The sequence below is a fragment of the Prunus persica genome, chromosome G1 (genome assembly GCF_000346465.2).
Source record: "Prunus persica cultivar Lovell chromosome G1, Prunus_persica_NCBIv2, whole genome shotgun sequence".
Taxonomy (NCBI): Eukaryota; Viridiplantae; Streptophyta; class Magnoliopsida; order Rosales; family Rosaceae; genus Prunus; species Prunus persica.
In genome coordinates this window covers 44,359,658-44,430,927 of record NC_034009.1, presented here as the reverse complement: position 1 = coordinate 44,430,927, position 71,270 = coordinate 44,359,658, and the positions used below count along the sequence as shown (strand labels likewise).

Here is a 71,270-nt window from a genome sequence, read left to right as displayed (position 1 = left end):
AGGTCTGGCCGGAGGTTTCGGGTCCGGTCTCACAGCTGGCTGTGGCCTGTGACTGTGGCCGTGCGTTTGCAGTCGAAGGAGGAGGAGGGACGACGCGGGAGAGGAGAATCGGGAGAAAGAGAGAGAGAGGGATAAAACTGGAAAAATCTGATTTTTACTCTAACACTTTTTGAAATAATTACAGTCTTACCACTGGTACTATTTTGCCCGTAACTTTTTCGTTACAATTCTGATTCAAGCCTACCGCATGTCTACGAATTCGTCTCAGAACCACCTACTCAAAAATACCATCCACGGTCCCAAAATCCTTCCAAAGAAGAAAGTGACCAATTTACCCCTACCCCAAGGGTAAATTCGTAATTTTATTTAAATCGATTAAAATAAACATTTAATTTGGAGTCGGGGTGTTACACACTATGTTTTTTAAACAAGTTTTTACACAATTTTATAACCTTTGAATGCAAGCACTTTTAACGGTTAAGATTACATGTAACTTCACTATTTAACTTACAAATTAATGAATAATAAAATATTAAACTCCTCACTTTTCTATTAATTTTGGTCAAATTCCTCACTTTTCTATTAATTTTGGTCAAATTTCCCACTTTTCTAGGCAACTTTAATGTGCCAATAAAAATCACTCTCTCTCCTCAATAAAATTCACAATAAACAGTAATTAATCTCATTCTCCTCAGAAACAATTCAATTAAAAAAAAGAACAAAAAAGAAAACTCATATCTATCTATCACATGGAAAGTCTTAGAGCACCGATGGCGGATTTATAAGCTTTGTCATGTTTCTGTTCTCAATTGCTTGAAAACAAGCAATATAAAGTCTAAAGACATATGCTTTGTATTGGCGGCCATGAATGGGTTTATGAGGTTCCCTTTTTCTTCAGCTTTTTCCTTTGATTTCTTTGGCTGGGGCTATAATATTTTATTCAATTATCCTCAGTTTGGATTGGTATAAAAATAAAAATAATCTTTGTTTTGTTTTTGCTATGATATCCTCTTTATTTTGTATCTATTCACCAAAATCTCATCCTCAATCGCAGTGATCTCTAATGGAAAACCTATATTCTAAGATGTACAGATTAAAAAGATTCACAGAGCATTATAGTTTTGTAAAAGTGGGCTTCTCTTAATCATTTCTCGGGATTTCACTTAATCATCATTTTAATCAGGAAGCATTTGAAGACAAATCTTATACATGCATTCATGATGCATGTGAAGATTCATGTAAAGTCTGATAAAAATTTACTCAGCCTGACTCCCACTCTCTTCTCTATGTGCTAAAAATGTAATGTTCAGGCTCTAAGAAAAATGATATGAACCATAAAAACCTTCACGAACACTCTTCTCTTCAAGTTTGAGTATTTTTTGGTGGATAGTTTCAAGTTTGGGTTGCAGATGAAAGAGGAGGAGAAGGAGAATGGGGAAGGAAAAAATTTCCCCGAAAAGGCACAATGGGAAATAAATGATTTTTTCATCTCACAATTGCAATTTTCTTATAGGAGAATGTGAAAATATAAATGAAGAGAGAGAAAATAGAGTGGTGAATTTAATTCAAATGAATTTCAGTTTATAATAATTTAAAAAAGAAAGAATTAGTTTATATTTAATCTCATCCATTGATTGTGGGTTAATCTAAAGGTGTGAAATTTGTGTCAAAACTTGTGTTGAAAACATAGTGCCACGGATCCGCCCCCTATATATATATATATATATATATATCTCTCTCTCGCGAAAGAGAGTTAGGTTTGGGGTTGGGGTTGGGTCTGGCGAGGGGAGGGGAGAGAAGAGAGAGAATAAAGTAAGACCGAGCATTCGTTTTAAAGGGTGAAACAGTAAATAACCCAAAAAATTAAACATGGCAATCAATGTCTTCCCAAGTCGACGACCATCGCCTTTACCCCAAATTCAGAGCTTTTCTTTGACAACGGTGCATCAGTGAAGCTGTTGCCTAGTTTCTGAGCCCAGTCCTGCCTCTCTCTCTCTCGCGAAAGAGAGTTAGGTTTGGGGTTGGGCTTTGTGGACTCCCTTAAGTTGGTGTTGAAAATAATCTCTTTGGTTTTGCATGAGCGTGCTCTTACTGGGTTGGTTTTTTATAAATAAAGTGCAGTACTGCTTCATTAATTTAATTTATTAACTATTTACTTTTTAACTCATCAAAGAATAGCTATTTCCTTTTTTACTTGTATCTAAATTTTGTATTAAACAAATATACGTACCCATATGTCGATTCATGAATTGTTTTTTCATAGAGACGGGATGAGGCAAATGGAAGAGCAAGATTATGTTCATCATTAGAGGGAAGAAACTACCTTTTCAAAGGAAGAAATATTGTGGGATTAATTCCTCTTCAGCTTCACTGGTTGCTTGTTCCCTCCTCTTGTTCTTTGAAGGTTCAATTTTGGTATGAAGCCTGAGTCACGTCCTACTCTCTTCCGGATCAGCGATTTACCGAACGTGTATCTAAATGGATGATCAATGTCTATGAAAACAGGACACTTGATTGAGCAAATAATAATGAATTATATGTAGACTGTAGTTTTTAATTCACACAATAAGTGTTTCCATTTCCTCAGTAACACTAGTATGTCATTACTTACAAGTTACAACAATGAAGAATACGTACAACAATCACAAATCTTAGTGGGTGCCTTGAACAAATTAAATCCCCCAATAGGTGGCATGAACGGAAGACTGGTAATTCCCCAAGAAAAACAACGCCACAACCAGAGCACCCAAACCCACAGGCTGCAGATGCTTCTTTAAAGATTCAAAGGGATCATAACCAATTGGGGTTTCGATCCCAAAGAGGTGTCTCGAAAGTTGGCCAATGGGTTCAAGAACATGCAACGCAGCGAGTACAAGTAGTATTAGCAAAAAAGATATCAAACCCACTCGGTCTATCATAGGCTTGCAAATTGGTGATGAGAATGATGAGATTGACATGCGCAGAAAGACGACCGTTGCCGCTGAAACGACTCCGGGAAGAACACGGGTAACCCATAGAGGCCCTGATGTGCTTATTGTTCTGTGAACTCCCATGTTGATTGCATTGAATATCCTAAGCGACCTTCGATCAAACAGTTTATGGGTTCTTGAAAATGAGAAATTCTTGATTTTTTGTTTGGAGAACGGAGAGAGAAGTGCGGAGAGAGGAGAAGGGTCAGTCCATAACCGTCTAACTTGTTCTTTGGATTTTTTGACCGTTAACTTCTTTTTTCTTTTTTGAGCCTTGGGCTACAAGTTACTACGCATGAGTTTGAATATTTGGCGGCTTGGAAAATTTTACAAAAACTAGGGGAATAAATTAAAAGTTTCTCTTCCTAGTTTTTTTTTAGGGGGAGCTTTGGTTAGTTTACTATTTTGATAGATAGTAATCTAATTTCACTTGATACGGATCAGGTCAATGATCAATAAATGGACCTCAAATTACAGCTAATAAATCCCGTAAATTACAAGGATTGCCACTCAAATTAGTTTTCATAATTTCAATATTTCATTTGTGGTGTGTATTTTTATGTTACTCTTATATTAGTTTTTTTAAACTTATAGATTACAAAATGCAACATTTTGTATTTTTATGTAACTCTTGTATCGGTATTTTTTAGACTTAAATAGAAACTGCAATGCATTGTGTATTTTTTATGTTACTCATATATTGGTAACGGAAAAAAAAATTAAGTTAGTGAGTTATTACTAATCCAATCAAAGGAACTATGCAATGTTCCTACCACTCCCGTTTAGTGTAGATACTTAATGTGACCCACTTCTTTGACCAATTGATTTCGAATCGAGCCCAAAACTTCGGAAACATCATGATATAGTGCGAGGATTCATTTGGTCAGTTTTTACTAAAATCTAAGCAAATGAACTATCCAATGTTCCTACCACTCCCATTTAGTTTAGAAACGTAATGTATCCCACTTCTTTAACCAATAAATTTCGAATCGAGTCCAAAGTATGGGAAACATCATAATATAATGGGAAGAATCATTTAGTGAGTTTTTGCTGAAATCAAATCATAATATAGTAGGAATCGTCATTTGGTGAGTTATTATTGAAATCTAATCAATGAAATTGTGGGAACCTAATTAAACCAAAACCCTAGGTCAATTAATTAGGCCAATCAATTTGGGAATTATTTGACCTAATTAGGAGTTACCTAACCTAATTGGGAATTACCTAATCAAATTGGGGGTTACTTGATCCCCAATTTAATTAGGGATTCGGTTCATCCATAATCCCTAAATGCACCAACCCCACCAACCACACCAACTACACCAACCCCACCTACCTCTCCAAAGGCCACTATAAATACCTGGTTACACACAAGGATGAGGTACGTCTAAATTCCTACTCAAACTCTGCATAAATTATTTTCTCAGAGACCCTAGCCACCTCCTCTCTTTCTCTCTCTCACACAAGGCTCCGGCCACCACACACGGCTCCGGCCACCCGGTTTTCCTTGAATTCCCTTACCTAACTTAGGCATCGGAGGGCCTTTGGCCAACACCCCCCGGGTGTGGTCCTTTTACTCCGATCTGTTTTGCAGGGAGAAAGAGAGGCGGAGAAGACGAAGGAATCTTGGGCGAATATTCTCCCGTGAGATTATTTGCACAAACAAATTGGTGCTTTCATTGAGAGCACGAGATATATTCAAAGCGTGCTCTAAATCCATCTTTCACACATTTTTTCTGACAACCATGGTTTATACAAGACGTACGAAGAGTAACGCCACCACGATGGGCCCATCTCATGGTTTCGTGGTGGAAACCTCAATGCAACAGCACGGAATCGTGGCTGCCAATGCCTTGCAGTTTTCCTCTAGTGCTTTGCAGCCGCCTTCAGCTGCTGGAATTGCAAAACAGCCGCCACAAGACCCTAGGACCTCCACAGCCTTGCAGTTGCCAGCGCCGATTACCGGAGCTACTCTGCCTCGCTGTCCTGCCGTCGGATCACAGCAGCAACCACACCACTCAACTACCGGATTTGCTGCTCAGCCCCATGGCTACTCCGACGTCATCCCAGTCTTAGAGTAGATACATTCTCTTCCTCCTCTGCGATCACACTCGACATATGCGCCTGTGTACGCGCCTAATGGAGCCCTAGCCCATTTGCCATTGGGCTCGATGCACAGCACTCTACTTGACCCGCGTAGTCAGGTGGACCTTAACTCACGGGTCGATCAACTCACACAGAAGGTCGATGATTAGAACAACCTGATTGGCCAGCTACTCAGGCAGATCAACTTGAATCAAGGCCCTAACCTTGGACCCCGTGACGAGGAGATGAGGGCACACCAGCATGTCGGCGAGCAGTTCGAGAGGTCCCAAGCTGGTCAGACAAGGGCAAACCGGCAGAGGAGAGATCGAGATCGAGTAGATGAGACGCAGACAGCCGCGAGCCGTACTCTGAGCCGTTCGGGGCTAGAACCAAGGACCAATGTGCTCGAGAGGCTAGGCCCACAGACTAATGCCCACGCCCGCTTAGGCCCACAATCCAATGTCCACGCCCGCTTGGGCCCACAAGGAGCTCGAGTTCGTGAGCAGTCGCGTGACGAACGCAACGACCGACGCCCACCAACCCGCTCGAGGGCCAACACGCGACGGCAAGCTGTAGAGGGATCATTCCAAGCCCAATCTCCTGATCTGCCCCACGGGCAGGGCACCCAAGGGGATCGACCCTTGGGAACCGAGGAAGGAGTTAGCCAGTCATGCTCGAGACACCAAAGACGTCGACCTGAGCGACCCTCCTTGCGGGTAGAAGATGATGATCGACGCCCACCAACCTGCTCGAGGACCAACACGCGGCGACAAGATGTAGAGGAATCCTCATAAGCTCAATCTCCTAATCTGCCCCACGGGCAAAACACCCAAGGGGATCGACCCTTGGGAACCGAGGAAGAAGTTAGCCGGTCGCGCTCGAGGCACCGAAGACGCCGGCCCGAGACTCCAGTCCTGCGAGCAGAGGACGTCGAGAAGCTAGTAAATGACCGACTCCAAGCTCTCCAACTTAAAGGAAGCGCGGAGGAGGCCCTGCATAAGGAAATTGATCGAGTTGACTGCTCGCCCTTTACCGACAAAGTGGAACGAGCTCCTCCACCGAAGCGGTTCATAACGCCATCCATCACTCCATTCAAGGGGAACTCTGACCCTGAGAGCCATTTGAGGCACTTCAAGAGCGCCATGATCCTGTACAAGACAGACGATGCCCTGATGTGCAAAGTGTTCATGATGACCCTGCGAGAAGCAGCTCAAGACTGGTTCCACACTCTACCGTCCGCGTCGATAGGAAACTTCAAGGAGTTGGCCTTCATCTTCACAAAGGAGTACACCTCCTACAAGACGGTCAGAAAGCATGCAGACCATCTGTTCAACCTGCGCAATAAGCCAGACGAGTCTCTACGAGACTACCTGAAACGGTTTAAGGCTGAAAAGGCTAACATCATAGGATGCAATGACCAAGTTGCATCCTCAGCTTTCAAGAAGGGATTGCCAACCGAGCACGAGCTATACCGGGAACTGGCCATAACACCAAGTCAAACCTTGGCAGAAGTGTTCGCGACGGCAGAACGCTACGCACTTTGGGACGATGATCGAATCACCGCAAAGAAAGCTAGCAAGCAAGTTGATCACCCGACGAAGCAGGCAAGCCAAAAGAGCAACTAGTTCGAGCAAAAAGCCCGAGATAAGCGCAGATCGCGGCCCCGAGAGGGAAGCTCAGAAATTGGGACCTTCACTAAGTGCGCTATCCCAATTCATCAGATCCTGACTCAAGTGAAGGACAAGCCGTGGGTGAGGAGACCGTCACCCATGAAAGGAGACCCCTCTAAGAGGGACACCAATAAATACTGCGCATTCCACGGGGAGCACGGTCATTACACCAACAATTGCAATGCCTGGAAAAGGCATCTGGAGGAGTTGGTCAGAGAAGGTCATTGCACAGAATTCGTCGCAAAGAAGGCCATTCAACAGATCGAGGATCGTGATGCGGCTGCCAAGGAACCTCCCCAAAAGGTCATTCGAATCAACACCATTCTAGCTGACTCTCAGGAGTCCAGACTGACCACCAAGGAGCACAAGAGGAAGATCGCGCAGGCGACTTATGTCTCCCAAATCACAACAGGAGTACCAGTTATCGTAGATACACCCATCATTGGTTTCCAGAAGAAAGACTTGATCGGGCTTGACCTGCTGCATAATGAATCCCTAGTCATCTGCATTCAGATTGAACAAGCTGTGATCGAGCGAGTTCATGTGGATGAGGGAAGCGCAGCCAACATCCTGCAACTATCTGTCATCCAGCAGATGGGATTGGAGCCCAAGATAAGCAAACTTGCAAGGTCGCTGACTGGCTTCAATGGGGCTACATCAATCACTGTTGGACAGATCGACCTTGACGTCCACTCGCCCCCAGTAGTCTGCTCACAAACCTTCATGGTCATCGACGAGATCTCCCCGTACAACGGAATCCTGGGCCGACCGTGGATCAGCAAGATCGAGGCTATCACATCTCCTCTACACCAGAAGATTCGCTACCCCATCCCTGGAGGCGGAATCGGGCAGATCGATAGTGACCAAGCCATGGCAAGAAGATGCACAGCTCACGGACTCAAGAAGAGCAAGCAGATGCAGTTCACACCAGCAATGCAAGCTGCCAACGAGGCACGAAGCGCTCCCAACAGACAAGCAAGCTCGAGCCAGAAGTTACCTCACAATAGCAATTAATGAGCCAGGATCAAGGCGAGGGAATCCGCCCGGAAGACTCCCCTGAAAAGGGTTGGAAGTCTGAGGATGACGTTGAGTTAGTACCCCTTGATCTTGGCCAGCCAGACAAAGAAGCGCAGATCGGCTCGCGCCAGAATCCAAACAAGAAGGATCGAGAGGAGGGAATCCGCCCGGAAGGCTCCCTTGAAGAAGGTTGGAAGCCTGAGGAAGACGTTGAGTTAGTACCCCTCGATCCTAACCAGCCAGACAAGAAAGCGCGGATCGGCTCGCGCCTAAGCCCAGACGAGAAGGTGGAGCTTACCACCTTCCTCCAAAACAACAAAGACATGTTCGCGTGGTCACCATCTGACATGCCCGGCATCGACCCAAACATCATCTGCCACCGCCTCCATGTCAACCCTGCCAATAAGCCCGTGGTGCAGAAGAGACGCAACTTCGCTCCCGAGCGAGTCGCGATCATTGAAGCTGAGATCGACAAGCTTCTAGCCGCTGGATTTATTGAAGATGTCTCCTACTCAGAATGGCTGGCCAACGTTGTTCTGGTGGCAAAACAAGAAAAGGGAAAATGGAGGGTGTGCGTCGATTACACCGACCTCAACAAGGCATGCCCTAAAGACAACTTCCCATTGCCGAGGATCGACCAGCTCGTGGATTCGACTTCCGGCAACCAGCTGCTCAGCTTCATGGATGCCTACTCCGGCTATAATCAAATTATGATGTACGACGATGACAAAGCGAAGACCTCTTTCATCATCGAGAGAGGGACCTACTGTTACAAGGTCATGCCCTTTGGGTTGAAGAACGCTGGAGCAACCTATCAAAGGCTCGTGAATAAGATTTTCAAGGAGCAGATCGGTAGAACCATGGAAGTCTACGTGGATGATATGCTGGTCAAAGCCCCCAAGCGTGGAGACCACCTCAAAAACCTCACCGAGACATTCGGCCTGCTCCGCCAATACCGCATGAAGCTGAATCCAAGTAAATGCACGTTCGGTGTATCATCCGGCCGATTCTTAGGGTACTCAGTCACACAACGAGGTATAGAGGCACATCCACGCCAAATTAAAGCTATTCTCGAGATGAAGTCACCTTCCACAGTGAAAGAAATACAAAGTCTGACGGGCAGAGCAGCAGCCCTCAACCGATTCCTCTCGAAGTCTACCGACAAGTGCAGACCATTCTTCAAAGCTTTGAAGAAGGGGCAACAAGACAAGTGGGACGAGGAGTGCGAAGTAGCTTTCCAGAGTCTAAAGACCTACCTTACTTCACCTCCCCTGCTCTCGAAGCCAGTTCCTGGTGAAGACTTGTTCGTGTACCTGGCAGTGTCCAACTCGGCCGTCAGCTCAACTCTCATCCGAGAAGAACTTGGGGCCCAACATCCGATATTCTATACGTCAAAAGCTCTCCTCGATGCAGAGACTCGCTACCCAAAATTGGAGAAGCTCATTTTGGCCCTTGTCGTTTCTGCGAGAAAGCTACGACCTTATTACGAAGCTCACCGAGTCATCGTTATGACTGACTTTCCTTTGAGATCAATCATCCACAGCCCTGATGCTTCTCAGCGGCTCATGAAGTGGGCAATAGAGCTAAGCCAATACGACCTCCTCTACCGACCAAAGACTGCAATAAAAGCCCAAGCCTTAGTAGACTTTGTTGCAGAGTTCACACCATCAGCCGAAGAAGAGAAGCTGGTCAGCAAAAAGAAGGAAAGTTCGAGAGCAAACAAGACCTCCGCGGAACCTGACCAACCCAGAGACATGTGGCAGCTACGCGTAGATGGAGCATCAAACCAGAAAGGAGCTGGAGCAGGCGTCGTCATCATCACCCCTGATGGAACCCTGTTAGAGCAAGCTATCACACTTGGCTTCCCGGCTTCAAATAACGAGGCAGAGCACGAGGCATTGCTCTCTGGCTTGCGCTTGGCAAAGGAGCTATCAATCAAGAAGCTGGCCATCTACTCGGATTCCCAGCTGATCACAAGTCAAGCCTTAGGAGAATACATGGCGAAGCACCCAAGGATGATCTTGTACCTTGACAAAGTCCAAGAGCTGTTGAAGGCATTTCCCACCTTCACCATCCAGCAAGTGCCCCGAGCAGAGAACGCACACGCAGATGCACTGGCCAGCTTAGGATCAGCACTGGATACCCAGTTCAGACGCTCTATCCCAGTCGAACACCTTGACCAGCCTAGCATAGAAGAGGCAGAACAACCGGACCTAATGCAGATCGACGAGGATCCTAGCTGGCAAGAACCCATCATTGACTACCTAGTGAATGAAAACTTCCCCGATGACAAGTCCGAGGCCAGGAAAATCAAGCAGAAGGCTGCAAGATATTACATGAAAGGCGACACGCTTATCCGCAGATCATACTACGGGCCTCATCTCACTTGCATCAAGTACCCGCAAACGCTCGAGGTTCTCTGCAAAATACACGACGGCGATTGCGGAAATCACGCTGGAGGCAGGTCGCTTGCTCAGAAGGCTCTTAGAATCGGCTATTTCTGGCCTACCATGCACAAAGACTCTACGGAGTATGCTCGAAGATGTGATCGATGCCAACGATACAAGCCGATCCTTGGCTTGCCAGCTGAGGAATACCATCCACAGAACAGTCCATGGCCGTTCATGCAGTGGGCCATTGACTTGGTGGGACCTATGCCGACAGCACCTGCCAATAAGGAGATAATGATCGTTGCCACTGATTACTTCACCAAATGGATCAAGGCCGAGGCTTTATCTTCTACCAAGGAAGCTGACGTTGAACGATTCATCTGGAAGAACATCATTTGCAGATTCGAGCATTATGTCCCACAAACATATACACACAGGCGACAAGCCTTACCTCTATTGCAGACAAGCTGCTCCCCGGAGCACAAACTCAATGGAGTCTTTTTCAAGCGCTATGTCCCCGACATACGCACACAGGCGACAAGCCTTACCTCCATTACAGACAAGCTGCTCCCCGGAGCACAAACTCAATGGAGTCTTTTTCAAGCGCTATGTCCCCGACATACGCACACAGGCGACAAGCCTTAGCTCCATTGCAGACAAGCTGCTCCCCGGAGCACAAACTCAATGGAGTCTTTTTCAAGCGCTATGTCCCCGACATACGCACACAGGCGACAAGCCTTACCTCCATTGCAGACAAGCTGCTCCCCGGAGCACAAACTCAACGGAGTCTTTTTCAAGCGCTATGTTCCCGATATACGCACACAGGCGACAAGCCTTACCTCCATTGCAGACAAGCTGCTCTCCGGAGCACAAACTCAAAGGAGTCTTTTTCAAGCGCTATGTCCCCGACATACGCACACAGGCGACAAGCCTTACCTCCATTGCAGACAAGCTGCTCCCCGGAGCACAAACTCAACGGAGTCTTTTTTCAAGTGCTATGTCCCTGACATACGCACACAGGCGACAAGCCTTACCTCCATTGCAGACAAGCTGCTCCCCGGAGCACAAACTCAATGGAGTCTTTTTCAAGCGCTATGTCCCCGACATACGCACACAGGCGACAAGCCTTAGCTCCATTGCAGACAAGCTGCTCCCCGGAGCACAAACTCAATGGAGTCTTTTTCAAGCGCTATGTCTTCCAAGTGCTATGTCTCCGGACACACACTTACAAGATACAATGAGAATTGAAGTTCGAAAAACAACTGAAAATTCCATAACAAAGCGGCCAATCAGCCAAGTTCAACAAGAAGTAAGATGGTCAAACAAGAGACCACTTATTGAAAGAAAATAACAAAGTTCAAAAATAGCAAAAATGAACTACAACTACTAGGGAACTTCAGCAGGTGACCCTTAGCCGATCACATCCTCAACTGCACTGGCAACAGCCTCATTCTGCCCAACCGGCACAACTTGCTCAACCGCCTCGGCTACCTGCTCCTTCGCATCCGCCTTAGCCTCATCAGCTGACCCACCTTGGCGTTTGTCTTCCTCAATTGCAGCTTCATCTGCTATCTGCTCTTCAACTGCTTCTGCATCCACAACATCCACCTGCTCACTCTGAGCGGGGGGCAGGTCAAGACCAGACTGCTCACCGTCATCATCTTCGAGAGGGTAGCAAGGAGAAGCACCATTCTGGCAATCCAGGTATCCCAGCTTGTACGCATTAGCAGTCATCTCTTCCTTGGATGCCTCAGTGGCTTCCATATGGGTATCAAACTTGACCAGCAGTTTGTCACGATCCTGGGCCAAAGCAGCATGCTTACGTTCGAGGCAGAAGTAGGCTTCCTTGCGTTCGAGCAGGGCAGCCATAAGAGACTTGAGTTCACCATCCTTTTGGCCAACAGAACTCTTGAGCACGGACATACTCTCCTTCATCTCGAAAATCCTCGCATCGTGGCGAATCCGCTCGTTCGAGAGCTTGTCAGTCAGGTCAGCATTCTTCTTCACCAGCTCGTCGAGCAGGGCAGAAGAGGGGGCAACATCACGCGAGTTCCGCATGGCCCCAACAGCAAAAACCATTCCTTTTTGAAGGTGATACATGGCAGCTTCTTCTTGCTTATCCAAGGGAAGGCTCGAGAAAGCACAAATGTCATCAGCTCGATACACGTGATCAACTAGCTTAGCGCAAGCAAATGGACTTGACAGAAAGCCTGTTTTCAGCAGATCAGACACGGGCTCGCCCCCAGCAGAGCTACCACCAGTTCCCGGACCGGCAGTTCGTGCAATTGGAGGACTCTTCGCTCGAGCAGACGACTCTTTAGCTCTTTTGGCTGCAACTTGCAACATTGAGTCAGCCCTGTGCTTGACTGTTCGTGGCCCCGCAGATGAGTCGTGGTTGCTAGGCAGAGGTACAATCCTCTCAGCTTGATTCCCAGATCGGCACGGATGACCCAATCCTTGTTTCCCAGCGGCTTCTTTGCATGGTAGATCATGGGTCTTAGGCAGTACGGGCAAAGACTTGAGCAGAACTTCTCGAACCTCCTGCATGCCGTTTGCCTTCTTGCTGTTCGAGCTGACGAAGCGTTTGATCCATGCAGACGAGGCAGGAGCAACTCCCATATGGGCCTTCTGAGCAGGCGAGACCTCCCTTGTAGAAGACTTGTTCGTGGCAAGAGAAGATCTCGGCTGCCTTCGCTGTGGAGACGTATCCACTGATCGTGAAACTACAGCTTCATCTCGAGCAGAGCTACTGCACGCTTTCCCACCATCGGGGGACTCAATCGATGCCTCCTCCCGCATAACTGGCAAGTCACTTAGCTCTAAGAAGCGCGACTTCCACCTTTCAATATCTTCAGCAGGGGGCAGGCCACCGACTTCCTTCCGATGTTCGCTCAGCAGCCAGCGCCATTCACGAAACTTGGCGGGGATGCTCAAAGCTTGTCGAACCTTCGTCATATCCGGGTCGAGAACGAGCTTCTTTCGGATGGCATCATCTGCAAGCATGAGACAAAAGTTAGTCAAACACAACAAAGAATTCCATGGCAACAGTAGCAGATCAGAGGAATGCAACTTACCATCGCAGTAGGTAAGAGGAACGAGCGGATCGTCGCCAACCTCCTCTTCCTATCTGCCGCTGACTTTCAGCACGTTCGTGCTCCGCACATGATCGCCTTGACTCATACTGATCCTAGTTCGTGGCACAAAAATAAGAAGGAATTGAAGCAATTTGGATCATCCACAAAAAAGATGACCTAAACTGCCACCTGCTCCAGCAGCAGATCGCGCACCTCCAGCCCAGTTACAGCTGGACAGCCCGAGTAAAAAGCCTCCTCAACTCGGGAGCCCAAGTCCACGAAGGAAGCCCAGTTACAGCTGGACAGCCCAACGGATAATTTACATCTCCTACATGCCACCACGCGCCATGCAGAAGCTGGGGGGCATTTGTGGGAACCTAATTAAACTAAAACCCTAGGTCAATTAATTATGCCAATCAATTTGGGAATTATTTGACCTAATTAGGAGTTACCTAACCTAATTGGGAATTACCTAATCAAATTGGGAGTTACTTGATCCCCAATTTAATTAGGGATTCGGTTCATCCATAATCCCTAAATGCACCAACCCCACCAACCACACCAACTACACCAACCCCACCTACCTCTCCAAAGGCCACTATAAATACCTGGTTACACACAAGGATGAGGTACGTCTAAATTTCCACTCAAACTCTGCATAAATTATTTTCTCAGAGACCCTAGCCACCTCCTCTCTTTCTCTCTCTCACACAAGGCTCCGGCCACCACACACGGCTCCGGCCACCCGGTTTTCCTTGAATTCCCTTACCTAACTTAGGCATCGGAGGGCCTTTGGCCAACACCCCCCGGGTGTGGTCCTTTTACTCCGATCTGTTTTGCAGGGAGAAAGAGAGGCGGAGAAGACGAAGGAATCTTGGGCGAATATTCTCCCGTGAGATTATTTGCACAAACAGAAATGATGCAATATTCCTACCACTCCCGTTTAGTATAGATATTTCATGTGACCCACTTCTTTGACCAATTAATTTAGGAGCGAGCAAAAAACTTGAAAAACATCATAATATAGTCGGATGAGGCATTTGATAAGTTTTTACTGAAATACAATTAGAATATAGTAGGAGGAGTCCTTTGGTGAGTTTTCCTGACGCTCCCCAGCACGTGTCATAATCTGCCAGCGCATGTCGACAACGCATGTCAACAGCTTCCGCATTCTGTCGACAGCACCCGTCTAGAGCTTCCGAGCCAACCTGCCGATAGTTTCCACAATCTGTCGACAATTTCTTCTCAATTCTATCGACATCTTCCGAAGGCAATTGTCAACATATGTCGACACTTACTGCACATGATGGGCCTTAGCAACCTAATGCCATGCCAAAACCTTTGCTGCCTTTTCTCATCTCAGGACACTCCTCTTCCCACTTTGTCTTGCCTTCATGTGCACAACTCGTTGCGCAACTTCCTTGCCTTAGCATGGTGCAAGACACTCAACCATGCCTTGGCATATCTCATTTGTTAAGGGTCTTGCACTGGGCTCCTCATCATAAACAAGTGCTTGCAATCAACTTCAATTGGGCTTGCTTGCTCACATATTTGTATTTGTATTACCCCTTTGTAGGTATTTGTATTTACTATAGTGCCTAATGATTTTTGTTGCCTGATTTATTAATATAATTATCATTTTTCTCAACAACAACAAAAAAAATGTTTGTGCCTAAAGGAGACAATTGGACCCAAATCCAATAACCAAGCAAAAGGCCCAAAAAATAAAACACTAAAGGTCACACCCACCACGACAAATCAATACTAAAAGATAATGTGTGCAAAACATTATCCCCAAAAGAGGTACAGAAACTAGAAAACCCAACGCCATCGTCTTTTTCTCACTGTGAGAACCGAAGATGTCAGTTTCAGCTGTGTTGGGGCCTCAATTGGTGGCTGTGGGTGTGCCCGTGAAGAACCCATCTGCGACGGCGTCGTTTGGGGTCCCAAAGACATCCCCATGGCGCGGCTCAGTTGGTGGAGGTACTGGGTTGATGATTGAATGTTCGTCGAGGCCACAGAAGAAGGCCACTGCTCATCACAGGAAGACTCGGCCTCGCAAAACGCAGCCATGGGACGTGAAACGCAAGCCCACTGTGTACACTCCTCTGCCTCCTCTCCCTGCCGACTGGACATTGGTCTCTTCTGCAGATGAAGCTTCATCTTCTTCCCCACAAGAGCCACCCACTACTGAGTAGAACTTGGTTCACCCAATTTGGGTTATTATTATTATGTTTTGTTTTGGTTTTGTTTTTGTAGCTTTGGACATTTGAAGCTTTTGTGCATGTTGGGTTCTGTTTGACCAATTATTATCATTTTGCTTCATCCTGCTTCTTTATCTATCTGCCTATGTAATTTGGGTTGGGTTGGTTTCTGGGTTTGTGAATTAATTGAGGTTGGGTTTGGGTGGCATTGCTTGCCACATTTTGATTTGGTTTAAAATGAACTATCAGATTTTAAAATTAATTGTTTATGTACTAATCTCAATTTTCAACTCATGCTAGTATAAAAATGAGGAAATAACTTACGCCGGTTAGGCAAGTTGGCTGGGGCTCCCTTATAAAATAATTTAGACTATTTGCTTCTTCTTAGTCTTGAATTAAACCCGTATCAGAGTGCAATGGGGTTTGCCTCACCACCTATCCCTCTCCTCAAATCTTGGAGCTGGATTTGTAGTCATTTGGTCAATGTTTCAATCCCATTTCCTACCTCTCATCTCAACCTAATCCATCACAGAGCAATATTGAAGTTCAGTCATGCTATTTGCTTCCATCTGCAATTCTATTTAATGGCTTCGTGTCGATAGAGAAACAAATTCCTTGGAATGAAGGATGTCCTTTACCCTTTTCATTAACTGATTTCGATTTGCTCTAGCGTTTGAGAGAATAAGTGATAATTTTCAGCATGAGCATGGCATGATAATCACACATGAATAAATTTCTTCAGCACGAACTCGAAATCAAAGGTACTTTCCTCAACATCATCTACTAAAATGATACAATTTTTGGTTCGTGAAGTACCAGTAGATTTTTATGGTATGGGGTGTATTGAGTTTAAAGCTGGCCTCAGCACACAACCAGAACATTACAATCCAAACACATAAAAGGGACAGAGAGAACCAAGGAGCCCTTGAATTACCATGGGCAACTTTCTCATTTTCTGAAAAGTTGCTTCATTTCAATGGAGAAGATGGAACCATGGTTAAAAATTCCAGTGGTTCATACCTACGAAAAAGTAGGGTTCAATTGTAACCCCAAAAAAAAAATATATGGAAGAGGCATCAATTATAAAATTGGAAATGATATCAGACAAAAAATTAACCCAACAAACTTTTGAGATTCTGTAATTAGCAGCTGCTTACATGATCTACCAACGACAGAAACAGGTAGAAAGAAAAAGAATCAACAGAGCCAAGTTAGACTCATGAGAACTCTGTACATGATGCATTCTTCTGGGGGGAACATCTCCTATTAGCAACTTGACTGTGCGGCCGAACATCTTCCTTCGGCCATCAGCAGGGATCCACACATGTCACTGTACGTGGGACCGAAGCAAGGAACCTTGCCCTGCAGAATCTTATTGAGGTGCTCTGCTATATCTGTGATCAGACTCCCACCTTGTTCTCAAGGAGAGTCAATTAAAAGTTTTTCAGCCAGATCTTTTTTTGTACTTGGCCTGCACCAGGCTCAAGAGGAAGTCCGTAAATATGTGCTCATACTCTGGCATTTTCCCATACCCTGCAACAAGATTCAAGGGCAGTTTAACAGCCATACAAAATGACTTCTGATAGTGCAATAGATAGAATCAACATAGTATCTAAAAAAGATGCTGAACTCAGTTAATTGTTAATGGACAAGAATTAACTCAAACACAGAGAGAGAGAGAGAGAGAGAGAGAGAGAGAGAGAGAGAGATCACTTGCCAGGGAAATAGTTAATGTCAATGACATAAAACCGATCTCTGGTCCCATGCTCTCTGATCATATCCAAGTTGAACAGCCGCAGACCCTACAAAGATAGGACAAGTTTATATGAATTCCATGCATCAACACGGGCATGGCACAAACCACATAGTGAAAAGTATGAGCTACCAGTCTACGGCGAAGTTCCTTGGCAAGTCTCTCAAGTAACGGTCGTGGAGGAAGTTCTGCACGCAAAACAGCAATTGCTTAGCAAATTTTTCAAGACCCATATTACAGTTATGATGCATAACAAAAAATATATATTAATTAGTTAAATTTCACTGTTGCTTCCATGCATTTGACACCTCAGTTGATGGTTCAACCCTTCAAAATACCAACCAACCAGCCAACATGATTTTATTTTTATATTACAAATGGCAACTTTCATTTTAACTCACAAACAAAAACCAAGTTCAGCAATGAAACACAAGCTTTATGTTTGAAAAGACAGTTACACGCAAAGTTTATCAAGATGCAACATGATTTTATATTACAAATGGCAACTTACATTTTAAGCTCACACACAAAAACCAAGTTCAGCAATGAAACACAAGCTTTATGTTTGAAAAGACAGTTACAATGCAAAGTTTATCAAGATGCAACGGAAGAAACCCAATTCCTAGACAGGAAAACTCACCAGCAATGCCTGGGTCCAGATCTGCATCATCTGCAGAAGCTGCAGCACAAGAAACCCTGGGGAAACGATATACACCAGCCGTTTTGGAGAGCTCTCGTTTACTGACATCAGGTAAAGAGAAACGCCTGACCACTTTTATAGCTTCACCCACAATATAGACTTTAAAAAGAACACCTCCTGTAATCAGAAGAGAAGTGAAATCAAGAATTATGATATGCTTGCAGTTATATTCAGGAAATCAATGATAACAAACTACATGGATCTTAGTTTCGTACCATGGTTTACGAACTCCTGAAGAACAAGCGGAGGTTCAAGCTTTTGGAGAGAGTATCGATCAAAAGCAAGTGATAATTCATGTGACTTTGCACTTCCATCATTGACCAGTGGCTTTGCAACTGAAACATAAAATGTCAATACATCTCCCAAAGATGAATAGCCAAAAAAGTACACCTATGGTCCCGATATTTTCATAAAACCAACTACTGATATTACATAATACCAACGTATACAGTTAAAGCATATGGTCCTGATAGTTTCATAATACTAATTACTAAAACAACATACGCATACCAATGGGTAGTGTCAGCCCACTATTTGCAACAGCATCAGGTATGGACGATGCATCTCTTTTGACAACCAACTGTCTGGGAACACCAACTTTGCCTGCATGAATACGTTAATCAGCATCACTGAGGACAAAAATTCAGTCGCCACACTCAGCGTAAACCAAGTGAGCCAAACTTCAAACAAGATACTATTCACAGGTAATCCAACATTTAGGACATAAAGCACAGAGCATACCATAGGAATCAGACAAGTTCATATCAGCAACAGCCTGGAGCATGGATTGACGATTGTGTAAATGTTGTATGGCATCAGGTGGATCAAGAACAGTGACTTCAGGATGTGTTTGCCTATAGTCCTACAATTAGGAGAAAAGGAGTGTGATGTGAGTATAACCAATATTGTATATCTACTGAACAAATAATTTACTAAACAATATGCAATCGCTAAACCAAATTTCAGTAAGAGTACCCCTCAAAGAAAAAAGAAAGGAAGCTGGCAATTAGCAAGACATAAAACAAAAACAGCAAAGAAAGGAGACATTTCTGATGATCCCCACCAAGGTGATCAAACAAAAAAGGAGACATTCCTTTTTTGTTTGTTTTTTTCGAAGAGAAGTGTACAAGGTGATGTCCATCACTTTTTCTTATTTGAAGCAAACAAGTAATTCCAGTCCATCTAATTTCTCTACAAATTGCATGACTACAACATTGTCAAATTTCAAAATGCAAGCATGGCAATTGCATCTTTAATTCCAAAAACACATCTATCAAGAGGAACCCAAAGAAAACCACTGCTAGGTTTTAAGAGTCGGGTCTTTTACAGAACATACAAGGACAAAGCAGAGCACCAATGGACAAAAAAAGAACGACATGGAGCAACAGAGTCATTCTTGTCCCGATTTAGAAAAGAAAACTGTCCAATCGTTACTGTCAATCAGTTACAATCAAAATCATGTTACATTTGAAGATCGCTTAAAATCATCGTATATCTTTTTTTTTTACCAACTTTTAGTTGTTTCTGTTACTAAACTACACTTACACGTAAGAATTGAAAAGAAAAAAGGATGTGAGCGACCCACTTAAAACAGGACCTGATTACCAATCTTGTTTCATGTGGACCAAATTTTTTTTTCAAAAGCCTGAATTTTTTCATCAAGGGAACACCGTCAGGAGTTTCCAATGTTTTTGTATAAATACTTCTACTCTCAAAAGTGGACAAATTTGTCCAACATGTGAAGAACCCAATTGGCCTTTCAAAACTAAAACAAAGGATAATATACATTTATGATATGCTATGAAGCTTACACAAGCTGAAATTAGAAAGAGTGAAACACCTAAATGACCTAACAACACACAGTGAAAACTCTTGATTACAGTCGTGAGCATTTTCCTTTAGGTTTGAAGTCTCAAAATCATGATAACTTTGATCATCTGTCCATAATCGTCAGAAGCCATTCAATATCCACAGTTATGATCAAAGAGCATTATAGATTGAGAAAGTTTTGCAATATACCATGTCTCTGAAAAACCACATGAATGTAGTTATGGTGTATGAACAATCTAGCAACCCTAAGAAAAGAAATGAAAACAAAATATAGAAAGCAAGTGCATAAATTACAACTTAAAGAAGACCAGTTTAATTTCTTCTCTCTTTTTTTTTTTCCATGAAAAGTCCTGTACTAAACAATATACCCTTTTTTTTCCAGATAAGGATCTAATTACTCAGAGAACAATGTGAAGGTGGATATCTATGTACAATCTCACAAACACTTAGAAAAACTTTTGAACCGATGAAAAATGAATAGAAAATAAAACTTTAACAAATTGTAGAATGCAAGTGCATAAATTACAGCTTATGATAACTGTTATCTTCTTCCTCTTATTCCTAAGAAATAAAGAACAGAAAAGTCTAAGCTAAATATGTACAATTCCAATATAACAGATGAACCAAAGACTAGATACTGCAGAGAAAAGTTATTCAGAAAGAGCAAAACTGATCAGCAAATCATGGTCACTGATCAGAGTATGCCAAATGCAAGTATAGTTGTCCCTCAAACATTGGTTAGCTCAAGGTTGTTAAGTGACCCACGTGTGAGGGAAGATGCTATTGCGTATGCCATACCTTTTTCTACCATATCATGTCCTTAACAACTTAAACTTTGCTTTTGCAGCAAACAATTATCAACCCCTACATCCCAAAGTACCATTGGTAGCACCGAAAACAAGACTAACTGTAGAAATTGGATTGACAAACTATTTCAAAGAAACATCTTTTATAATAAACCTGAAAACCTAAAAGGAAACCCAAAAAAGAGGACCAACAGCTCATTGACAGTATAAATTATTTTCCTGGGACTCATACAAACTCTTTATGATACCTTTTGGAGCGTTCTGAGAATCAAACAAATTAGAGGTCTCCATGGGAGTCGGAGCACATTAGTTTTGTTTCCTTCAAATAAAAAAACCAAACAAAAACAAAAACTTTGCCACTTTAAAGCTTTTTTTTTTCTTTTTGCACAAAAAGTATTTTTTATGAAGTTGCATCTTCACTGTACATAACAGAGATTAAATACTGAAATGAAATTGGATTTTTGGAAAGTCACCACTACAAACGATAAAATGTAGTTATTGAATGACTGCTCCATAACAATCATAAGCCAAAACAGCGTGTGTTTGGAAACATCACCCGCTATCAAAATGACACCACAAAAATCACTATAATTATGACTGGTCCAAGCATGGGAATGGGAGATAGTTACATTTCCTAGTCCTCATTTCCCACCGTTCCCATACATGGGAATGAACATCCTCTATTCCCATCTCGAGGGATTAGACATGGGAAGTTTATTCCCAAGAAGTTCAATCCGTGAACCAAACGGCCCTTATGGCCTACATTTCATGGATGTAAAAGTAAATAACAGAAATTAACATATATTTTGTATATGGTTCACACTGAGATACTTAAAAATTCAATCCATAACCCAACACAGTAAGTTTATAATTACTAGTAAGCTCTCCCATAAGCACAACCAACGACAATGTAAAACATAAAAAAACTAATCCAGCCAATATAGGAAACTTTGCAGCTATAACCCTACCAGGGTATAATGGATGGACAGAAATCTAAAGGTACCCGATGTTCAACCAGCATCTGAAAGAGGATGAGGAAGGGTGTTTTGCAGACCTTATCCTAGAAGTATAGCGCCGTAGACACTCAAAGGCAGGTATATCAACTCTAAATTCGGTCAGGTCAAGTTAGCTATCTCCGATTCAGCTGACAATGCGGGTAATTATTTATACCCTGGAAATATGAACCCGTTCAAGAGAATCAAGAATCTTTTATGGAAAATGCTTAGAAAACCTGAAAAACTCAGCTAGACGGCCATGGAAGTAGAAACATCGTCACTTGCTGGCTTGAGGCATCGACCTCAACTATTGAGTCATAATTCATGATGAAGGAAAGTGAAGCACTCTGCACATTTAGTCAGACAGGAATAAGTTCTAAGCATTAACATTCTGGTTGCCGACCAGCAATGTCAGTGATTATTTTACCCCGTGCGAAGTATAAATGGCATTAGACAGATGATTAGCATATGCATTTATGCAACAAGTGTGGTCTCAAGAAAAATCAGTCCAGAATATTATTTTCTAAATACTAGAAAATTATAAAATTTACACAAACCAACCTCAAGAATCTGGCGCCACTCTTTTCCTGACAACTGCACGGAGAAGGGATAAAAATGTGTCAAGTTTTCTACCCCATTTATCATAACAACCCTTTTACAGATGCAATAGGTAACTATCAATAGTAGGTGTGTGCATGTAGGAATGGAGACTACAGGTAACATAATTTTATTGAATCTTCATCATGTAGATTGAAATCAAAATTAAGATTGTCAAATGATAAAAGGAAATTCCCCAACCTTATGCAGCACAATGTCAAAAGGACCTTGATCCGAAAGGGGCCTGTTATGATCGATAGCAACAAATAAAATCCCCTTGTTTCTGCATTAAACAAACAACATTTACACTTGGTAAGTACACAATAAGTAAACCTTACTTGAAAAAACAGAGATATAAATCTGGCACGGTAACTCTGAATCAAAGCCATTCAGCACAAGGAAAAAATTCAGAGAAAAAAAAAACTATTTTAATAGTATTGAATACGAAAGATTCAACATTTAGTCATTGATCTTGGTAGATGTGCAACTGAGACCAAGCATAGTCATAAACGTTAAAACTTGTTAGGATTTCAAATTCTCGCAAATACATATGAAAACAGTTAGCGATTTTCTTACAACATATTTACAATTTTCGTTTTGGAATAAACTGAGAATACAAAAGTAATTACATTTTTAAAAGGGTCAGTGAAAAGGACTTAAAAGCACACAACTTGTGTATTCTTTTAACTCCAAGGGAAAAAAAATCGCGGGACTTCAATCGGCAATAATTGATGGGTAGAAAATTCAGCAAGTGTCTTTCATTTTCTCGCCAGCCAAACGAAAATGACAGTAGTACTGGAACAATATTCGAAAACCAAAAGCCGAAGGAAAATCCCATATCAGAACAAATTCGGTCCACAAATCAATCCCCGTGGGAACAACAGAAAACAAAAACAGAACCTTCGGAGATTAATAATTTCGATTAAGGTCCATAAACACATAATATATTAGCCAAATTACCTAGCTAAACCTTCAAGCTTTGGCTGCAAAAAGCTCTTCGTCTTCTTAGACGTAAGAGCATAACCCACCACCACCAATCTCTTATGAGTGTTAATAGGAAACCCAACTTCCTCCCCCTCACCTTCTTCGGTTCCGTACGGCATTTCCTCCCTCATTTCCCTACTTTCTAAAGCAATTCTTCACCTGGGTATTGAAGATCTGATAGATTTATTGGGGTCTGCTACGACACACACGGAGAGAGAGAGAGGGAGAAACAGATAGAAGTGAAGATGATATTGGGGTGTGTTTGTGTAGGTGTGTGTGTGTGAGAGAGAGAGAGAGAGAATCAGAGATAAAATATGAAATAGACGAGGGGGTATAAATAAGATTTGCTTGGGTGGAAAAAGTAATTAGGAATTTGAATGCCCCCACCACACGCGTTTTGTTGTGGTCACCCCTTTCTCTTATTCTATTTTTTAGGGTCTCTTTTATTTTATTCTTCTGGCAGAAAAAGACAACGTAATTATTTCCTCTTTAAAAAAAAAAAAGACAACGTACTTATTTTCCACAAAGACAAAATACGTATTTTATATTTATTAAAACAATGTAAAAAAATACCAAAAAGAGGAATAATGATAATACAAAATAAGTTTCGACAAAAAAAATGATAATACAAAATAAGCATACATATATTTCTTATCTACAATAAATTTATTATATTATTACAGGTTGATTGATAATACAACGTGATAGTTTATTATATTATTACAGGTTAATTAATAATACCACATGGTAGTGCGATGGTAGAGGAAGTGGTAAGAAAAAGTAAAGATATTTTAACTTTTATTTTATTGAAATAAATTTACAAGTGTAAGTTGTGAGTCTCACATAAAATATGTATAATTTTCCAAGACAAACTATATCATCATAAATTATACAAATCAACCTTTGGATTAATTCCTTGAATCAATGTATTTGATTTAAATCAAGAGCTCAATCAAATTAGGTATATGAATCAAACCACAAATCAAGCGATTCAAATTTTAATCATTATCAAAATTCACTATTTGCCCTTATTCAAAAGTAAGAGCTTTTGGACATTTCGGAGGAAAATCAACCTAACCTCTAGCATATTAGCAATACTCTTTATGGCCAGTGTGCACACTGGCCATAAAGAGTATTGGTATGAATCTTACTATTAATACTTTGTTATATTAAATATGTGAAATTTAATATAACAAAGTATAAAATAGTCCAAAAACACATCATATTTCTAAAAACATCCTCTATCTATCTCTCTAAAATTGGTCATTAAATTTTAAATTAATAACTTTAGCTAGCCCAATCATTGCAAAATTCATTGTTCTGTCATTGAGAGAGAAAAGAGAAAAAGAAAAAGAATCCCTGATCCGATTCCCATTTCTTGAGATATTTGATTTAAGTATTTTAAATAGAACTGCATATTAAATTATTATATATGTGTAAGTAAACGAAGTAAAAGTCAATTTCTTCTCATTTCCATTATCTATAAATTAGCCTCTCTGCACGCGCTTCCGAGTATGCGAGAGGTTTCTTTTTGAAAAAATTTAAATTTATTTTAGAATTAAAAAAGATAATGGATATTTGTGTTCCATAAAAATAGGATCCATTATCTGAATTTTCTTTTATTTTTAATTTTTTTAATACGAAAAATTGTGAATTTACCATATGATCCTCATTTAATTAATAATTTCAATTCTTAATGTTTGCATTAACCAAGGGCATTTTCTGGTATTTTAAATGTTTCACCATTCTCTGCCTTTTGCTTTATATATATAGATAAACGTGCCAAAGTAAAGCATCTTTCTAACTACTCACACTTTATTATAATGGAGCTTTGAAGTGTAAATGTGTTATTTTCTTTTTTCCTTGGAGTTTTGAAGATAAAGCTTAAATACTTGTTTTGAAGGAGAATGGCCATGACATGACATATGTGGTTTATTTAGGTCAATCTATTTGGAGATGGAGAATGACCTGCATACATGTATACAATAGGGAGGTTCAATAATCTTTTGAAGGAGCAAGGTCTTGACTCTTGACATGACATGACATGACATATATGTAGTGATGTAATGAGGTCAATTGTTGGAGATATAGAATGAGTGGAGTCTGAATAAGCATTGCACATTATAAAATTCTTCTTATTATATTCAGATGAAGCCATGGTGGTATTAGTTAGTTTTATGCATGTCTGACTCACACATTATAAAGTTGGTTCAAATAATTTTTTTCTTCTTTTTTTGAAGTATCTGAGGTCCACATATATCTTCATTGAATCTTATCTTTGGGTGAGACTTAGCCACCTGTAGGCAATAGCTAGCTAGGTATTCGTTTCCTTTTAACTGACAAAGATTTATCTTCATCTGTGTTCCTCAGTGGCCGACCAAATCAAACCAAACTAAATTATACATGCATTTTTTTTAAGTTAAAAAAATATTTTTTATTGAGAAGGGCGATAACATACTGAACTCTCTTATACTACATAAATACTAGGACTCGAATTAAAAACTTTTTCTAAAAGAGCAATTGCTCCAAATCACTACACTAATGAATTATTTGCTTTTTAAGCATTTTTAATTTGCAAGGATGAAAACATATTTGTGAATATCATATTGTTTGGGTTTGAAACTAAATTCTTATTTGATTTGAGCTTATTGAAAACAATGTGTATTCTAAGTGTAAGTGATTTAATGAATGATGAGGAGTATTGATTTGTTGATCCAATATAGAATTGAAACACGACAGAAATTTATTTTTTTTAGGTGTTGGATTGCCTAATGGCACTGGCAGTCATGGCAATTCGACCCGATTTGATTAAAAAAATTCAGTTGTGTTTAGATTAGATAGTCAAAATTCTACACCAAGTAATTCAAACCTTCAATGAGAAGGATTTTCATCAAGTTAGGTCAAGATTCCTATAATTCTAAAGTTTAAGCCTTTAGGAAACTCCCCTCCCACCCGTCATCAACTAATTACAAATGATTCTGAAGATTTTAGAAAATTTCTAAGAGATTTCAACCCATTGAAGATTACCACACCTTACGTTGTTATGGTTTTTCGACAAGCAGAACAAGAAGGGAATTGAGACTCATGTTGAGCAGTTTGATGCTCAATCCCGTGTTTCCAGACAACAGACTAATCTTCTTCATGCAATGTGAGAAATTTTGTAAAAGAAGCCAAAATGGACAAAATTGCCCTTATTTATTTTTGGATTTCTCAAGGAATCTTTTATATTTGCATGTCTTTGATTTGAAAATTATAAGGTTTTTCTATTTATTTTTTTAAAATCTTTAGTTTTTTTCTAAAAGTGAAAGTTTTTTTGTGGCTAAAACCCAAATTTACTTAAATGGGGCTAATTTGTTTGTCAATAACGACCAAAATGTTCTTCGAAAAGGGGTTTGAGTCATCTACCTCAAGGCCAGAATGGAAAATGTGATCTTGTCCAATTCAAGTAGCACTACTATTTTTTTTTTATAGCAATAATACGGGTATTTAATATTCGCCTCTAAAAGAACTTCTAGAGGCAGATATCTTGAAAAAATGCCCTAATACAAAGGGAAAGAAAATAATTTTTTTGGCATAAGTTCAATTCTTATGAGAGATGTTGGGTGCAATTTATGTAGAAGTTGTTGTTAATCCAAGTCCTTTGACTTTTGCGCTACATAAAATTACATACCTTTTTTTATTTATTTATTAATGTTTACATTTTATTTTATTTATTTATTATTTTATTATTCTAATTATACCCCTAAAACATAAATAAGATAAATTATGGATTTGTAAAACCGGTAAGTATACAAAGAAACACATTATATATACACACACATATATAAGAGGAAACATTACATTTTAGGAAAGTGTTTTCATATAATTCCATTTATGATATTAACATATATTGTAAATTCCTTAAAAATTATGGACATAATAAATGCTTACTTGGCGAGAGTGGAATACAATTGAAAAGGGAGAGCATATGGACTACATCCATTACATATTGATGAAAATGGACCTATATCTAAGAAGCCTGGAAAAAAAAAATGTCATAGATACTAGCGGCTCTAAAGCTATTAGGGGCAGAAAATCTCAAACATTCGCCCTTATTGCCTGTATCATTCACATGATAATGTTTATGCTCTCTCTCTCTCTCTCTCTCTCTCTCTCTCTCTCTCTCTCTCTCTCTCTCTTGCCAAAGTTAGAAAAGGGGAATGGAGAAAACTCACATACACGAGTACCATGTGCGTTTGAACCAAGGACCATTTGGGAGAACACCAAAGGCATAAGCCAATCCAATTAATACCTCATTGGTAATTTTATAATTCAATTGAATGTAATTAAGTTGAATGATTATTTAAGATGAATTTTAAGTGTTATAATGTAGGATAAATATTTTCTTAAAATAAAAATAAAGGATTCGGAGCGGGTTTGGGAGGTAGCCCCTCGATGGGTACAGGCATAAGGATTCCCTGAAAATCTTATATAGAGGATAGGGATAGAGGCAGGGACGGGGATGGTATTTTGCTATAACCGGCCCTGAACTAGCCCATTGCCATCCCTAAGCCCATATCGTAGGTTTGGTTTCAGTAGCCGACAGTTTATTGCTCCCTAAATCGATTTCGACCTCCTGATACTGATATATGTTGACTTTTGCCAGAATCAGTAAAAATTGATCAGTCGATACCAATGGTTTTCACTTTTTCGGTATAAAAACTCACCCCTAGTTGAGGGCAAAGGAGGGCATTGAGTAACAGCAAGAGGAAGAGATAATTGGGGATTTTCTATTGATAATTTTTAAAAATTATTTTTTAAATAAATTTTTTTTTTCACACTTGGCACTTTTGTGTCATACATCTATGCAAAAACAGTAGGTATTATTCGTGCCATGTTAGCATTTTTAATAGATTATTTTACGAGCTTGACGGTGAATGACAAAGTAGAACGTACCATCAATCAATGAGGTAAAGTGGGTCACTTTAAATTTCATGGAGCAATATGAAATTTGATCAAAGTTTTAGGAACACTCAATTAAGTCAAATAAGTAGTTTCAAGAGGGGATGAAGGGAAGAGAGGTTTTTTCTTTTAATTTTTTTTTTCTTTTGTATTATTGATTTGTCAATCCTTGTGCCACAATATGAATGAGTATAATGGACACATTAATTGCCACATCATCATTAACTTCGAATTTGACGGATAGTCTGTTAGGATGAGTGAAAATAACTCAGAATTTAACTAAAAGTTAGGAATTTAAGATGAGAAATTGACAATTCCCTTGTTTGGCAACTTAAGCATGGAATTTATTAAATGACGCGCAAAAAAAATCGTGGAAATTGGGGCATCAAATTCCTAAGTTTAATTTTCACCAAAATAGGCGTCATTTCACAATTTTCATAGTTCCATTTACAAAATTCTGTCATTTACAAAAGTTGACATACATAAATCCAAACACTGAAATCTTTAATTGCTAAAAATTGAAATAATAAAAATTAAAATTCTATTATTTTAAAATTCTATGTAATTTTCAATTCATACATTCAAACGACGGAAACATAAAAACAGTGAGAAAACGAAACGTTACAAAGTTGACAAAAAAGACAGTTTAGACTGAAACTCAGTAAACTTATATGTACTAAAGTGAAATTACTTATACCCTCAAATTATTGACAGAGAGATATTATGTCACTATCCTCCCACTATCCTCCTTAGAACCCAATACATGTTTTAGAATCTAAATGGTCGTCTACTGCCAACTTAAATAAAATGTGGTTCACATAAAGAGGACAAAGGGTTTTGGACGACTGATATGACTCACTACATCATCATTCTTGTTTCTTTGCTTTTCTTGAATTTTGCTTCTCTTTCATTCACATTTCATTGTCTGTGCCAAATTCTTAGCAGGTTGTGGTAGTAGGAACACCATTTATATGCATGAAACTCGTGATTTCAATGTTCTTGGATGTGCAGGCAAGCAAAAGCCCCACATGCTGCTGCTGTTTCGTTTGCTAGCCTATTTATATGTACACAATTCCCTTTCCATATGGCTTGTCATTGCAAATAAATCTTGTATACACAGTTGTAGTGACTGTACTAGGCTATACTACTATATTCTTGAGACGGTGTATTACGTGTGTCAAAGTCAACCTTAGTTCTTGCTATGTCAACAAGTGGGTAAGGAGGAGAAAAACTTACCTATGCCAGGATACTACTGTGGAGCTATTCTGAGCAAATCACTCATTGTCATATGTGTTTTAACTTTCCGACATAGAAACACATGATAAACTTAGGATACCTTCACAGTAGCATCCCTGTTACATGTAAGTTCTTCTCACATGATGTTCGAGTACGATGAACCGATTCTCGCAAAGGTGAGGAGGGCTAATTTAGCAGGATGAATTTCCTAAAAATTAGCTCCAAATTACTGTATTTCCAAAAACTTGCATTGGGCTGGAGCCCACTCCAATCTAAGGATGACTCCTCCCTTGCACATGTTACATGGAGCTAATAATATGTGATCACGAACTCAAGGGTAATGTGATTATGTGAGTGTGTTGCAGTCTCTCGTAGTTTTAATTTTGTTTTTCTGTTGAGGGTGCTTAGTTTAGTCCGAGTAGTTGACTTTTTAGTGGCAGTGGCAGATATGTACTGATTTTTTTATTTTTTTGGTGGCTGTGGTTGGATGAATATCTTTTGAATGTTGTTGATGTAGAGCCTCCTGCATAGTGAACGAAATTTCTACATGATGATTAAAAAATTTAAACTGAGGAGCTCTATCACTCAACCAAGTTTGTATTTTATGTTTAAACTAAGTTTTTTGGGTTTTTCAGTTCAAGTGATAGTTTAAATTACAAGGGGAAGAAATTTCTCATACACACACTACTACGGTTTGAACCTGAGACCACTAACCTATAAATTAAGATCATTTTTCATTGGGCGTGGAAATTTTGTCGGCACAAATAATGGGAGAGAATTCCTGAGAGGACACATGTGATATAAAATTAAATTGGAACTAAAATGTATTCTGATTTCTCAGTATCATATGAGTCTGACCGATCAAACCATATTTAGAATTGATTTTGATGCTCCACAAACTCGAGACATGTGAATGTGATTGGTCATAAAATCATTCATGAAAATTCTTGTATGTTTCTCATGTTTTAAATAAGATTTGCATGCGTATAAAATAATACTAGAAATCTACATTATAGTTTTTAAAAAGTCAAATGATATGATATATAATAGACGTGTGCGTAGAGTTCAAATTATACTTCGCACACTTTCAAATTAGGGTGTGTGACAATTTGGTCTCTCTGTTTTTTTCTTTAAAAAATAATTTAACACTTAAAATTTTAAAATTATAAACCATTAAACCATTTGCTCATCCACCAATCTAACTTTAAAATTTAACCTTTTCTTTTTTGACATGGCACTCTTTTAATTTTTTCTTTATATGGACTTCAATTTGGGAGTGGATTCGTTATCCCCAATTTAGTATCCCTTTATCTCCTCTCTTTAAATGTTTGATAAGTATCCTACCACTTAACCTTAATATAACAGTGTTAACTTAATGAAATAAAAAACTGAAAAGCTAAAAATTGAAAAACACAAAAACGCTAAATCATAGCAGCCACCATTACCAAGTCCCTCCGCCCAGCCAACACCAACAACCACCCACCCCAATCATCCCGGCCAGCCACCCAACCTAAGCCGCCCAAAGTTCACGATCTAGTAGTGGCTTAAAGCTCTGCAACCAATAAAAATCAACCACCCTTCACCGATATCATACCCAAAGTCTAAAATATCAATGGTATTGAAAATATCGGTAGTCCAAAAACACGAAAATTTCAATAAAAATATCGGGTAAAAGTTGAATAAAAACCACGAAAATTGTAAGAAAAACTTAAAATTTTTTATTGAAACTTTGGAGGATGTTTATTCAGTCAATTATCTATTAGTTTATCAAAAAAATTTGGAAGGAAATGCATTGCATAATGGGTTAACTGGTTTAAGTTGATTATATAGCGAGCTGACAAATACTGTGAGTGTAGAAAATATGTAATAATTAATGAAAGAAGATTACACACACCATAATCATTTATATATAATGATTTACTAAAATATTTTACACTTTATATATTGTATGGTAAGATACATGAATGACTTATTACCACACAGAGTTCTTATGAACTTAGTACCACACAGAGTTCTTATGAGGTTCAAACTTTTCACTATTATCATCATCTCTATGTGTAGAGTAAGTGTATTGTGAAGAGTAGTCATCAAATGATAAACCCCCAAAACAGTTTTGCATGTAATTGTTCAAAACAAAACAATATAAATATACATATTTTAACATATTATCACAAAAATATAAGTAACAAGGTGGTTAAGGTGTTAGAGGAGTGAAATGGCAAGGGTTTGAAATCCCCTTTGTGTGTGTGTCTTGTGTTTTTTTTTTTTCTTTTTTTTTCCATTACATCAATATTTTCGATATTATAGCGATATTTTGACAAAATAATATCCTCAACATTTCGTCGATATTATCAATATTTTAGACTATAATCATACCCAAATGAGCTGTCCCTTTCATTGTAAACACATGCAAAAACAACAAAACTAAACCCAAAAATCAAAAGTGAAACACAAACCCATTAACCCAGAATTATCAAAATAGGCAAATTGAAAAAAAAAAAAAAATCAAGATTGGTAGAGAAAAGAACGATATATAGAGAAGGAGGAAGGGAGGGAGGGAGGGAGGGAGGGAGAGAAATATACAGATACATAAATAGAGGCTGGAGTGGGTGGCTGCCAGGGTTTAAATGGGTGGTGACTTCACGGTGTTGTTGACTGTTCGTTTTAATTTTTTAATTTTAAGTTTTAAAATTGATTTAAAGTTAACAGTGTTAAGTTGGGGTTAGGTTATAGGACATCTGTCAAAAAACTATGAAGGGTACACAGAGGAGACACTAAATTGGGGACAACATATCCTCTTCTCTCATGCTTATGATAAGTAGTTTAACAAGATTTCACATGGACAACAAATAATAACTTTGACCCTCTATTTGGATGAAGGAACTGTAAATTACATAGAATTCTAAAATGATGAAATTTAGATTTCCATCATTTCAATTTCTGCAATTGAAGATTTTAGTGTTTGGATTTATGTATGTCGAATTTTGTAAATGGCACTATAGAAATTGTGAAATGAAACCTATTTTGGTATAAATTAAATTCGAAAATTTGATGCCCCAATTTTCACGATTTTTTCTGCGCGTCATTTAATAAATTCCGTGCTTAAGTTGCCAAACAAGAGAATTGTCAATTTCTCCTCTTAAATTCCCGACTTTTATAGTTAAATTTGAGTTATTTTTCCTCATCCAAATGAAGGGTGATAGTTCATCATATATAGAAAGACCAATGGTGTAAATATTCATTAACTTCAAAAGTTAGTTTTGCCAAATTTGAAAACATAGAAACCAAACTGTTACATATTCGGATTTCATCTCCTCTTATTGGAGCAAAATCCACATTGACATCTTTCAAAGATATAAAAGGATGTAAAAGCGGCTTTACACCTCCGACTTTACGTGTTCCCACTGAAAATGCTCACATATAACCAAAAGAACTTATGGCAAGAAGAAGTTAAAATAACTTTATGAAGAAGCTTGTGTTATGTTTGCTTTCAAAAGCACTTTCAAGTCTTTTTTATCACAAGTAATTATTCTCAGTTTCTTCAAAATTATCACGGAAACACTCACAAATAAGCAATGATTCTTTGCAATCGTGCTGACTGACGTCTTTCTTTTATGCTATCAAGATGAAACTTCAACATATGATCATTTCTTGCCGGGGAAAAGAAAAACTCCAATATCATTTTCACACTTCAATTACTCATATATGCAACCCAAAAAAAAAGAAAAAAAAAAGAAGAGAGAAGTGGATGTGATGATTTCTTTTTGCCTTTTTGGTTTTTTTTTCCTTCTGGGCCACTACCTCCATTAAGACCATGCACCAAAGAGCTAGGAGCATTTCTGCAGAGGTGGTGGGCCAAAAATTGTGGTGCTAAGGGAAAGGGCTGAGAGACAATTTTCCAACCCTTTAGGGGTGGAAGGGGCCATGATTTGATATTAGTGCACAAAACCGCTCACCGGTCAGTTTTAACCACAAAGTGCACAATGAAATACAGAAAGCCAAAATAGAAAAGGCATTCTTGCTTAAAGTCAGCATATAGTCCAATAGAGCATCAATAATATTGATCAATAAAACTTTAATGCACTGTCTTGCTTTTGGTTTGGATGGAGTCCAACAAAAGAGAGCTGATGATGTCAGCTGTGTTGCTCTAGAAATAAATGTGACCCTAACATTACTCATACCCAACTATTTTCCGAAAATTGGTGAACATAGGTGTATAACTTGTATAAATATTTCCATTTTTCAATTCGATCCGATCCATTCGTTCATAAAACTATTTACTTGATTGCATAAATGACACATGAAGTTAACTTTTCGAGATGATTTTATATGTAACAGCCTCGAGAGTCGAGAGAGATGATATAAGGATGAAACAGGGGATGAGCAGCAGACTATGATCTTTGAAGCCTTTACGTCTACAACTAATCTCTCCGACTTATGATCTCGGGGATGGTCACAGCTTTGGCTGTACGCTCTCTTGTATCTGCATTTAGTCCTCTGTAGAATGCTAGGTCCTGCATGTTTGTTCTTGATATATTTATATCTTCCGGAAAACAAAATCCTCATCTTTCAAACAAAGAAATCCTCACATACACCCTTACATAAACACAGCCTCCATTTTACATTATTGCTCTGGCCCTAACACTTGCAGCTTTAGAAAAATTTACACAATAGGCTGCATATTCAAAGGTGTTCGGATTGCAAAATCCTCCGGAAAACAGAATCTCATCTTCGAAAAACGAAATCCTCCACACACCCTTACATAACACAACCTCCATATACATTATTGCTCTGGCCATAAAACTTAATTGGCTGCACATTCAAAGGTGTTCGGATTAGGGTCTACACTCTGGGATTCTACCACCAGATAGGAAACCCTTTTTATCCATATGGACACAGTGATTGAGATTGGGACTAGTAAAAGACTCCAAAATGTCGGTGAAGCTTTAAACTTTTGCAAAGGGACATGTTTCAGCATAGCTGCACTCCTTACAATGACCAAGTCATTATGGCGACGACTTACTTAAAGAATTACAAGGATCCTCTCATTGTCTACTCTGATTTGAGATAGCTTTCCCTTTGGATAATAGATCACAGAACACACCCAGTATCGATTGACACAAACCATACATAGAAGTGTATGATCACAAATATCAAAATAAATACTTACGGTTCAGGATGAAGATTTAGGTCAGTTGCACCTTGCAAATCCACTAGGAAGAATGTGACTGCACATTTATTGGTGCACCAAAACTATGCAACACCCGTCTACATGCCAGTGCGTCTACACACGTTTCATGAAGAATGGATTGTCAAGGGGAAACAAATGGCACTAAAACCACAGGTAGCAGCTAAGACAGAGGATACAGAACTGTTACCAGGACGAAGATTAGCCAAACTACAGGAGCAATTGTTGCCTTCATCCAAAGCATGGATACAGCAGAGCTCAGCAATCTGCAAAGAGCCCCAACAAGGGTAGTTTCACTGTTGCAGAGCCAATCCAATGGAGCCATACCTTGTCTATGTGCTTACGCCAAACCCCTGCCTTGTTCTCCAGCCCTATCTCTTTGAGCATGCAAACCAGGCGCACTGCTCTGACTGGGCCTGGATTTCCTATAGAGCTACCACTAGTAGTGAAACGTCACGACCAGGCTAGGATAGCAGAGTACTACAACCCAAGAAAGCCATACCCTAAGATTCCATAGCCAGTTAAAGGAAAAATCCTGAGATATTAAAACCATCTCTAGACAAAAGATAGGCAGAGCAAACATGAGAAGTAAAAAAGTTAACAAATACAAAAACTAACTGGATTTTCCAACAATGCTTAGTAAAATAAGTGTATTAGACTTGTAAGGAAAACAAGGTCACATGTGAGAGACAAAGCAGAGCATTCCCCTCAAGACATCCCTTCGTGGAATTGGATTGCGAAGTGAAACCTGGCTCTGATACTAATTGATAGAACCCCGTTCAAACCAAACTATCTGTATGAATGTACTATTGAATTTATTCCAAAACAATCTTACAAATCACACCAATTACAGCCCAATTGTACAACTATATACTGAACCAACTAAACTTGGCGCCTAATCCAACTGTTTGATAGCTCAATAACCAATTCACTGATTTTAAAAAATGACCTATACAACTAAAACCAAATACAAAAAAGAAAAAAAGATGAGAGAGGTGCAGGAGCAATGAATAAAATACATTATGGTTTTTACAATTAAAACAAAAACAACTGTAAATGATTTTTAAGTTTAGTTGTAATTCCATCTGCTCTCCAAACTCTGTCACTTACCTCTTTCATCCCTTTTATCTTTTTCTCATTCATCTCAAAACATTAAAAACAAAAAACAGGAATGTTATCCAACAGGCACTTTAACTTCTCTTCATGAGTTTTCATTCTTTAGACAAATATAATTAGCATGTGCTGATATCTAAGACACTTCAGACAAATACATTTACATAAAAGAATGCATGCTTATGTCCTACAAAAGAGTAAATGGAGCAGTAGACTAGGGGGAGGGGGAGGATAAGGAGAACAAGTAAAATAATCGTATCCTCGCCTTATGCGCTTAGAACTCATATTTTTCCACCACCAACACAAAAAAAGCTCACACAAAGAGCCTAAAATCTGAATTTTCTCCTTGTTTCACCTCAAGTAGCCTCCATAAGTTTTCTTCGTGAGTAAAATATCCCACATTACACCAGGGGGTTAGGCTTAACTGTATAAGCTCCATTTCAGAAAGAATCAACAGTCACATATGCAAATTATCATATGTTACATGAGAACAGTTGGAAGTGGTGTCAACTATTTAAGCCACTAGATTAGTAGTAAAAGCAAATAATACCTGTAAGCAGCAATAGTAATACTAATCTGGCTTTATTTTTCTATAGCTCATAATTAGAATTTGATAGTTCTTATTCACGGCTTACTCATGGGATTCTCTGGAGTTCTTTTATAACTAATAAAGCACAATGGCATTTAGCACAAAAACAAAAAATCTTCATAAATATTTACCTCTTACATCACTGCCTGAAACGTAGTTCAATCATCCAAAGGAATAGAAGACCTCAAAAGTCATTACCGCATTTAAATTTTAAGTTCAGATGAATATGCTTGTACCTTTTTCTGGGGAAAGCCTACAGAAGCTCCAGTGCACACAAGTTCATCAACTTTGCATCTTACATGCTCATAAATTTTCAGCCATCCATGTCAAGCAACCGAAGAACTGAACAGACACTGAGTTTTCATCAAATATTTTCTCCTTAAAAGCAAATTTCCACATAAGCTATCATAACAGATCCACGTGCATACCACAAAAAATATATGTTAATAGTAATTAAAAAAAATTAAAAAAATATTTCAGTGTATCTTAGTTCCAGTGCTTAAGCCCTCCCTTATCAACAGTTTTACATTTGAACTTCTGATCTGGTTTATGAGTTACTTGAACATTACTTTCAAACCTGTATCAGATGCCAATTAACCCCACATCCTCTTAATCAAAGTCTCGAATCCACTCCAACTCAGTGTGTGCAAACTTAATACCCAAACACATGGATTCTAATACAGAAGCAGCAGAAGCTGTAAATAGTGACCCATGTAAAATTGATGTCGACATAAAAGTCCATGGTCCCACTTTTTAATAATCTACTTTGTAGTAGTGATAGAACACATGTTCCTGAAATTCTTTAACACCCAGTGGTTACAATTTAGAACGCATGTGGTGCGCGGTCACACACACACACACACAAGCCTCTTTAAATTATGACAATTTGAATTAACTTAAAACAATTTTTTTTTGCAATGTCCTCAGTTCAGACAACGCTCACCGCACAAATACATGCACATGAGCACAAGCATCCACAAACACAGGAGCATCAATACATGCACATGAGTACAAGCATCCACAAACACAGGAGCATCAAGTCTCATACTCGAGAATGTTTAAAATTCCATACAACCTTTTGGATATAGCAAAACCAATCTCAACCTCAGATGCCAGTTTCATAGCTAAAGGTGTAGCTACTACTAGGTACAAAAGATGTAGGAACACCTTTAGTTCAATTACATAACCGGAACTTCATTATTAACAAACAATGAACAACGCTTTTTTTGTTGTGACTAAACTGGAAGCATATTTGCTACACATATGATAAGGTGAACCAAAAAAAAACCTACACGATCTTTTGTATGGTTGAACATTTTCACCCTAATCCTAATATGATTTCTAAGGAAAGATCATACATGGTCCTATCAATTGTATAGACCATGACAGCACATTTCTATACGAAATCTAAGAAGAACCTTGCTTCTAGCCACGCAACTCCCGAATAACAGATGGCTTCAATTGGTCTCCAGTAACTGATCGAAACTGTCTTACGAAATCACTTTTTGCAAGCTTTCCAACCTGCATCAAGGTGCCAAAAACAACTGACCCTTAGATTAAGTTTTCTTGTCCATATCTTCAGAGGAATAGACAATATGAATAATTTTCAACTAGTGAAAAGAAGGTTACTTGCCTTCAAGTCGCACACCAGAGAGGACAGTTCCTCAACTTTAGAAGGAGTAAGGTATTTCTGAACCCTCGAAACCAATGCGTCAATAGAGCAAAGTCTTCCCATTTGAGCTGAAAGATCCACAACACGAAACCAGTTTCCATAAATGAAAGGAAAATAACAAATTAAAATTAAAACAAACAAAAAAGGAATCATACATACCTGGCACACGAACAGATGATCTGTAGCTCACAACACAATCAGGAAGAACATGTCTATTCATATTGGTGGACCATACTACATACCACTTAGGATTCCTAAGATCATCTACACCCGTATCGAATTCAGTACTAGAAGGATGGCATTGTTGAGACCCTGCCTCAACTTTTTCAACATTGCCTAATATAACCCGGCACAAAATAGCATGTTTTTCGCTGTTATCATCCGGCTCCGACCGCCCAGCACTACACAATTCAACCCATTAAAACATCAATAATTGGAAAACCCGTATTAAGCACATATTCACTTACATGGACACAAATTTCATCCATCAAAATATCAACATCAAAAACCCAGATGAGACACATAATTACCTTAGGTGAGGTGCTGATAAATGTGACAGGTAAAGACCAACACCACGAGACTGAGGCCCAGAAACCTTGCTAGGCCCGCCAAAACCATGTGTCAAAATGCCTCTTATTTCGCTGGCCGAAGCGCCGTACCAAGCATGAACCACATTGGCCACGCCCCGAGCCACCTTGGTCATCTCAACTTGCTTTTGAAAGACCTCGTAGCGAGCCCTATCCAACGGCCCAGTTCGAACACACTGATGAATTGAAGTCACAGCAGCCGCTGGATCAACCCTTCTCATCCCTGAGAGAAACACCTGGCTCCCAACTGCGTAAGGCTTTTCTCCTTCTTTCAACAACTTCATATTTGGCCACGGTGAACTCTTGTCCACAATACGCTGCCGTATCGACGAGGTCACTTCGTCTTCATCGACCTCATCTGTCTTTCTCTTACCCAAAACCCGACCCGGGATGACAACCCGATTATCGATACTTCTCTTCGGACTATCCAGACTATCCGACCCGTCCTTTAAATCCTCGCAAACAAACGCCACAGGGAAAAAACACTTGCCGTTTTCGTCAATCCAAGCAATCGATCTCTGAGCTCCAGTGCCCGAATCAATCTGCAACATCCGCATGAAGTCAAACAAGAAAGTTGACCCGTCAATTTCAACGCTGACCACCGCCTTGCGCTCCACGAAACCCGAACGCAGAATTTCAATGACGTGATCCGGCAAGTCGTTCCAGGACCCGTTCTGGAAGAACATGACCCGAGCCGGAGCCGCGCTCCGCTTGAAATTGGAGGGGTAGTGGATCCGATTGCGCACGGAGCAACAACCCGACCCGCGACTGCGGACGCTTCTACGGCTCGCTGAAGAAGACGACGACGAAGAATGCGTCTGGGTCGGAACCCTAACGGTGACCGATTGGACGAGCTTCTTCTGTGTTGCGGCGTTGGCAGCCATGGATTCTAGAGCTTCGAGCTTGATCGAAATCGAAATGACTCAGAAGTCAAGAAAACTCGTAGAATCAGGGGTTTGTACGTCGGCGAAAAGCTTTTATGCGTGGAATTTGGGGGAGCCTGAAATTACCTAAATGACCCTTGAAGGCGGTTTGGGTTTGCGGCTTGTGTTTCTGTTTGCTTCGGCCCAAAGAAAATAAATTAAATGGAGAGAGAGAGAGAGCGAGAGAATAATAGAATGCGTTGGAATTTTGATTTTGACGAGATTCGTTGGACCATTTTATAGTGCAGCACACAATCCTTGTGGCGCTAGGAAATCCTTCTGCCGTTGGGAAATGGATTGGCTTTTTGGAAATCTCTTGTGGCACTGGGAAACCGACCACGAGGGGACACATGCCGTACTTCATTTGCAAGATACAAATATGTAAAGCAATAGCCTTTATTAAAATACAAATAAACTATGTTCCAGCTTGCCATATGTATTCTCATATAGGAGAAATGGCGTTTCATATTTCCTTCACATTTGAGGAAACGTAGAACGACTTCTGAATTTAACACGATCTAAGCCATACTAAGCTTCATGGCTATGTGTCTCAACTTTCCTTATCTTAACAGTGATAAAATTTCTTCACAAATTAATATGTTATTAAAAACAAGATGATTGTCTGAAAATACTCTTATCCTGATAAAACATGACTTTCTATGATACATTAGAAAGATGGCCTAATTAGTACTCTTGTCCTAATGGGTCTATAATGATAAGTTTTCCAAGTATATGTATTTACTTTAGGTAACCAATTTTACAAGGGTCATGGGTCTACAATAATTGTTTTATCAAATCTTGACATATAATTAGTACGAGAAGAAAATTGTTATATTATTGATTTAAAGAAGTATGAGAATAGAAAAATTAACTTATAATCTAGTCATATTTTTCTCTTGAAATTTAGAAGAGATACAAAATTCAAATCTCCTCCCTCTCGTCCATTAAAAAAATATATTTTATAAAAAAATTTAAAAAAAAAAAAACAAACAAACAAACAAGTAGGAGTATTAGGTTAACAGTTCCTTGAAATATTTGGGCAAGCTATAAGGCCGAAGCCTTTGCTCATATTGGGCTTTCAGGGTAACACTCAACAACAAGAATTCTACTGGACCGGGTGTTCCTTAACCAGAGGAAAAAACCAATCAGGTTCGCTTCATTAAGGATTTCGAACTTTCGGCTTCTCAAAAGCAAAACACTCCCTTGATTGGTAGAAGAAGCAAACAATGTCCCCTGAGTTGAACAAGTGCTGTTTCAACCCAAACTGAAACTCTGCTTCTTTCGAATCTTCCACAACTGGGTGAGTGCTTCACTTTCTTAATTAGCTGCTCATGTTTTCTCGTCTCTTTTGCTTCTTCTTTTTTCAATGAAAGAAAACACAAATTCATGTATTTGGGGAAAATTCAATTTCTCTGCAATTTGGGGCACAGCTCAAGTGTTTTTCAATTTGGGGCAAATTAGTGTACTTTATAGTATCTACATTTTCCCAGCTGCCAAACAGGAATTTTAGGGTTTATGTAGTGTCTGCTAGCTTTGTATCTTTTGTTGATAAAGTGTGCAACTGGATAAGTTAATGTAGGTTTACAGTGTTCTTGGGCATCGCCCATTAGCAATGTAATAACTGGGACACATCTTAGAGCTCTACTTCTTTAACATTCAAAGTTTCCATTGTAGATTTTCCTTTTGTTTGGATTTCTGATAGTTACTGCTTTACATAGTGACTACATATATATGATTTTTTATTTTTTTTTGGGGATTATTTGAAAATTACAGTGCAACAGGTCTGCCATAATTTAGGGTAGAAATGTCAGCTCCATTAACGCCTTCAAAGAGACCACATGATGAGAACCCTATAGAGCCAAATGGGAAAGGGAAGCTGCAAAAGTCTGAAAATCAACCTTCTAAACTCTCCTCTGGCAATGCTGTTTTCAGGGTACTGTGCCCTGTGTCCAAACTTGATAGTATCACTGGGGATGGTGGCTCTTTTATATCACAAATTTGTCAAGAGACTCTTGTAAAGGTCAGAGTTGAGGAAAATGTCCCCGGATGTGATGAAAGAGTTATTATTGTGGGTTCTGATAGAGAGAATGATGTTGATACTGAGCATAGCAAGGAGGATGGCGTTGAAGGGGAAAATGTGGATGAAAAGCATGATGATACTAAGGATTCAAAAGAGAATGATGAAAATAAGGAATCTGTTCCTAATGAAGATTCGGAATCTGTTCCTAATGAAGATTCGAAATCTGACAACTTAACTCCATCTGTGCAGAAAGCTCTGCAACTTGTGTTTGAGAGAATAATTGAAGGGGAAACAGAGACTGATGGAGGGGACGAACAAGGTGAAAAGTCTTTAACATTTGTTTGTAGATTACTAGTCCTTTCGACTCAAGTGGGATGCCTATTGGGAAAGGGTGGTAGTGTGGTCAAACAAATGTCATCTGAAAGTGGGGCACAAATCCGGATCCTTCCTAGAGATAAACTTCCATTATGTGCAACAGCTTCCGATGAACTAGTTCAGGTAACGTTGAATGACACTATTGTTATTATACTGTCATCCATACCCATGAAAATAGCTCATATTTCAGTGATGATATGAATAACCAAGTTGTAAATTGACTACTGGATTTCTGCTACTGGGCATTTGATATAATCAGCATGGCTGTCAAAATTCTTAAGCAATTAAACATTGCAGATGAAATATTTAGCATTGGGTGTCTTTGTTTTGCTGTCAATGCCTAGTGGCTTTGGAACACCTAAGGGAACAACTAAAAAGAAGTATTGAAAAATGCTGGCTTGGAGCTTGACAATAATTGTGCATCACTGTAGGATTTGGTTCATGTTTTTTATGTTGATGATTTTGATGCATAACATTCTGTACGGACATCATATATCATAATTCTGCTGCAGATTACTGGGGAAGTTGATGCAGTTAGGAAAGCTCTTGAATCTGTTTCTCAGCAGCTTTTGGAGAATCTACCTCGCGATAGTGACTCTTCCCTGTCCAACACTTCAGGGCCATCATCTCATTCAATTGGTCAATCTCTTCCTAGACCAGAAGTATATCAACCACCCAACCGTTCTCAAGGAGCACCATATAGTGATCAGCTTGGAGACGTTGCAGATTCACATCCTGCTGCTCATCCACTAATACCCAAATTCCATGGAAGTGGTAGGATGAAGCCTTCACAGGAAGTCCTAACTTTCCGCTTATTGTGCCATGAAGAGAGAGTAGGAGGTGTAATTGGAAAAGGTGGATCCATAATAAAGACACTTAAGCAAGAAACGGGCTGTGAAATCAAAGTTATGGAAGGCGTGCCTGACTCAGAGGACCGTCTTATTATTGTATCTGGTCCTGCGGTATGATTTTAACATTTTCTTCTTCTTGGACACATGAGCTGTTTGTACACACAAAGACATAAAGAGACACACACGTACTCACAAACACAAGATAAGCTGTTTAACAAGTTAACTATTGCAGCACCCAGATGATAGGATATCACCTGTCCAAGATGCCGTTCTTCGTGTCCAGAGTAGAATATTCAGGGCTGCACCTAATAGCAAGGAACAATCCATGATGGCGAGGCTTCTTGTTTCCTCTAATCAAATTGGTTGTCTCCTTGGCAAGGGTGGTGCCATCATTGCCGAAATGAGAAAGTTATCTCGGGCGCATATCCGTATAATGGGGAAGGATCAAATTCCAAAATGTGCTCCAGATGATGAAGAACTTGTTCAGGTGCGTTTTCCTTAGTGCATGTGTGGTTCTGAGTTTCAAGAGGTTGGACATACCTCTATCTGGGGTATCATTATGTGAAGTTGCTGCTTTTGTGTTCTGGGTTTAATTATGGTGAACTTTATGTGGATTTTTTCATGTTTCTATTAATATGCCAGTTGGTGTACTATCTTTGCTTGTATGTAAGTGTTCTTCATTGTGCCATATTTAGCAATCTTAACATTTTTACTCACTGTGCTTGTTGCTGCAATGTTCCTTTTCTGACAGATAAATGGAGAATTCGAAGCCGTTAAAGATGCTCTTCTCCAGATCACCACTAGGTTGCGGCATCACTATTTCCGTGATGCATTTCCTTCTATAAATTATCCTCCAAATCCCGCGTATTTGGATCAACCTCCATTTCAATCATATATGAGGAGGGACTTCTCACCTCCAGGAATGCATTCTAATTTAGGCATGCCATTTCACAAGTTTGATGCTGTTGGTGGCCCTCCTCCACATGGTGTTTTTCATCCCCATGATGATCGTGCTCCTTTTATGCACAATATTCATAGGTTAGGTGGGCCCCCGCATTTATCTGAAAGAAGACCTTGGGGTCCTCAGGTATTTAGCTGTTGTATGGCCTTTTTACACTACAGTTATTTATCTTTTCCCACATTTTTTAATTTTTGTTGAAAATTCTCTCTGTTGCTTCAAAGTTTTGCATCATATGTTTGTTGTTTCTTGAGATGACCTTGTTAATTATGTGTGGCAAAATGATGTGAAGTGTATGATAATTTGAAATGGGCGAAGCAAATTGTGCATAGTTTGAGTATAAGAAAACTGATATTGAAGAAGCAAATTGCACAACAACCTCTATGTACTAAAGAGAAGAAAAAACAGAAAAGGACAGTTGATTTATGTTGCTGATTTACTTTTCTATCCTGAACTGATCCACAGGGACATCTTGAGGGTGGTGGTCCCTTAGGCTTGCCGAATTTTGCTCCACAAAGAAGAATTCCAGGATTTGGAGGAAGCCAGCCAGCTATAATAACCAACACCACTGTTGAAGTTGTTGTCCCTAGTTCCCTTGTTCCTGTAATAAATGGAGAAGATGGTGAATGCTTGAAGCAAATACGACAGGTACATTCTTGATGTTACGACATTGACAGAAAAGATCCATGGAGAATAACATATTTTAAATAAAGGGCTGTGGGGATACTTCAAAATGGAATGATAAAAATGAGCATGCTTTGCTTTTTAGTTATAAAATAAAGTTAATGGCTATGAATCCTGTAAGCATGTGGTAGTGTATGTCTGCTCGGCTAAGTTTTGCGCCCAGCTGATTGAAGTTAGCTCATAATCGTCCTTCGCCATTTCTCCTAATTCCATAAAAATTGCCTTTTCATCATGTTATTGGGGAATGCTTTGGGTTCATAGTCTATCTAGAATGGGCATGAAGAAATTAGTTGTCATGATAGTGTAGCTGATGTAGAACCAATAAGGTGGCATAGAATAGATAGAGAAATGGAGAAACAAGGGAAGTAACTTTGAGAAAGAAAAAGGGACGAGAGAAAATAGAAAAGGGGAGGCCAGGGTTTCATTATACTCAAATTAGTATGTTCGAGTTTCATTCCTATGCTACACTAAGGCCTATTTATACGATAGAGCATCCAAATCCAAACAGAAAGTTTGGAAACCATAATGGTAATAAGAATCAAACTCTCAAATCTAATGTAATACAAATTACCAATATTTAAATAAAATTTGAAATCCAAAATGACATAAGTAAACTCTAATGAAATGTCTCCATAACCTTTTGTCTATTAGTTTTTTTTTTTTCTTTAATAATGCAAGTTCATACAAGTTAATACCTCTGCTTGAGGTGTCATTGCAGTCCAGTTATGCTTAGGGCTGGAGCTGCTATTGATCATTTTCACCCAGTTGTTTATAGGAGCTGTCTAATGCATCAGAGGAAAAAGAAATAAATTGAGCTGTTTTACAATTTGCCAGTTAAAAGAAGAAGAAAAACATAAAATCCGATCCCTGGCTTACTGTGTTCGGTGCCTGTTCCCAATTCTCTCTTTCTCTCTATTTGCATCTGTTCATATATTTTCATCTTTTGCCTTGTTTGGGCGCCATTGCTTTTTTCAGCGAGGTTCATTGAAAGTATTTAAAGGTGTGATATGGATAGAGCTCATATTTTGTTGGTTCCTAGTTAGTTTGCTTAAAAGAGAATATCTTGTTCTACGAAGGCTACCAAAGAAAGAGCATGTGTGTGTTGGTTTTGCTTGCTTGATAAAATCAAATTCATAATTTTGTTGGAAGTGAGTGTATATAACATATATTTTGATTATGTTCAATGTTTGTACAATTTCTGTTAGTAACAACATGCCTTGACATAGCATTATCACTTCTAACATGACCAACACTGTTCCAGATTTCGGATGCAAAAGTTACCATTACGGAGCCTAAGCCCGGAGCACTTGAAACTGTGATCATAATATCTGGAACACCTGAACAAACACATGCTGCGCAGAGTCTTATTCAAGCATTTGTGATGAGTGAGACTGACTCTTCTTGATTTGTGTTTGAAGGATCCCTTTTGGTGCCCATGAAAGTTCAAGAAAAGATTGCCTTCCATATACCAAATATGGGACAATGAGGTTGTAGTAAATTGCGAGGAAGTTCTAATATCACATTCTAACCTGTTTTGTGTATCTGTGCATGTGTGAAACTTTTACATCCCCCTTCCCCACCATTTTTTTAGAAGGAAAGAAAAAAAAAATTTCAAAACCCATTACAACTTGGTCTTCCCACAAAGAAGCTTTTGTTATTTATTTTCTGGTACATGCTTGAATATGAACAATCCTTTCAATACGATTTGGCAAACATCGTTATTGTGTCTTGAAGTAAATGTCCAGGTCGGAACCATCTTTTCCTCATGAAACCAAGCTTTATCTACATTTATCTTAATGACATCGACCTCTAGTTTCATGAAAACTTTCATCCACAACTATGAACCATCTTTTTGAAGGTAATCGGCAATCTTAATTGAGAATTAGTGGGAGTTTTGAGTTTGTTTTCATGTTTTGCTAATTTATTTTCTTGTGTTAAAATTGTTGGATATGCACAAGGTTGTTGGTTTATTTATACAAAGAGGTTGTTTATTTAAAATTTCAGATCCCCATTGTGATTATGTTATTGTATATGTACATGATGTATGTTTACTTATCAGGAATGATTATTGCAATGATTCGAAATCTTGACTTCCCCTATATTTACTAAACACATAACATAAAAATAGAATAAAAATTACGTGGATTTCACTTCAAAATTTGTAATCATACCTTCAAAATTGGGAACGGGATAAACTAGAGATGGTAATTGATTTATTTTCAATTCCTTAATTCCCCTATTAATAAGTTCCTCGATTCATAACTTCATTCATTCAAGGTAAGTAAACATGTAAGTTGAGTGTGGGTTATCGCTTGTTACACTAAGCTGTATTGTTTGTTCGTTATACCTGAGTAACCTGTTGGTATATAAATGGCATTTTGGGATGTGGTCATATGTGTTTTTCATATTTGACAGACTTGTTTTAGAAACTTTGTGCTTAATTAATTCTTGCTGCTAGTGGAATCTATGTATACGGTTGTAAATTTGTAATCGTCATTGCTCAAGTAGGTAGGTTTCTATATGCATCTATCTGGTAGTATTTCTCTCTTCCACCTTCTCTTTCTTTTGGATTTTTATTTTCTTCTTATTCCTTTCCTTTTTCGTTTGTTGAGAAATTACATTGTAACCTTGACCCAGTTTGATAGCTTCAAACTTTAGGAGGAACTTAAAAATACACACTTGAGAAAACTTAGGTTTTTGGGAAATTAGTTAACTAATCACACACTACTCAAACCCTATATTAAAAGCTATATAGTAAGGCACTACTATTGCTCAGTTTGGAAGGGCTTGTACTTCTTGACATCTGTTGCCAGACCTTGAATTGCTGCAGCAGCTGAAACAAGTGATATTACCAAGCAAGCCCAACTCAAAATCTTCATCCAAGCCCATGTGAAGGAGAACCTGGGCATTTTAGTCCTTGCAATGTACATCTCTATTGGGAAGTAGACTGTCAATGGCCAGAAGGAGGCTGCTCCAAGCAAACCCAAGAAGTCGTTAAAGAAGGGGAACAACATGGCTAAGATTGCTGTCATCACCACATATGCAGTCCTCCACACCAATCTGAAGGAGTTGAAACAGTATGCCCCATGAAACGGAAGGTTCACTGCGTGCTCGCTGTTTATGAACTTGCTTTCGGGCCAGCGTTTGGCGCACTGGCTTTCGACAAACCCGAATATGGGCTGGCAGAAGACCTGATCACCAATCATCATGCATTGCTAGTATCAGTATAAAAAAAATATGTTATTTGTACTATTTAGCGTTCATTTATAATATGCAGCTTCTTTTAGAGAAATGGTTCATAATATGTCAAATTTATAAGGTGTGCGTCTAATAAAATGAAGGCTAAAATACCTGGTAGGCGCCGATTAGGTGAATGGCGATGCAGATGTTGGCAAGATCAACTAACCAAAAGGGTTCATAGAATCCGAAACCGGTGAGGAAATTTCCAGGTGCATCGTTCCCAAATGCTGCATAGCCAACACAACCACAAAGGACATAGAACACTGTGGTGGTTGCAATGCCGATACTAGTTGCCCTCTTCATGGCTTTGTTCTCTGCCGGGGGTGATTTCAATGTGTCCTGCAATTATTAGTCCTAGTTAATTATGGCTTATCTTAATTCCTAGAAGCAGTGATTTCTATTAAGTTGTAGTTAATACAATAAGCACATATCAACAACTCTCATACAATTTTTCTTTAGTAGAACGGAATATTTGGATGCTCGAGGCTTTCGAACCTCAGCATACGTGAATAGAAATGAAAAAGCTCAATTTACCTAAGCTATACCCCACTAGTATATGTTCATTATAATGTTTTATAAAATATGACCCGTCCTCCAGGAAAACATTCCTATCATACCAAAACCAATCAAATAAAAACAGAAAAGAAACAAAACAAAACAAAAAGAAGACATGATGTTCAATCTTTTTTTTAAATATTTTTTTTTTCTGGTTTAGAATTCATGTCCAGCTTTAAGATGCCGAATTCCTGACTCATAAAGGGACAACTTTGAGATTATTCATAGAAGAAAGATCTGACAATGACCTACCAATAGTTGCATGATAAGAGAAAAAGGATGGACAACAAGAAAAGTAGAAAGAATTGTGTTTTTTTTTAAGGCCAACTTATTCGGTGGCCCAAAGTTTGCTTTTGCGGTCCACCTCTGATGGTGCTCTAAGAATCTTTCTAAAGTGGGCTGTTCGGTAAAATAGTATAATTGAAAACCTATGTGACATATATATATATATATATATAACAAATGAAATGAAAAATAAACACTTAAAACATGCTTTCACTTCTCAATCGAAATTAAAGGGAGGGATTTGTTATATTTTTTTTTACTAGAATGTAAGCTTTGACAATATATTCCCTATTCGTGATTTGAAAACAAAATGTTGTGAAACTTTTACTATATTTGTCTTTTTGTTATAATGGAAGAGTCGAGTTCTATCGGACCACTTCCCTTCCCAATCACTTCTTTTGCTTTTTTAGGTTCTTATCACGACAGTATAAGAACATGGGCATTCACATCCACATTTTTTTTACTAGGTAAACTAAGGTAAAAAATTCAAAAACTAATATGCTTTGAATTAGATAAGACTGTATTATAATCGAGATTGAGTCAACATATGAGTTGAGATGAGATTAAAATCAGGATATGAAATTTCGACCTACTTCTCGACTCATACATTGACCCTATCATGATCCTTCTAAGTTCAACACAAGTAAGTTTCTTATTTTCTTAGATTAACTTTTAATACGTCTATGTGAACACATTATTTTATGAACCCTCATGAAATCTAACAAATTAAAGATTTTATAACCTACCCCTTTGTTTCGTGGTGCAATAATTTGTTGGTTTATATATTTTTTATTTTATATAAGTTCTATAATATATATGCGACACCCTATTGCTTCGAAAACTAGCAAGCTATGTCATACCGACATTTAACATTTAATAAGGCACACATATCAAAGTTGCGGCAGGTTTGGATATGGAGCCAAAATATTATGTTCAGATTTTGTGTTGAAGACAAAATAAACATGCTGCATGCATGTGAACCCCTCCCATATAGAAAACACATACATACGCCCCAGCAAGCCGCGCGTTTGTATTGTTTTGTTTGTTTGCTTTTCCCTTTAGTTAACACAAGCAAATGCCTAGGCAGGATGAGTTTTATGAGGCCTTGAGTAGCTAGGTCTAATGGGTTTCAATTATTTTTTCTCCCCTTTTTCTAAAATATAGGGTTTTATTCAATCTGAAAAGAAGAAGAAGAAGATAGGGGCTAATGGCCTTTTAAAAGTTACATAAAGTAAGTTTTCTTTTTATATTACGAAGGCTATACACACACAATTTGAACACATGGACACACATCACATAATATGAAAGTTGATGTGACATATAATATTATTAATAATATAATTTCACGGTATAAATTATTTATATATTATAATATAAATGAATATTCTTAAAAGTGTAAGATACCAACTATTTCGTTCACTTATGTTAGAATACGTGAATATAATGTATTATCATGTGACTCTTTTTCCGTCTCATATAATATTATGATATTTATGTTTGTGTGGCATACACATATAGACATAGCTTAATATATTAATAAGAAGATTAAGGTAAATATATTAGGTAAGAGAGTTGCCTGTATTTCCACGAGCACGGTAGAATAAGCATAAGCAAAGGCAATGTCTCCAATGGCTTGGAATGTCTTCCAAACTTTATCCGAGGCTGACACATCTATCCCAACTGTTCCTCCAGTTAAGGTTGTCCTTGCATGTGGTCCAGCTTCATTGTCCATAAAATAATTTATCAATCCATCAGCATACCTTCTATATTAGCCACAAATTATTGAAACCAGATAGACAAAGTTCTTTGGAACCTATACAAAATCATCATCTCAATAATTTACGTTGTAATTTAAATGTTTTTTTTTTTTTTTGTGTGTGTGTGGGGGTATGAATTACCTATAACTTTGGCGACGGAGAGGCCAAGGCCTATGGAAGAATAGGCAAAGGACATGACGGCTGCGATGATTGAGAGCCATGAGAGCTTATGAAAGTTTGGGATTTGGCTGAGCAAGATTTGGATGCAAGCAAAGATGATCATAAATGGGTTATTTGATGTGCGACACTTCACATGATGTCCATGTTTATGAAAACAATTCGACCTCTTCACCGCCCTGCATGAAAGTTTACAAAAACGTTAAAGCTATAAATTCACCCAACAAAAACAAATAATAATAATAAAGAAACACACACTGAAAGTGGTTGTATTATTCAAATACAAAAGAATATTTATCATATTTCTTATATTGACACATCATTTAACGAGTTAACTTACAAAACATATATATGTACTGATACGTCATTTAGTGAACAAATATATTACTGTTATATGTATTTATTATTAATAAATAAGATCCAGATATGTATAGTAATGCATCATTTGAAGAGTAAATTATGAAATAAATACGTGTATTAAGGCGTAATTTGATGTAAAAACATGTTATTGACACATCGTTTAGTGAACAAATACAATAAACAAATACAGGGAATCTAGTTTTTACACGAAAATTTTTAATATAGAAACAGAATTTCCCTATCATGAAAACACAAAGTAAATTTAGGTTTTACCCATAAAAAAACTTTCACTTTTGGAAAAAGCCAAAGCTTTTTTAAAAAAGACAAAATAACCTCTCAACTTTCAAACCAAAGACATGCAAATGTAAAGAATTTCTTAGGAAATCAAAAAATAAATAAGGGTAATTTTGTCCATTTTTGCTTCTTTTAAAAATTTTCTCTCTCCTTTGGGCTTTTCCAAAGTCTCCCACACAATAAGTCAAAAAGGGGAAGTCATTATGTTGCAGATTGGAGCCGCTACTTACACCATACTGATGGAGGCAGTAATTGTGTAACCGATAGTAACACCAATGAGATTTCCATACTGAGCCAATCCACAAAGCTGCACTTTTCTGCCTCCTGCACAAAACCAAACAAAAACCCCAGATTACGTGACCATTAATATCACACCAACCAACCTTCCCCAAAAAAAACCACCTACAATTTCCGAAATAATAAACCAATAATAATTATACGAGAGGATAATGTTACCTAGATTGGCTCGTACAACATCCATGTAGGTGTAGTTTCTCTTGCCGTGGACAGGGTCAGGGGACCTGTAACAGTCGGCAAGGAGGGTGGAGGTGAAGTAGGTGATGAAGGAGAAGGCCATGAGAACAGCTGGCCCTGCAACCCAACCTAGCTGAGCTATGGCCCATGCCAGAGATAGCACCCCTGACCCAATCACAGCCGTTATGATATGTGCACTGGCAGTCATCCATGTCCCTTCACAAGTTCACAAACCAAAGTCATTCGGACGAGTTTCTGAGTTCAAATCTTATAAACAAGAACATAAATATATATTTCATATTAAGAAGTTGGACGAGATTCCGAGCTTAAATCTCATAAACAACAGTGTTGCTTTCTTACCAGTTCTTTTGGGACGACCGTCGTCGTCCAGATTCTTGCGAAAATCTCCATTTTCAACAATTCCTGGGTTGTGTTCCATGTACATGCTACTCTTCTGAAACTGCCCTGTCATCTCTTTCGCTCTCTCTCTCTCTCTCTTCTGGTTTTTCTCTGAGTTTGGTTTTAGGCAACTAGAGAGAAATGGTACTTCACCACTTAAAAAGGGTTTGGTGCTTGGGGTTATAGAAAGAGATGGGTAGGGAGGAGATAATATTTGAATCAGTGAAAAAGGAGGGGCTTGGTGGGACATAAAAAAGGTGATTGGGGGGTAAAATGTAGGGTGAGGACTAAAGTCAAAACCAAAGACTTGTGCAAAGCATGTGTAGTCAAAATGGTAGGGCAGGGAGATTGAGTCATGAACAAGATACTACTTCAAAAATTAATTAAAAAAAACATCTAAATGGCTATAATAATAGGCTTGGGAGCCTAAGCCATAGCTAATGGTTGGTTGGGTTGGAATTATTGGTAGGGTTTAATGCGCTTTATATGCACCATGGATGGTGGTAGGCTTAAATTGGGTATTTTGGGAACCCTAAGGCCCCCGGCCCCCACCTTGGGTGGTGTTTTTGGATTTCGTCCATCCATTTGGAGAGAGAGTTTTAATGGCTTCCATTGATTGTGGATTTTGAAAGTTAGTGAGTGAAAATCTCTCTGTCTCTTTCTCCTTCTGTACATTGTGCATAATAATAGTCTATTATCTCCACACTTGTGCTTTGGCGGTCCCTCTTGAGCGACTTGGGTTGGTCTCAGAGAATCCACCATTCTCCATCAACACTTTGAAAATATCACGGAATGTTATAGCACATGCTTTCTTTTTCTGGTTCTGTATCTGTATTTCATTGACCTCCATTGAATTGTTATGATTGTATCGAATGCTGCCATGGCCTGGGACTCCCGACTGTTCTCATCATATATCTATCTTCTAATAGGTTATCAATCTATCTAGCCCACAAATTGAAGCAATAAGTTAGAACTTGGGATTGATGATGAATTATTAACGTACGTATCAGATTTGTCAAGTTGGACTATACATCAAATGAAAATTTTCTCAAATTATGACTAGTTCGGCAGTGTTCCTGTAGCAAGTACCATTCATAAACACTTCTGGAAGAAGTGCTTTTGTTATAAGCACAATTTTTTTTAATACTAAAATTTCAGTGATTTCTTAAAAAGCATTTCGATGTTCTAGTAGGTGCTTATATAAAGTATTGTTCTTTTAATTTTGCAAACACTTTTAGTTATTCTAAAAACACTATTAAGCGTGTAACAGTGTAGCTTAAGTAATTAAGAGCAGTTGATCATGATCTCTTTACCTTATAAGTGGCTATTTTAAAAAGGGGAATCCGAGATCCAGTTTTTGAATCCCCTCATCCTTTGATATCGCTGATTATAAAAAAGGGCAATATTAAACATACCCTTAAATAATTATTTAGATTGATATATGATAAATGATATAAAAAAAACATTTGATAACTTATACGTGGGCAATGAGAATATATCTAGATTAATGGCAGGTATGAAGATTTGGAAAGGTAGATATTGATTTATCCATCGATTCTCTTTTCTTTTCATTTAGTTGGTTGGTCAAATATATGTTCATAAAGAATTAGCATTGTGTGGAAAGTAGATTCTCATTTTCATCCATCCTTGGAAGACCAAATTAGCAGAGAATATGTGCCTTTTTTTCCATTATTGTTGGTGCATGAGCTAAACAACATTGTACTTTTTCTTAAGGAACTCCTCTTTATCAGGGAAACAGGTGCTAAACTGAAGTTTCCTTGTCAGCCATATGCTTTTTTGGCATGGATGACATTTTAAAACACACGTCTTTGTTCTCACAATCAATTACGAATTTTTTTTTAAAATTTCTCCTTCGACTTTTCAGAATGCCATCTTCTCATAGATATCGCTAATTGCAAAGCAAAGTACGTATAGCAATACTGGAAATTAGAGTCTAAACTGAGCTGATCTAAGACAAAAACTCTAGTCTCTTCTCTCTCAAAAAACACTCTACAACTTTTTTTACTTTGAGGGGACAAAGCCACTGTTCTTCCTCCCCTCATCTCTCCTCCCCTTCTCCTCTTTTCCACAATTTTCAAGGATAAAAGGTTTCCCCTATTTGCCTGTAATGATTTTCCTCCACTCATCACATGCGGATCTGTCTGATAGCATTTATGACTCTATAAATTAGAGAGCATGATTGAAGTTTAAATTTTATAAAAAGCTCCTAAAATAACTTTTATGTGTTTTTAGCTAAAATTTAATTAAAAAATAAAGAGCATGATTATGAATGCTCTAAATACTCTAGAATGTTTTTTGGAAGATAGGTGCTAGTGTTTTCTGGATATGTTGTACTTCAAATATTGATTGTTTTATATTTTTCCGAGTACCGAATGCACAAATGGTATTTATCGGGCAGATATGCAAAAAAAATGACGTCTTCAGACTCCATATTAATTATGAGAAACAAAATGTATGCGTGGGATTTTGTAGGTATTATAACCATTAATGCCTAAACATTGTAACATATATATATATATATATATATATTTTGCATGCAGATAAGGATGACATATTAGGTCAACAATCTTGTCCCCGACCTTGAGTGACTGATAAGTGTCAAAGTGTAATGAAATTTTTTAGTATATTTGGTTTATCCTTTTCAAATTGAATTTTTTTTATCTGCAATATATTACTTTTTGTTCCTATTAATAAAATTTAATTTTTATAAATAAAAATTCATAACTAAGATTCAACTTATTAAGTTACCTTATTAAGCTCAATATCTGATTTATTATAATTTTTAGATTCTCAAAATACCCCTATTTACAATTCAATATGTTATGTGATGGTGTTTTAATTTTTCATTCCCCATATTATTGTGGTAATTCACTCCATAAATTTTGTCTGCAATTAATTATCCGTTTTAATTATAGGGTTGATTTCCATATACCTATTATATTTTATAAATGTTAATAATGTAATAATGTACCCTTTTTTTATAATACATACTAGCCTCTCTGCACGCGCTTCCGCGCTTGCGAGAGGTTTTTTTAAAAAAATAAGTAAATTTATTTTAGAATTAAAAAAGATAATAATTTAAAAAAAAAAGAAAAAAAGATAATAGGTAGTTGTGTTCCATAAAAATAGGATCCATTATCTGCCTTTTCTTTTTCTTTTAATTTTTTTAAATATGAAAAAGTGTGAATTTACCATATTATCCTCATTTAATTAATAATTTGAATTCTTAATGTTTGCATTAACCAAGGGCATTTTCTGGTATTTTGAATGTTTCACCATTCTCTGCCTTTTGCTTTATATAATACATATATATCTATCTATTTACCTATCTTGTATTAGATATGTAGGTAAATTATGTATCACCATAATTTTCCAATAGACAATTACCTAATCAATATTATTTTAGACAAAAAGATTAATTTGTATGTAGGTACGTACATATTATCATTGTTTAGCTATAATTTTGTTATTATTTAGGTAGTATATTACTGTATGTATTACATTATTATTTAGGTATTCATTGATTTCTTTTTTGTCAAAACGTTTGTGCAACACAACATCCAATTGAGTGACCTCTGCAACTAATATTTGAGTTGAGTGACCAAAATGTAACTCCGAGTATAGTTGAGGGACCATTGATACGAATAACCCTACAATTTATGTTCTTCCTTATCATTCATTCATATCTTGGTGCACAACTTTCCATTTTTAACGGTGTACAAACTAAACACGAGAAGGATAGAAAGTGCCTTTCTTGGTTCCTTACATCCCAACAAACATGATTTTGAAGCCAAACCCATCTCATATATCAATCATATAGATAATGTATTAAATTATAATCTTACCTCATTGATTTTTAAAATAGAAAAAAGAAAAAGAGAGATCGAAACCAACCGCATCCATTGTCTTGTGCTTTCGAAGATATTTTTTCACCATGGCACAAGCTATCATTAACTTTTGGAGCATTGATGAATAACACAACTGAGTACCATAATATCTAGACTAGAAAAAAAGCACTACAATATCATTATGCTTTCGCATTATTGCAAAAGTATTATAATTCATGAAGATACAAGTTTCCATTAGTTTTGGAGCACTGATTTATAGCAAACTTAAGTATTATAATGTCCACATAAAAGAACAAAAGTAGTATGTCTTCTACTGCAGCATTTTAATAGCAAATTGAGGCTTAATGTCAGGCATAAAATCAGAAACATGAGGATAAAATGAGCTCATCACTTCAAAAGTATAGTGTATTAGTGTGAATGGAAGAGATAGGTGGTGGGCAGACAGAAGAAAAAACAGCTATGCATGCTCACCAACAGTCCAAGCAATCCATGACCCCAGTTGACGATATTGTTCCTCATCCTTTTGTATTTCATCAGCTCACAAAATTTGACTCAGTTCTCTTTACATCTGTCTTTAGACAATGAACCTCCAGCGGGGGCGGTGGGAGGAAATTAGTCCAAGGGGTGCACTGAAAGAGAAATTATGTTATGAGGGACACTACCCTACTTAGTCTAATTAAAGATCAATTGCACCATTTTCACAAGCTTTACAAAAGTGTGTAACTAAGTCAGTTAGCCAATGAGTCTGTCGGCAAGGGCCATGTGTCTTTTGTTTCTGTCAATTTCGATTAGCTTATGTTGTTAAAATCATGTGAAGATGGTGATAACCTATTATAACCAAGTCAGTGAACCATTTTCACAAGTTTAAATCATGTTGTTAATTCCTTGAATAAATCCATCCGTGTCCACTCTTTCTAAATTTGTTGCGTGTTTATAGTTTATACTTGTATTTTCTACTTATAAGTGTTAAAAGGTTGTAATCGCAGTTGTAGTTTGGTACGCTGAGGTATATGTTTGTTTTTTATATGGGTTGCTGTTTTTTTGCCTAATTTCTTAGGCACTGTATGGCTATGAGTGGAGGCACACCTTGTGCACTTGTTGTTGGTGGTGAACTTTTCCGTATTTGGATTAATCCCTTGTGTTTATTATATGCTTCCGTATTGTATTAATAATATGTGGTTATTTATATTTGTATTGGTTCTTGTAACTGACAACCTTTAGGTCCGAATTATGAATTATATATGTGATCTATCGCTTTTTTCTAGAAAATAAAATAAAAATCTATTCGCTTAGGTTGAGTATATTGCATAGTTTTTCTATATTGTACTTCACTAGTGTACATTTAATGAAACGGTCAATTCAATTAGGATAAGTGTTACCTGTTTGTTAAACAAACAAATCAACGTCCTATTCTGTTAGTTAACAAAAACATTTCCTTGACCTAAAATTTAGACCAAAGTGGTATTAATGGTGATGTATAATATGGATCTTAGTTGCAGAAAATGAATGGACAAAAAGAGAATAAATGTTACACGATTAAGTTAAGAGCTTAAGACGCATCTTGAAATGGACCAAGAAGAGAATGAGTGAGAGAGAGAATAGTCCAAGTCCCTCTCAAACAAATTGTGACCAATATTTGATGTCAAATGCTTTTATGGTCCATGCATGATCGAACAAAAGTTACACTAGAGACAGCTCCATTATATTCTTGCATGTAGAGCTTTCCACTATTTTTACTTTTATTTATTTTCTAATTAATTTTGAATTTTTTTTTTTGTTGTTGGAACTTTTAGGGATCACGCTGGCACCTTCCTTTCTCATTTTGGAATAATGTACGTTTGCATTCACACACTTTGTCACCAAAATGACAATCTAGTGCACATAAGGCCAAGGTCACTTTCATTTGAGATAGCTATTGAGTTATTGATTATTTCAGAAAGAAATATAGAACATGTAGGCCTTCATGTACTTTGGCTAAATTCTCCTCCTACACACAAAGAATGCATAATTTGCACATAGTTAGTGAAGTTAGCAAGTTAGCAATTAGGTTGTGATGTCTATTGTGGGAGTGCTTTCCTCAAATATTTGCTTCCACATCTATTCTAATGCGTTACCAGAGGAAAGTTCGTAAGCTAATGGGAATGCGAGAACTAGCCGGCATAGTTTGTGCAGCTTCTTCCTCTTTTTATAAGTGAGGGGAAGAGTTTAGGATCTCGAATATGATGTTATTTGTCACAACTTAAGAAAACGCATTTCACATCCGCGCTATGTTGGAGTTCGAAAGCAAATAGCCCACATTGAAAGGAAAAGATTGCCATATATATACTTTGGACCCAAGTTATGTGTTCGGCTTTGGATGGTGGAAAATAATTATTATTTGTCAAAATTGGGCCTTGGGCCTTTTTGGGCTTTAGGAAAGGAGACATTGCCAAATCCTCATTTAATTTAATTTTTGTTGATGTTTGTTTAATTTTTACTTCTTAGAGCATCTCCAGCGCTCATCCAAAACCGAGGGAAAGGCCCCTCTGGCGAGCCCAAAAGCACTCCAACGCGAGAGAAGAAGCTCGGGCAACTGCTGGGTCCCACCAGCCCGGGCAGGCCCAATGGCAAGTTCCGCCTGGGCTTTAGTGCACGGTAAATCAAATTTTTTTTTACCGTTGGCATGTGAATTACACGCGCCAACGGTAAAAAAAATTTGATTTCCGCGCACTGACGTCAGCCTTGATAGAATCCAACGGGCATGTGCCACGTGTCGCGACAGGACGCTCCGATCATTTTTTTCCAGAAATCCGACGGTCCTCATTTTTTTGGCTTAAAAAATTGCAAAAAAATTCGGGAAAATTCGGAATTTTTTTTTTAAAATACAAAAAAATTATGTATTTTTTCCCTATAAATACCTAACCATTTTATTTACTTTCCACACTAAATCTTCATACAATTCTTCTCCGTCCAATATTTTTTACTCTCCACTTACATTATTCACTTTCCACACCAATTCTCCATACAAACTCTTCTCCTTCCAATATTTTTTACTCTCCACTCATATTTTTCACTTCCCACACCAACTCTCCATACAAACTCTTCTCCTTCCAATATTTTTTATTCTCCACTCTCATTTTTCTACTACTTTCCATTTGTATAAAAAAAAAAAAAAAAACAAATGACATCTTCTGTCGAAACCGGAGGCTCGTGGTCAACTCAGGAAGATATTGCGTTGTGTCAGTCTTGGGTGAATGTTAGTCATGACCCTATCACGGGCAATGAGATGAAGTTCCATTATATGTGGAGCAAAATTCATGGAGAATTTTGTCAAAGATCGGGTTCCATTCAAACCGAAATGGCCTTGTCTAGTAGATGGAAACTTCTGAATAAAGAGTTAGGGAAATGGAGAAATGCTTTGACAAAAGCAAAGGAGAACATTCGAAGCGGTCAAAATCTATCCAATGAGGTAAAATATTTATAATTGCCATTTTAAAATTTAATGTAACTTTTTTTTATTGCATATTCTATTTCTTTTTCTTGCATAGTCTTTTTTTTTCTTTTTGCATTTTCAATTTGTCTATATTTTCTTGCATAATCAATTTTATTCTTGCATTTCAAAATAGTTTATATTTTCTTGCATAATAATTTTTTTTTCTTGCACTTCCAATTATTTATTTTTAATAGATCATACAAGCACAAATGTGGTTCGGTGCCATGGGGTAAGGCAAAAAAAGTTTCATGCATTTTCAATGTTGGGAAGTTGTGAAGGATTGTTTGAGATTCAAAATTATTCCCACTGGCCCACCAGTTGTGTTGAATAAGACGCCGCTCCACGATTCACCATCAACCGATTCGCCATTGGCCTCCCCAATGGAAACGGAGTCACAACTCCCACGTCCGCCGAGACCTATTGGGAGAAAGGCGGCAAAGGCCAAGAGAGGGGCACTTCCAAGAATGAATGTGTGCAATTATTGGAGCAAATAGCTAAGAACACCTCACTAAAAATTGAGAGAGACTTGAAAAGAGATGAAGTGGACAAGGCACAAGAGGAAGCATTTGCAATTCAACAGCAGCAGGCACAAGAAAAAGACATGGATTATAGAGAGATGAAAATCATGGCCATGGATACGAGTCATATGTCTCTTGAAACAAAGGCCTATTGGAAGCATAGACGAAGGGATGTTATGAGAAGAAAACTTTTTCATGACGACGGACCTAGCAATACGGATTGGTTAAATGATGAAAACCATTAGGTTGTATTGAAACACCTTTGCCATATGTTTTATTGTTGTATTGTTGTATTATCCTTTAATTTGTTGTATTGTTTCCTTTTCATTAAATAAAAAAGCATTAAATAATATGACTATTTATTACAAACATTTGAGCATCAAAACAAAGATTAATTAAAAACAAACCTTAATTTATTGCAAACAAAACATAAAACAAACCATATATAAAAGCATAATAATAATAAAAAAAGCATAATTCCAAAACACACCACACAAAAATAAAGCATAATTAAAAACAAAGCATAATTCCAAACAAAGCACTAATCTTGACTTCATCCATTGTGATTGCCTTTCATCTCTCACAAGTGCTCAATCAAGTCAACTTGACGTCTCTCGTAAACATATGAAGATTGCATTTCTTGATATCGATCAATCATGGGGTTGTTGAATCGACCATCCCGAATTAACGATTCGGGCTCCATTAGTAGTCCATTTGGTCCCATCGGCCTTTCATATATTCTTGTCAATGCCGTGCTCATGGGATCGGGTTCAAACACCTCTGGAGCATCGTAGTCGTACTCATCCTCCACAATCATGTTGTGGAGGATGATGCAAGTCATCATAATACTCCACAGCACCTCATCATCTAGCATCCGAGCAGCACCTCTAATAATTGCCCAACGAGCTTGCAAGATACCGAAACACCTCTCCACGTCTTTCCTGTAACCTTCTTGAAAGGAAGCAAAGCTTCTTTCCTTCTCGGATTGGGGATTCAGAATTGTTTTCACGAATGTCGTCCACCTAGGATAAATTCCATTGGCAAGGTAGTACGCACCTGAGTATACGGTATTGTTGATGTGGTACGTGACCTGGGGGGAATGACCTCACAATACCTCGTCGAACACCGGGGTTTAACCAAGGACATTGAGGTCATTCTGAGATCCGGCAACCCCGAAGAAGGCATGCCAAACCCAATAGTTGAATGAAGCTATGACCTTCAAAATTATACTTTTTTGGCCTTTCCAATTCCCGTACTCTCCTTGCCAAGCAGTAGGACAATTCTTCCACTGGCAGGGCATGCAAGCGATGCTTCCAATCATGCCTGGGAAACCTCGAGCCTATGCTTTTTGTAGCAGCCTTTGCAGGTCCCTTGGCGTGGGTTTGCGAAGGTACTCCCTCGTGTACAAATTTTTCACTGCATCACAGAATCTCACCAAGCACTCTAAAATAGTTGATTTTTCCATCCTTGCAATCTCATTCACATGCTCTGCAGATACCCCATAAGCAAGCATCCGCAAAGCAGCTGCAAGTTTTTTGCTCCGGGATAAGACCCAAAACTCCAACAGCATCATGCTTTTGAATGAAGTATGTGTCGTAATTACAAATATCATGCATGATTTTTTGAAACAAATGTGGCTGCATTCTATATCTCTCTCGAAACTTAAGAACAGGATATAACAAATTTGGGATAAAGTAATCTTCCAAGAGATTCTTACCCCAATACTCCCTACGTCTGTCCACATATGGGGCACAACGACGACGGTGTTGCCTTGATTGATTAAGCATACACACCGCTGTTGCAAGCATTTGTTCCTCTTCTTCATCGGCGTCCTGATCTTCTTCAACACGTCTACGCCAGATTTCTTCCCTTTCTTTCTGTTGCCTCTCCAACACCCTCCTTAAGTTTGACATTGAGAGTAGAATGTGTTTTGTAAAATCTGAGAAATGAAGGAATAGATAAGAGATGGTGTGAGAGGTATAAGTTGATGGTGTAGTTTATAGAGGGATTCAGAGGATAGAGATGACACGTGACACAATTTAGAGGGTGAAAATCTTATCTGAAATATCATATTACAATTTTTTTAAAATATCTGAAAATCTTATCTGACATGGGACACGTGGCACAATTTTAGAGGGTGAAAATCTTATCTGAAATATGAGATTATAATTTTTTTTTAAATATCTAAAAATCTTATCTAACATGGGACACGTGGCACAATTTTAGATGGTGAAAATCTTATCTGAAATATGAGATTATAATTTTTTTTAATGAATATCCGAAAATTTTATCTGGAATAAGACACGTGGCAACTGAGATTCTCATCCGAAAATCTTTTGAAAAATAATGGACACGTGACAACCAAAAATCTTATCCGAAAATTTAATTACAAAAGATTATCAAAATTAATGGTTTAAAGTATAAAAAAATAGGAAATAAAGTACAATGAATAATATTTGCCTTAGACTTGCCCTAGACTTAGCCCTTATGGGTGGAACCACAAATGGCAAGGTTGACACTATTCACGTGAATAGTGGCAGCCCTTGCTTTCCCTTGCCCTAGACTTAGCCCTTATGGGTAGAGATGCTCTTATATGATCTGAACAAACCTAGTCCTCTCTCTATCAAAAAACACTTCTAGAGCCGTTTTCACTTTGAGGGGAGAGGAAGTCACTGTTCTTCCTCACATCTCCCATCTCCCTTCTTCTCTTTCTCCCCTTATTTTCAGAGACAAAAGTTTTTCCCTATTTGTCTTCGTTTTGTTATGATTTTCCTCCAACTATCACAGGTGGCGGCATCTTGGTGTTGGATCTTCACATGCGTTTCAGCGCAGATCTCCACCGCTATCTTTTTTGCGGTTTCTTTATGTTTGGAATAAGTCATAGAGACTCTTTGGGTTCTCTGTGTAGTTTTCACGTTTCCTTTTGTGAGAGCTTTTCACCTCTTCTTTGTGATAGCTTTTCACATCTCCGAGCTTTTCATATCTCATTTGTGAAACTTTTATTTATATTGTTATGTCTTGGTTCTTTTAAGCTTTATTTCTTTTTTATTATTATGAGTTTGCAATCTTAATTGGGATGCTTATGCTAGAGTTTCTTCGATTCTACGTAATTGTTAGTTGAGGCGCATCAGATTGTCTTAATTTTGATGTTAGACCGCTTCGTTATTGTAATGGCCATTTGTGACTTTTTTTGCTAAATTATGAATGAAATCCTAGAACTTCTCAAAAAAAAAAAAAAAAAAAAGAAATGGCTGCTTGTATGATTAAAAATCTTTCATCTCAATTTCAATCCACTTCCGATCAAAGCGAATTTTCATAAATCAATAACTTATTTTTCAACTAATGTACATTGACGTAAAAAAAAGAATACTTAAATCAACCATAAACGCTAATGGGGTCTAGTTCATTGAAAAAAGGGCAGTAACTTTCATATTAATGGTCTCAGATTCGAACCCTCATAATACCTTGGTAGTGTGTGTGTAAGAAACCCGCTTGTAGTTTAGATTATGGCTTGTTAGGAACCCCTTGTAGTTTTGGATATTACCAATATTATTAAGTTTCACTTAACCTCCTCATCCTAATAATGATATGGTTAATTTGATTTGGTCCAACTGGAATTAACTATCTGTTATAAAACTAGAGGGAGAAAATGTAGAGAGAAGTGATATGCTAAAGATAAAGCTTCACCATGTTTATTCCTCTCTTAATCTTTGGTAGAATCACCTATTTATAGGCTTACAAGATAGAAGATTGAATACCATCATTTACAATATACCTAGAGGTTACAAGTACTAATTACAAATACTTAGTGCATAGGTTACATAAAATCCAATGGTGGAATATTAAGAGGTATGGTGGTCATCCACCAACTCATGCATTTACAACACTCCCCCTTGAATGTCCATCATACAATGACATTGTTTCCTCATTAAAAACCTTGCTTGGAAAACCCAGTGGGACAAAACCAAAGCGAAGGAAAAAAGAGTGAAACTTCTTCTTGATCATTGATATGGTGTTAGATGCACTTATATTGCCTCGTTAAAACCTTACTAGGAAAAACCCAGTGGGACAAAAACCTAGTCGAAGGGAAAAAGAGTACAACGCGCATCTGCCTTGAATGTAGTAGAATTGGGATGCTCCCCTTGATTGATATCTCCCCCTGATTAATATCTCTCCTTCTCTGATTTGCGCAATACAAGCAACATTGTCTTCATACATGATCATCTATCACACTGTTCAACCTGCTTTTCACTTTTCAAATGATTGAAATCTTTAGGAGTATCAACAACTAATTTAGTAGTTAGAATATGTTACAACAATATCAAATTTGAATTCAAAATACTCAAACTCTTAGTGTTAACTCTTAATTAAGAATATTGTGGTACTTTATATCCTTCAAGAGGTTGCTTCATCCGATATATCTCAAATATTTCATGAGCTTTGCGGATTTTCATGTACCATATAGTCTTAATAAATATGCATTTAACACATACTATAAGTTCTGCGTTAAAGTAACAACCGCACTTATAGAAATGTGGATGCATTTACGATGAGATTGGAGACTAAAACCACATGTCTCTCCCAGGAAACCTTATGTCATATTAGTGATCTTATTTCACTTCACAAACACCAATTCGTAACCTTCATACTGAGCATTTGTAATTTGGTGTTTGAGTTATAGGTTCAATATCCAACTCTTCTTATTTAGTGATAAATGGAATTGCCTATTTCCATTTTTGGCCAATCACTTAACTTGTCGACATTCATGAAACGTGATTTAATATAATCATAGCCCTTGATGATTGTAGTAGCTACTAATAAACCAAATGTATCATCAATTTGTGATCCCACAATTCTTATATGCATGCGTATGCATAATTTATAATCATCTCATTGCTTTGGGGTACCAATGCCTCTTCAGGGGCTTATGTTGTCACTTATAGGACAAACACCTCTTTTACAATGAATTATTTAGAATATGTGGATCATAACCTCCTATAGAGCGTTATTTTTTTTATAGGGCTTGAATTTTTCAAATAATCTCCACTTCTAGGGAGTTAAGTTTTTAGAACCTATATTTCTGACATGCTTCAGGCATGCATTATATATATAGTCACCATGTTAATGGATTGTGATACGAGAATATCAATCCATGTTAGCATATGTACAATTTATATATGCATTATCTTGATGAGACAAAAGCGGATTGATTCAACACTATTTCACGACGTTCTTTAGGAATTGTCATTTCTCCCCCTAACGGCGGGAAAATTGTCTCAAAATGTAGGAAAATAAACTCACAGTCGTTATCAAATATGTGACCATTTTAGTAGGCACATTCAGTAAAACTGGTGAAGTGATCCATAATTAGATGTTGTATAGACTCACAAATATCCCCTTGAATTATTTCAGGAAAGATGGCTCAAAGTCAATTTTTGACTGAGATGATCTTATGACAGCTTTTATTTGTGAGCGTTCTTTGTAATGATATTGTTGGACAAGACAATAATTTGAGTCTTTAAACGATGTCCTTACAAATTTATAAAAATCTTATGCATCATTGTGGGACATGGATTGCCAAGATAGTCATGTCACAACATAAAAGTTATTCGGTCAATGAACTTCTAGTTCATGACATCATAATCTTCAACTATAATAGTTGTGTAATATTGGGGCCTCAAGAACTTTTGGTTCATAACATCATAAACTTCCTACCCACAAAAGAAAGTAGGAAGTTTCTCCAATAAACGCCTCTGGCTATCAATATTGGGGCGGTAATACAAAACATTACCATTGTAAAAACGAAATTAATTAATAACCTAACATAAATAAAATAAAATAAGTAAAGTGGTATAAACAAGGAATAAAATAAATCAATTAAAGATTATGAAATTTCAAGATAATCCAATATTAATGTGGATTCAATATGTAGATAAAACTACAAGTTTAAGAATTGGATTTCCAACCAATTCAGGTTCATATAGGCACAAATAAGTAATGAACTTCAAGTTCATATATAGTATTAAGATCCATGAAAAACTATGAACTTCAGGTTCATATCAATATATATTCGAAACTTCAGGTACGAATACGTAGATCTAAATAAATTGAATTAATAGTTGTGCTTTGAACTTCATACTCAAATCGATGTATATGCACTCGAAACTTCTGGTTCAAGTTCTTGACATATGTAGACCTCATGGAATTCTGATTTTGATTAATACAAAATCGAGGAGTTTTATGTCCTTATGTGCTCTTTAAATTCGCGGAACTTCACGCCCTCAATTATTTGGAATCAAAGAACTTCAGGTTCTGATTCAATCAAAAGGACTCTATATCCTAATCTAGTTATATGATGAGGATCACGGAACTTCGGGCCCCTGATCTTTTGTATAATTCAAACTCATCATAATAATTAAGATCATACTTAAAATTAAATAAACAAACAAATAAAAATAAAAACATGGCATTATATTCATGTGTAATAAGAATAAGAATTTTTTTCTTAAACAAGCATGATGAAGTCTGATGGTGAGTACAAATAAACTCTATACCATGTGATGACTCTAGCTCATATAAGAAGAAAGAAAATTCAGAGAAAGAAAACATACCAAGAGCAATGTTGTGCTGATAACGTGTTATAAAACTAGAGGGAGAAAATGTAGAGAAAAGTGATATGCTAAAGATAAAGCTTCACCATGTTTATTCCTCTCTTAATCTTTGGTAAAACCACCTATTTATAGGCTTACAAGATAGAAGATTGAATACCATCATTTACAATATACCTATAGGTTACAAGTACTAATTACAAATACTTAGTGCATAGGTTATATAAAATCCAATGGTGGAATATTAAGAGGTATGGTGGTCATCCACCAACTCATGCATTTACAACACTATCTCCTTTTTCTTTATATTTTTTTTTACAACTTGTTGGAAGATTTGGGATGAACGAAATCGATTCATTTTTAGAATAAAAGGGGAGACATTCAAAATGTGGTTTAACATATTAAATCTTATATAATTAATTATTGGCAAACAAATAAACTTGGTCTAAAAAAATAGAAAAATCGGAATGTAAAATGTTATGGATTGAGTCCCCCAAAGAAAATTATGTTAAATTAATTTTGATAGTTGGTCAAGCTTGTACAAGTTTTGTTATTTGTAATTCACAAAACATTGCTCTTTTTTTAAAATTTTTTTTTAAGAGAAGAGAATAACACTATTTTAATATACCTAACCAATCACGCTCTATTATGTAAAAAATTAATCATGCTTGGCATAACATAATTGGTTAGAAATCTAACTCTACTAATTTTTTTTTTTTTAACATATACTGTATACAAAGTAATTACAAAGAATATTCTCTTGTGATCTTTAAACCAAAAAAGTCAAATTTCATATGATACAAAACTTGATAAGGAAAATAGTGTTATTCTAACAGAGCGTGATTAGTTAGGTATATCAAAATAGTGTTATTCTCGTGACATACAAGTCTACGGGCGGTAGTACTAAAAAATTAAAAACGAAAAAAAAGAAGAAAAAAGAACCGAAGGCATAGTCGCCAAGGAGAAAATAGTAAAACCGCATAAACAAAATTAGCGTAATGCACGTTGTAAAGGTCCGTGATGTTTTTCTTCCCTTCTCTGACTGCAAACGTTGAAAATCCTAAATGCTACGAACCCTAGCTGCCAGCAAATCAGCATTTCGAGATTGCCAATTCTAGGGTTAGAAATCGCAGAGTGAACTTGCCTACACGCGAACACTGATACATTGTTGTGGTCGGCAAAACAATCGTGCCATTTCTCAATGAAATTAAGCTTCAGAAATGGTTGATACATGAGGATTAAGACGGCAAGCTGAGAGCTTTGATTGGCACTGTGTTTGGTTTGAAGTTGAAGCGAAGGGATGCAAATCTCGTGGAATTTGATTACGTATGTTTCGGCATTTAGGATGGCTTGTGGGTCTAAACTATAAATCTCCATCGTCAAAGAGGTTGCCAGATGCCAAGCCTCCCCCGGCTGAAGTTAAGCCGGTGGCTATGTTGGATTCTGTTCAAGAGATTGCTATTTACATTCACAGATTTCACAATCTTGACCTTTTCCAGCAGGGGTATATTTATGTGCATTTCTTTCAATTGTTATTTTGAACTTGTTCGTGCTTGCTTTTTAAAAGTTAAATTTGTGGGTATTCTTCAATTTCTTTTATTTTATAGATGGTACCAAATCAAAATTACCATGAGATGGGAGGACAGTGAATATACTTCTGTGGGGACTCCAGCAAGAGTTGTTCAATATGAAGGTACTGGCTTTTGTTGTTATTTTTTCTTCTATAGAGCAAAATGATATAAAAATATTGATTACTATTAAGTCAAAAATAAAATCGTAAGCATATGTTAAGTACATTGCTTGTAAGCATATAGTTTGAAACAAACTGATTTTCAGAGTCAGAAGTATATAAATTTGGTCAGTGGGTCTGTTGGTAGGAAAGCTTTTGCTAAGTTTCTTATCAGTTAACCCCAAATTTTGCAATGCAGTATAACTGCACAAATCTTACCTTGTTATGATGCAATGATGGTTGTTTTTAAGTATGTATTTATGGGTCAATAAATTGTCCTTTTGAACTTTTATCAATTTATTACAAGTTGGTTGTTGTTTAAGAGAAGTGATATTATTTTGAAAAAACAAAAGTTTAAGAGCTAGGTTTTCATTGCTTGTTTTATTGTTTCTCTTTCTTTGGTTAATATTCAAAATGATTGAAAGTGCAGAGTAAAAAATTTACATGACCTACCTGGGTCCAGCTATTATTGTCAACAGATCAACCTAGCTATCCTCATGTTTTTAGTATTTACATGGTTAACTGGTTTTTATACTTTTGTTATTTGGGCATAGAGATACGTTTTGCTTCAGTTAAATAGAGATTTAGTAAGCTTGTCCCATTTAAGTGATGCCATTTTCATAAACTAAGAGGCAAGGGCATAGAGACAATAAAACTGTTTGACTGGCAGCTCCTGATCTGGGTTCTGATGATGTATATGGAGTATGGAGGATTGATGATACAGATAACAGCTTCTCAACACAGCCTTTTCGTATCAAATATGCAAGGCAGGATATCTTTTTATCAATCATGATATCTTTCAATCTATCTCTATCGAGATATGAGGTAATAATCTCTCTCTCTCTCTCTCTCTCTCTCTCTCTCTCTGTGCCTCTGTCCTCACGCACATGTGACATGCTAAGCATCTAACTGTCTATGCGGAATTTATTGAAGATGGTATTGGCCCTCATAAGATGTTTGTCGTCTGGGTTGCCTACGACATTCATGACAACATTTTTTCTTGGCTAGTAGACAACTAGCCTTGTTTTTTTGGCTCTATGTTTTTTTTTCCTCTGAATTGTGAGAAGTCCCATTAGCTACATGCCCAAACTTTTTGCTCGCCGCCTTGATGACGTCAGAATAGTTTATGACAATTTGCATTCTTAAAACCTAAGAGGCCAGAAGGTCAAGCTCGTTAAAAATTAAAAAAAAAAAAAATCCTGTTTTGCAAAAGAAATTAAATTACTTTTTTCAAGGATATCTTTGTGGGTAAGTATGTGCTATAATTTGGTGATTTATATTTTTTATTTTGTCCAAGTAGAATGTAGTGTTTATATAATGTATTCATGTTAATAGGATATGTACTTTTCAGGGTCTCTCCTCATCTGCTGTTATTTTGAAGTTCGAGCTTCTGCATGCCCCCATATTAGGAAATAGGTGAGTTGAGATGATTCATATTTTTATACACGCTTTTCAGTTTGCAAATTGAAACTAGAGTCGGTGATTATGTTGCTTAAATTGCAGGTCTGACTTGCAGGCTTCTTTGGATGCTAGCCCTGCAGCTGTCCATGAATTCCGAATTCCTCCTAAAGCTCTTCTGGGATTGCATTCTTATTGCCCTGTCCATTTTGATGTATTCCATGCGGTGCTTGTTGATGTTACAGTACACATCAGTCTACTGAAAGCTGTCTCTTACACGCTCCCATCGAAGGTACCCAGGTTTGTCACATATTCTAGTCTATAAAGCAGTTTGGCACTCCATTTTTTGGAAATAGTCTTCTTATTGTATTGAAAACTAATTCTGTGCACACTTTTTTTGTGAAATTAACTTGGGATTTGATTTATTTCAGTGATTCGTCCATTGCTGAAGATGTTGGTGGAGAAGGTCTTTCTGGGTCAAATCAAGTATGTTGTTATGCATGAAATTCTGCTAGATCTTTTTTCTGGCCTTTGTGAGGCTTGACATTATTCACATTTGAATCTTTGATCTTGTTCAACAGTGTATTCCTGTGTGTTGGTTGTCATCTTTGCTTCTCTCTCTCTCTCTCTCTCTCTCTCTCTCTCTCTCTCTCTCTCTCTCTCTCTCTCTCTCTCTCTCTCTTTCACATACTTCTTCATGAAAATACGTGTTTTCCATCAATTCCCTGTTGCGCTTTCCAAGGGCCTTTCACATAATAACGGGACACACAAACATCAGGTGATTGGGCATATGTATGCACACACATGTGCTTTTGTATATGCATTGTAGTTTACGGAATTGACCATGTAGTAGAGTCAAGATTATGTTTCCATAATTTATTCAATATGCTTGGGGATTTTTTTATTAGGAATATCCTCGGGGATGTCTATTATATGAATGTCATAAACAATCCTTGGAAATTGCTTCATGTGAGATCAGGGATCCACATAGAAATGGCATATTGGTATGAACAGCAGCTAATGAGTTTTTGCGTGATGCAAAAGGACTAAACAATTTCACTGCGCAGAGTCGACTAATCTGGTATAGCTACTTTATTTGGATTGTGTGATCTGGGAAGCACTAATACGTAAGTGCTATATGGGTATGACAGGCGTATGCGATGCAGAAGAAGCAACACTAAGCTGGCAGAGTTGCTGGAGGAAAGAAAATTGAGATGAACGGTGTCGTTTTGGTTTTGGTATTATATATATATATGTGTGTGTGTGTGTGCGCATGTAAATATTCTACCCTAAGTGAAACAGTGCATTTGAGAAAAGAAGTTGGCGTTTTAGTAAGGTTTTAAAAAAGAAAATGGCAGGATTTAATTTGATTTCCCAATGAAAGCAGCCCAGTTTACTCCACCTCGACCTCTAGTTTACACCACATCCGTACCTCTCTTTAACCTTTCTTATCTTTATTTCAGTGCAAAGAAGGTTGGGGTCCAAGCCCCCAGCTTGTAGTAAGCTCACCATACCCGGTTGTTAGTTATTTCCCATATGTGACTAGCCTCCTAGCATATTGTTCTAGGATTTGTTATCTATTTGAACCAAGTGTACAAGCACTAGAATTAGAAACATGGTAGGGTAATCATGATGATAATAAATAGCAAGAAGTTGCATGAGAGGAAGAAAGTTCCTCACCTCCACCTGTGCTGATTATTATTCTTGAATGACAATTAATACTTTGTTTTGATTATTTTATACTTTTGATATTAGATAATAATTCAATGCTAAAGGCTTGCATCTTAATGCTGAAAGGCTTACGACGCGCCTTGCAAGACATAAAACGCCTCACCTCTATACCTTGCTTTTGAAAACATTGTATTTTAGAAAGATAACTGAGGTTTCATTGGGATGTATCAGTTCCCTTAAACCAAAGCATTGT

The 71,270-nt window shown here is 37.8% G+C and overlaps 7 protein-coding genes across 11 annotated transcripts in view; 4 read left to right on the top strand and 3 right to left on the bottom strand.

Moving 5' to 3' along the window:
- On the top strand, positions 6,197-7,738 carry LOC109947636. The gene is made up of 2 exons (XM_020558279.1): positions 6,197-6,658; positions 6,776-7,738. Exons 1-2 carry the CDS (start codon positions 6,197-6,199, stop codon positions 7,736-7,738), a joined length of 1,425 nt encoding a protein of 474 aa, XP_020413868.1.
- On the top strand, positions 14,971-15,667 carry LOC18788681 (50S ribosomal protein 6, chloroplastic). Its single transcript, XM_020567873.1, has one exon. It carries the CDS (start codon positions 15,065-15,067, stop codon positions 15,401-15,403), a length of 339 nt encoding a protein of 112 aa, XP_020423462.1. The 5' UTR covers positions 14,971-15,064; the 3' UTR covers positions 15,404-15,667.
- LOC18792697 (inositol-tetrakisphosphate 1-kinase 3) lies at positions 16,361-23,495 on the bottom strand. 3 transcript variants are annotated; one of them, XM_007222477.2, is made up of 10 exons: positions 23,051-23,495; positions 22,292-22,373; positions 22,055-22,087; positions 18,604-18,724; positions 18,373-18,465; positions 18,078-18,197; positions 17,803-17,979; positions 17,295-17,350; positions 17,127-17,211; positions 16,361-16,942 (listed from the first exon to the last, which is right to left on the bottom strand). In XM_007222477.2, exons 1-10 carry the CDS (start codon positions 23,203-23,205, stop codon positions 16,854-16,856), a joined length of 1,011 nt encoding a protein of 336 aa, XP_007222539.1. In that variant the 5' UTR covers positions 23,206-23,495; the 3' UTR covers positions 16,361-16,853. The 3 variants fall into 3 exon arrangements, with proteins under 3 accessions (XP_007222539.1, XP_020410014.1, XP_020410015.1); XM_020554425.1 differs by lacking the exon at positions 23,051-23,495 and adding an exon at positions 21,730-21,840 and having other exon boundaries at positions 22,292-22,349; XM_020554426.1 differs by lacking the exons at positions 22,055-22,087; positions 22,292-22,373; positions 23,051-23,495 and adding an exon at positions 21,553-21,723.
- On the bottom strand, positions 37,159-39,511 carry LOC18789030 (probable inactive poly [ADP-ribose] polymerase SRO3). Its single transcript, XM_020553907.1, has 4 exons — positions 38,344-39,511; positions 37,973-38,214; positions 37,775-37,881; positions 37,159-37,662 (listed from the first exon to the last, which is right to left on the bottom strand). The coding sequence occupies exons 1-4, from the start codon at positions 39,282-39,284 to the stop codon at positions 37,567-37,569; spliced, it is 1,386 nt and encodes a 461-aa protein (XP_020409496.1). The 5' UTR covers positions 39,285-39,511; the 3' UTR covers positions 37,159-37,566.
- LOC18789313 (KH domain-containing protein HEN4) lies at positions 40,068-45,944 on the top strand. Of its 3 annotated transcripts, none has more exons than XM_020564397.1 (7): positions 40,068-40,623; positions 41,097-41,841; positions 42,231-42,680; positions 42,802-43,056; positions 43,321-43,656; positions 43,993-44,175; positions 45,473-45,944. In XM_020564397.1, exons 2-7 carry the CDS (start codon positions 41,128-41,130, stop codon positions 45,614-45,616), a joined length of 2,082 nt encoding a protein of 693 aa, XP_020419986.1. In that variant the 5' UTR covers positions 40,068-40,623; positions 41,097-41,127; the 3' UTR covers positions 45,617-45,944. The 3 variants fall into 3 exon arrangements, with proteins under 3 accessions (XP_020419986.1, XP_007225672.1, XP_020419992.1); XM_007225610.2 differs by having other exon boundaries at positions 40,404-40,623; positions 41,121-41,841; XM_020564403.1 differs by having other exon boundaries at positions 40,404-40,623; positions 41,105-41,841.
- On the bottom strand, positions 46,751-52,103 carry LOC18792054 (amino acid permease 6). The gene is made up of 7 exons (XM_007222603.2): positions 51,714-52,103; positions 51,336-51,569; positions 51,110-51,203; positions 50,190-50,404; positions 49,868-50,010; positions 47,563-47,790; positions 46,751-47,402 (listed from the first exon to the last, which is right to left on the bottom strand). Exons 1-7 carry the CDS (start codon positions 52,000-52,002, stop codon positions 46,977-46,979), a joined length of 1,629 nt encoding a protein of 542 aa, XP_007222665.2. The 5' UTR covers positions 52,003-52,103; the 3' UTR covers positions 46,751-46,976.
- The window catches only part of LOC18789150 (protein FAM135B), an 8,810-nt gene continuing 4,761 nt past the window's right edge, over positions 67,222-71,270 (top strand). Inside the window, exons 1-6 of the mRNA XM_020569077.1 lie at positions 67,222-67,723; positions 67,827-67,912; positions 68,619-68,773; positions 69,300-69,364; positions 69,452-69,646; positions 69,778-69,832. Of these exons, the coding sequence (XP_020424666.1) occupies positions 67,548-67,723; positions 67,827-67,912; positions 68,619-68,773; positions 69,300-69,364; positions 69,452-69,646; positions 69,778-69,832 (732 nt within the window). The 5' untranslated portion in view covers positions 67,222-67,547. The remainder of the gene's footprint in view (positions 67,724-67,826; positions 67,913-68,618; positions 68,774-69,299; positions 69,365-69,451; positions 69,647-69,777; positions 69,833-71,270) is intronic.

Bases quoted from the DNA above. Each gene is read 5' to 3' on its own strand.
- LOC109947636 (XM_020558279.1), top strand. From the start codon at position 6,197: ATGATCCTGTACAAGACAGACGATGCCCTGATGTGCAAAGTGTTCATG. The intron at 6,659-6,775 runs GCAAGCCAAAAG...CCAATTCATCAG, and splicing joins TTGATCACCCGACGAAGCAG to ATCCTGACTCAAGTGAAGGA.
- LOC18788681 (XM_020567873.1), top strand. From the start codon at position 15,065: ATGTCAGTTTCAGCTGTGTTGGGGCCTCAATTGGTGGCTGTGGGTGTG.
- LOC18792697 (XM_007222477.2), bottom strand. From the start codon at position 23,205: ATGAGGGAGGAAATGCCGTACGGAACCGAAGAAGGTGAGGGGGAGGAA. The intron at 18,198-18,372 runs GTATGCGTATGT...TTTATGTTTCAG, and splicing joins TGGGCTGACACTACCCATTG to TTGCAAAGCCACTGGTCAAT. The intron at 17,212-17,294 runs GTAGCTCATACT...CTATCTTTGTAG, and splicing joins AGGAACTTCGCCGTAGACTG to GGTCTGCGGCTGTTCAACTT.
- LOC18789030 (XM_020553907.1), bottom strand. From the start codon at position 39,284: ATGGCTGCCAACGCCGCAACACAGAAGAAGCTCGTCCAATCGGTCACC. The intron at 38,215-38,343 runs GTAATTATGTGT...TGAATTGTGTAG, and splicing joins TTATCAGCACCTCACCTAAG to TGCTGGGCGGTCGGAGCCGG. The intron at 37,663-37,774 runs GCAAGTAACCTT...ACCTTGATGCAG, and splicing joins CTCTGGTGTGCGACTTGAAG to GTTGGAAAGCTTGCAAAAAG.
- LOC18789313 (XM_020564397.1), top strand. From the start codon at position 41,128: ATGTCAGCTCCATTAACGCCTTCAAAGAGACCACATGATGAGAACCCT. The intron at 41,842-42,230 runs GTAACGTTGAAT...ATTCTGCTGCAG, and splicing joins CTTCCGATGAACTAGTTCAG to ATTACTGGGGAAGTTGATGC. The intron at 43,057-43,320 runs GTGCGTTTTCCT...CTTTTCTGACAG, and splicing joins ATGATGAAGAACTTGTTCAG to ATAAATGGAGAATTCGAAGC.
- LOC18792054 (XM_007222603.2), bottom strand. From the start codon at position 52,002: ATGTCCCACCAAGCCCCTCCTTTTTCACTGATTCAAATATTATCTCCT. The intron at 50,011-50,189 runs GTAATTCATACC...TGGACAATGAAG, and splicing joins CTCCGTCGCCAAAGTTATAG to CTGGACCACATGCAAGGACA. The intron at 47,403-47,562 runs GTATTTTAGCCT...ATTGGTGATCAG, and splicing joins ACCTAATCGGCGCCTACCAG to GTCTTCTGCCAGCCCATATT.